The sequence below is a fragment of the Hetaerina americana genome, unplaced genomic scaffold (genome assembly GCF_022747635.1).
Source record: "Hetaerina americana unplaced genomic scaffold, ioHetAmer1.1.p SCAF_124, whole genome shotgun sequence".
NCBI classification, from domain to species: domain Eukaryota; kingdom Metazoa; phylum Arthropoda; class Insecta; order Odonata; family Calopterygidae; genus Hetaerina; species Hetaerina americana.
The window spans coordinates 541,829-613,917 of record NW_027286337.1 but is presented as its reverse complement, the minus strand read 5'-3'; positions in this window follow the sequence as shown (position 1 = coordinate 613,917).

Below are 72,089 nucleotides of genomic sequence, written 5' to 3'. Positions count from 1 at the left end.
TGGTTAATGAAAAATTAGAAAGACCAGGCTGCATAGCAAATTATCAGCGAGATTATTTACCATAGAGATTATTTACCATAAAGGAAATCCTCAACACTTCTGATAATGTGAATTCAGTCTCTAATGTAAGCCCTAGGAAATGAAATAGAGATGGCTGTGGATTATCTTAATTTCTGCACTGACCTGAGCTAGGAAAAGGAATTAAAAATTGAAAGTTGGACAAAGAGACTTTTGCATGAGTGGGTGCGCTGCTGTGGGTATAGTTTTCCATGTTGTTGTTTTTGCATATGGTATTATAATCTTTTACGGATGGTGACATAACACTCCCCACCACATGCCTTTGAGGTGGCTTGTGGGATATTACATAAATAGATAGAATGAACCTGCAATAACATACAAATGCTAATGAGAACAGAAGAAGCAACAATGTGGATTCCTTGTAAATCTTTCAGTTTATCATCAATCATTACAAGACTTGGCTGAATCCAACACACACCCAACCTGTCTCATCCCTCAACATTCTATAATACTGTCTGTCATCGAAAGCTTCTAGTGAAAAGATTTGCCCACATTATATTGATCACCAATTATTTTTTCATTGACCATGACTAGGGGTAGTTCTGGTGCCATCTGACTTTTCCATCCAAAACTCTGACCCTTTGAATGCTTAATATCTCAGAACATTTTGTTGTTTGATCATAACTTGTGTTAGTTCAATAGTTTCAGCCTCAACTTTGTGGAAGTTCATTTTAATAAATGAAAAAGAAACACTTTGTTCCAATCCACCACTTTATTACAGGTACGACTAGTTTCGACGCTACGGCGTCATCCTCAGGTACAAAGTTTAAAGTCACAATCATTGTATATATACCATCTTCTGGAAAGGGTGGGGGAGATGTGGGAAGAGGGGGCAGGGAGGGGAGTATGGGGGTAGGTACGAAAGAATGTGGGAGAGGGTAGGAAACACCAGGAAAAGCGTTAGTGAGTGGGGGGGATTGGAATATGGGTTAAGAGAGGGGAAAAATTTCATTGGTCGGTATAATTTGAGTCAATGGCTAATGGGAATAAAGGTACGGGTTAGGAGTCAATGGGAGTTAGGGGGAAGGGGTTAGAGGTTCTGTTTTTCTGTTATTGCTAGGGAGGCTTCCAGGAGAGGTGATACGTTTTCAAACAGAATGTCATTGAGTAAAGGATGTTTCTTCATTGTTCTCCGGATCTCCAACTCTTCCTTCTTGTCCATCCTCCTCCCTTTTTCTTCACGATGTAGAATTTTGGGGATGAAATCACTGGTGTGATTTTTCTCCCACAGGTGTTTGGCAAAGTAGGATTGGGCTAGGTTACTCTTCTTGTAGCACCTCTTGTGTTCCTCCGCTCTTGTCCGCACCGCTCGACCACTCTGTCCGATGTACCTCGCACTGCAATCCCCGCAAACCATTTCATATATCTCACTATTTTCCAGTGGCTCAACTTTATCTTTAGTTTTATTTATGAACATTTTTAGATTTTGTTTGTTATAGAAAGCAATTCTGAATTTGTATTTCGGGAACAATTTGCTAATTTTTTCGGACGGGACACCATAATAGGGCAATTTTACCCACCTAAGTTTCCCCTTAATAGTTATCCCTGAATTGTAAAGTAGCCGTTGGGCTCTTATGGAGCGTTTCTTGCCGAGCATTTTGTCCACCATTTTTTTGTCACTGCTCCTAGCCGACCTTTTCATGGGCGAGTTCGAACAAAAATTGTTTATGAATAGTTCAGTTAACACAAAAAACATTTACTTCTGGGTCCGCTACATGGATGACATCTTTGCAATATGGACTGGCACTGTAAGACAACTGCACAGTTTTTTGTCAGTTTTAAATTCTCAGTGTAATAATACCAAGTTTACGTGTGAAAAAGAAAATGAAGGAAAACTAAGTTTTCTTGACGTTACAGTTACTAAAAGAGAAAAAGGATTCGATTTTCAATTATATCGCAAAACCACCACTACAGACCATGTAATTCCTGCTGACTCCCGCCATCATATATCCCAAAAGTTATCCACATTTCACTTCCTACTGAATAGACTACTTAATATTCCCCTCTCGATAGGAAAATTTAATGAGGAATTGGTGACAATCAAATCTATAGCAACTACAAATGGCTACAGTGAAAAAATGGTGGACAAAATGCTCGCCACCGGAGCGAAAACTCGACGGAAGCCGATTGATCGGGAGTGGCTAGCTCCCGGCCTCCCGTTTACATGAAATCCGGGGCTGAAGATGGGTATCACTCCCCGGTCTATACAGGGCATCAGACACCCTGCTGAGAACCAGAGAGATCACCCTCCAGGATCCCCTTCTCTCCCTTACGGGTCTCCAGGCATGGCAAACACCTGGGCGGATCGCAGGCCAGATGGTATGGCCGCTCACGGACAGTGGATCCACAGCACTGTCCGGACGCATCCCTTGCTGGCTTGGGGTTTGTTTTCGGGGTTTTCTCCCCGCCCTTTTAGTTGCCTCTTAAGACAAGCAGGGATACTGTGGGAGTATTCTCTATCACCCTACCCGTGGGGCCTTAATGTTATCATATGAACTAAAACACCCAAATTTATTTCTCAAAGACAGGAATAAACTGTATTGAATGATTTAGAAAAATTTGTTAGTACATTAAGTGTCTATAAATCCAAAAATTATGCATGAAACAACATTCTTTTGTTTTAGAGTGAGTGTGAAGATGTTCATACGTAGGAATGTCGTAGATTCAGAAAACGTTTGTTAGTATATAAATGTGCCTTTTATTCCAAAAATTATGCATGAAACGACATTCTTATATTTATGTAGTGAATGTTTGGGGTGTTTTAAAGGCAGTTATTCCATTTTTAGAATTTTTAATTTTTCTCATTTCACCACCTAAAGTGCCAATACCTTTCGGAGCATTCGGCTTTTTCCCCGACATACAAGACGTGGCTCGTGGAGAAAGAACGGCGAGTCACCAAGCCGTCAAAAAAGCACCACGGACGCCGACCGGGTCCGGCTCCTGCACCAAAAATTGCGTCCTTTTCTTCTCCTGCTCCTGCGTCCACGGTACCAACACAAGCCCTGGGAAAGCAGAATGCTTGGCAAGGAGGAAACGTGTCCCGCGGCCCGGCTCCCCAGCGCCCTACTCCGAGACCGTGCCTCGGCATCCAGTTCCCAGGTTTACCAATGCCTGCAGCAAACATCACGGAATCCGCCGCATCTCTCCGCATTCCCTTGCGGGAGCGAAGGCGCAACCAGCGGGTGACGCGTTTCCAGCCGCCGGCCCTTTCGGAGCCACATCTTCGTCGGGGGTCGATCTTCATCGGCGGCGACTTGGACGCCGTCTCCGAAGAGAATCTGCTTCTGAGTGTCCTGGGGACACTTGCCACCATCTCTGCTGCTCTGCAGACACAGCTTCAGGTGCTCTCGGCAACACTGCAACAGTTGCCGGCTCTTCTCGCTCCTCGTCATGGATAACACGCCTCCTAGACGCCGTAAGATCGCTAATGCGTCTTGGAATGTGGGAGGCGCCGTGGCGAGGAAAACGCCGGAGCTGCTCGCGTTTCCGTCCAGACAAATGCGAGATCGCCCTGTTGTAAGAGACGCGCCTGAAGCCAAGGAGTGGGTGGACCGTCCCGGGATTCCCGGTCTTCCACGAAGACCGGGCGCGCCAAGGAGGGGGAACTGCAGTCCTGGTCGCTGATCACCTGCCAGCACAGCGCTTCAGGTTCGCGTCAACGGAAGCCACTGTCATTGAGCTGGAATGCGGCGAGGGACCTCTTTGCCTCATTTCAGTATACTGCTCACCATCGGTGATGTTTCGCAAAGAAGAACTCGCGGAATTATTCGTGGGATCTGTTAGCACGATAGCCGCGGGCGATTTTAACGCGAAACATCCCAATCGGCACTCCCGAGTGGAAAATCCTCGAGGGCGTTGCCTACGGCAGTGGACTTCCGCCGAGCGACTCGCCGTCATCGGTCCACGTACACCGACTCACTTTGCAACTTGCAGAATGAGCGATGTACTGGATATCACGGTGCACGCACGGCTGCCAACGGCGCTCTCTGCGAGAGCGCTCTGCGCCCTAGACAGCGATCACCTGCCATTCCTTCTCTACCTCGAGAGCAAACCCTTGGAGACGGCAACGAGAATGATACGATATTATGCTGCAGCGGACTGGGCGATGTTTCAAAACCAAGTAACTGACCGAAACAGCGCCTCTCTGATGCCTCCGTCTCTCAGTTCCCCAGGAGAGATCGACCGTCAGGTCGATTTTCTGACGGAAACTGTGCAGGCGGCAATGCAAGTAGCAATTCCCAAGCGCTCCGCTCGAGAATGGAATCATCTGGTGCTTCCAATGAAGATTCGCGAGAGGAATAGGGAGAAGAATCGCCTACGACGCTAATTTCAACGCTCCCGTGGCCCAACCGTCAAGGCGTTGCTCAACAGCTCGCAAAGTCACCTGAGATGCGACATAGCGGTCTTCCGCACATCCACCTGGGAGAAGGTTTCAATGCTATCCCCGGAAGACGGATCCTTGTGGCGCCTTGACGGCGTGCCTTGCCTTGACGGTGACAGCTTACGAGGTGAGCGGCGTGAGGAGGCGCCTTTGCGCCCCGCATCGGGGACTCTTCGCACTCCGGAAGAGAAGGCTTCAAGGATGGCTGAGCATCTTGAAGAGGTGTTCTCCCCTTCTGAAGGAGACGCTGACCAGGAAGATCCCCTGGAATCGACTGTACAGCGGCCAAGAACCCCACCCCATGTTCGTGACCACGAAGAGATGCCGCCGATATTCGATGAGGACCTTCGAGGGCCCATAAAGGCTCTGAAACCTCGGAAGGCACGGGGACCGGACGGAATGGCAAATGCTGTTATTGCTGAGATGCCGGTATCCCTTGCCTCCTTAATGCTGTGCATTTTCAACCCGTGTCTCGCTGTCGGGCTTTTCCCATCCCGATGGAGAGGTACGTTGTGTGCATACCAAAGATGGGGAAATCGGCATCGCCGGCAAATTTCTTCCCGATCTTGCTTGACGACCTGGGAATGCTGCTCGAGCGGGTCCTCCTGCGCCACTTCATTGCCATCACCACTGAGCTTAACATCGTGCCGGTACATCAGTTTGGCTTCCGCAGCGAGCACTCAACAATGCACCAGGTCGCGCCTGCTGGACATCGTAACTGAAGAATTGAACCGGCGGCATTCCACCGTTGGCACCTTCTATTACGTCAGCAAGGCGTTCGACCGGGTGTGGCACGAGGGACTGCTGTGGGAGCAGCATTGCTTTGGCTTTCCCCGTTGGTGGTCGGCGATCGCTTCATCTTGGCTGCAAGGACGGACCTTTCGGTCAACTAGGGCCACGTTACGTCCGAGAAACGACAAATCCGAGCCGGCGTCCCGCAAGGGAGCTTACTGTCGCCATTCCCGTTTAACATCTACACGGCGGAAATCCATTCGGACCTAGGAAGCAATTATCTAATTGCTACTGAAAGCGCAACACGCCCTGGATAGCGACCATTTGCCAGTTCTCTTCCAGCTCGCAAGGCGCCCACTGGAGACACCGAGGAGGACATTCCGAGACTACGCTGCTGCCGACTGGGATCTCTTCCGGAAGCCTGCCGCTTCCTCCGTCTGTCGGATCTCCTGAAAAAATCACCGTCAGGTCGATTTTCTGACGGAAGCCGTGCAGTCGGCGACGGCGACATTAATTCCCGAGCGCTAAGCTCGGGAATGGAACCATCTGGCGCTCCAGAGGGCGATCCGTGACCAAATTCGGGAGAAAAACCGGCTCCGACGAAGACACCAGAGATCCCGCTGCCCGGAGGAGAAATCTCGTCTAAACGCTGTCCAGCAGAGCATCCGGGATGCCATCGCCACATTCAGGGCCAAAATCTGGGAGAGGAAGGTTTCCTCCCTCTCTCCGGAAGACGGATCCTTGTGGCGAATGGCAAGAAATTTTCAGGGGGAGTCCCGCGAGGAGGCGCCGCTGAGAACACCGGCTCGCCGGAGAAGGCTGCGGGGATGGCCGCCCATCTAGAGGATATCTTCGCTCCTGCTGATGGAGGCAAAGACCAACCCGATCCCTTGCTGTCAGCTGGGAAGCCGCCAAGGACGCCATGCCATGTCCGCGACCACGGAGAGATGCGGCCGATCATCAACGAAACGGACCTTCGAGGGGCCATACGAGCTTTAAAACCTCATAAGGCGCCCGGACCGGATGGGATTGCGAACGCCAGTCGTCGCGCAGATTCCGGTTTCCCTTGCTACTGTGCTTCTTTGCATCTTCAACGCGTGTCTCGCCATCGGATACTTCCCATCCCGGTGGAAGGAGGCCCGCGTTGTGTGCATTCCGAAAGCGGGGACATTGCCATCGCCGGCGAACTTTCGTCCAATCTCGTTGCTCAACGGCCTGGGAAAGCTGTTCGAGCGGGTCCTTCTTCGTCACCTCGTCACCATCGCAGAGGAGCTGAACGTCCTGCCAGAGCGCCAATTCGGCTTCCGCAGCGAGCACTCCACGATGCACCAAGTCGTCCGTCTGCTGAACTTCACTGAAGGTTTCAACCGACGGCATTCCACCGTCGGCGCCTTCTTTGACGTCAGCAAGGTGTTCGATCGGGTGTGGCATGAGGAATTGCAGTGGAAGCTTGAGTGCTTCGGCTTTCCTGGATGGTGGACAAGAATGGCGGCATCTTGGCTTCGGGAACGAACCTTTCGTGTAAGCTGGGGCAACGCAACATCGAAGACGCGGAAAATTAGAGCGGGCGTCCCGCAAGGGAGTTTGCTCCCGCCGCTTCTTGTTAACATCTTCACCGCGGATACCCCAGCGGACCACGGAAGCAACGTTCTCGTAGAAACGTACGCGGACGAAACGGCGATCTTGGCAAGATCCTGCAGGTAGCACCTGGCAGCAAAGTATCTTCAGACGGCAAAAGATGCCCTTGTCGAATGGTATTCCCGCTGGAGAGTCAGCGTCAACAAGGATAAAACCCAGGCGATCGTCTTTTCTAAGGGGCCAAAGGAGCCCGGCGAAATTCTCGTCGGCCTGGCAGATGTTCCTTGGAAAGAGGCGGTCCTTTACCTGGGCGTAGTCCTCGACAAACGTCTCTCCATGCATCGCCACACGAGGGCATCCGGCATTGCGGTATCCAGGCGTCATCTCCTCGCGCCGATTCTCGGAAACCCGATCGTCCCGCTGCGCAGACATCTTCACCTGTTCGCGGCTGTCTTTCGTCCGATCCTCGCGTACGCGGCTCCCGCGTGGAGCGGCCTTATGTAATTCGACGCAAGACACACCATTGAAGTCGCGGACCGAACTAATCTGCGGGCGACACTTCGTCTCGGGTTTAAACCCGGGAATGCGTCGCTCTGGGAGATAGCCGGGATTCATCCTCTGCTGGACAAACTTCAAGAGCGGACCCAGCGCTTCCGACGCGTTGCTGCTTCGTCATCCCACGGAAAAATCCACGGCATCACGGATGTCATGGTTCTCCCGTGGGATAAACATCCACGTCCTTGCGCCGGCACCGGACAAGACGAAGACCTGCCGCCGAAAAAACGGATGAAAACTATCGGCCCTTTCCGAGACATGCTCCGAAACGGTACGATAGTGGCAAGGTCGTTCGCGACTTCGCGCATCGCCGAGGGAACTGGCTGTGCGCTTATCCAGCCTATTTGTGCAACCTGATTTGCGGATTATCATCGATTGTTGGCAATTGTTGCCTATTATTGAATTGATTTAAGTATTTACCATCTCGTATTTACGCATCCTCAAGGACATTTGAAGGACATTAGATGGTGGAAGGAAAGCCATCCCACCCGGCCCTACGCCATGGCGGCCGTCCAATCGCCTTGTGTCTCCCGCCCTGGATCCCCGACCTTGACCGATCAAGATGGATTTATTACTTTCAAAAGGACTGTCAAAATATTGGCACCGTAATTCAAGGAGATGACATCAAGCTCCTCCCGTTCCGGTATCCGACGACCATTCACGACCCTGAGCGATGCGGCATTGAAATGCGCTAGAACCTTGGCGGACCCTTTCATGCCAATTTAAATTAGCAACCCTTTCGCAGCGCTCACCCCTGTGAATGAAAACGTTGCTCCAATGAATAATGAAATGGAAACGGAAGAAAACTCCGATAATTCTGATCCAAATCCAAGAAATCCTACACAAGTCAACCGTGGACCGCGCCCTCCTCCCTTGATTTTATACGACGTAGAAGACGTTCGTTCATTCCGATACCTCATTAGATCCACTGTAAAGGACCAATCTTTCACGGTATCCTTCGGGGAATCGTCGGCCCGAGTGCAGACACGTACCATGGAAGATTTTAAATCTGTTAAATCTGCTCTCTCCAAGGCAGACGCCCAGATATCGACTTGGGGCGTTGGAGAAGAAAAGAATACATCATTCACCTTCCGAGGCTTATCATCCCGCCACCAACTTGATGACCTTCTTGAAGATCTGAAAGCAATAGGAATAAACGCCCGAAGAGGTCGTCAACTCACCGCGGAGGGGAAACCAATCGGCTTTTTTGTGGTCGCCATCACCCCATCGGAATCCTGGCCGATCTCCGCGATTAAGGCTCTTCGTAGTGTCGGGAATTGCGTGGTTTCGGTGAGGCTTTACGTCTACCGAAACCTCCAGCTGTGCCATCGCTGCTCCCGTTTTAGAATTGGAAGCTACTTTTGCTCGGCCTCTCCAAGATGCCCCTTCTGCTCCGGAGGACTGCCTCCAAGACTGCCCCCGTTCAGGCGCCGAAAAGTGCCCATACTGCGACGGAAACCATGCTGCGTATTCTCCCGAATGTGGAAAATGGCATGCCGAAAAGGAGCGCCGCGACCAGAAACCACTGCGGAAACGTCATGGACGCCGCGGAAAAGGTCCACAAGCTTTTTCCTCTCAAACTACGGCGCCCAGGTTAAACCCATTCATTCCTGAACCATCTACAAGCTCCACAGCGAAGCAGCCTTCTACGCTCGGTACAAGAAACGCCTGGCGAGGAAGCGCCGCTTCCCAAGTCCCAGCCTCACAACGCTCCACGCCGCGACAGCGTCTTGGCATTAATTTCCCAGCGCTGCCGCACCCCACTGCGTCTCCTGTAGAAACAGCGGCATCCATCCAGCCGACGGCCCTTTTGAGGACCACATCGGAACCGACAACCGAGGCAAAGACACCGGTAGCGAGGCACTTCTGAGCGTACTCGGTACGCTTGCCACCATTGCGACTACGCTCCAGTCGCAACTACAAGTCCTTTCTGCGACGCTTCAGTGGCTGCCAAACCTACTCTCAAGGCACCATGGATAATCCCTCTCCAAGACGCCGAAACATTGTGATCGCGTCATGGAACGCCGGCGGCGCGATCGCGAGGAAAACCCCAGAACTTCTTGAATTATTGGCTCGACAAAAATGCGAGTTAGCGCTGATTCAAGAAACACACCTTAAATCAAAGGGCCGCTGGACCGTTCCTGGATTCCAGATTTTCCAGGATGACAGGGCAAGCAGGGGTGGAGGAACGGCAATCCTTGTGGCAAAACATTTCCGCGCTCAGCGTTTTCCGTTACCGGCCTTCACCACCACGGAAACAACTGCAGTGGAACTCGACTGTGACGGCGGCTATCTTCGCCTGGCCTCCGTCTACATCGCTCCCCAGGCGATGCTTTGCACTGCAGACCTGGCAGAAATTTTCCAAGAGAACATCCCTACCATCGCGGCAGGAGATCTAAACGCCAAGCACTCGTCTTGACACTCGCGGGTCGAAAACAGCCGTGGTCTTCGCCTCACAAAATGGATTTCGCAAAGCCACCTAGGCGTCATCGGGCCCCGTACGCCGTCTCACTTCGCCCGGTGCGGAACAAGCGACGTACTCGACATCGCGATACTTGCGGCATTACCATCGTCGTTCTCGGCGAGATCCATCCACGCCCTGGACAGTGACCATCTGCCTGTCCTCAAAATCGCCGGACGCCCGCTTGTGAATCCAACCAAGATGATACGCAATTATGAAGATGCCGACTAGGCTCTCCTTCGTAACCTGATCACGGACCGTATCGCCACCCTACCGCTACCTCTGGCTGTCGGCTATCGTGAAGAGATTGACTCCCAGGTCGATCTCCTGACGGAGACTGCAGTCGGCGGTAGCAACATCCATTCCCGAGCGTCCAATTCGAGAATGGAATCATCTGGCTCTTCCCAAGACCATCAGGGACCAGATCAAGGAGAAGAACCTGATCAGAAGACGCTTCCAGCGCTTCCGCTGTCCATCGGACAAGTACCAGCTAAACGCCGCTCGGCACCGCATCAGGGACGAGATTGCTACCTTCAGGGCCGCCAACTGGGAAAGGAAGGTCTCCTCCCCATCCCCGGAAGACGGTTCCCTCTGGAGGCAAGCGAGACGCCTTCGAGGAGAATCTCGCGAGGAAGAGCCACTTCGTTCATCAGCGGGCTATCTTCGCACGCCGGAGGACTAAGCAGCAGAGATGGCAAGTCATCTAGAGGACGTCTTCACGCCCCTGGATGGTGACCCTAACCTGCCAGATCTGTTGCAATCGCCGGTGACCCCGCCGAGACCTCCACAGACCGTTTGCGGCCCGAAGGAACCTCCTCCAATCGCTGACGAGTCGGACCTTCGCAGGGCCATAAAGCAGCTTAAGCACCGCAAGGAACGGGACCGGATGGCATCGTCAACACATTCATCGCGCAGATGCCAACCTCTTTGGCATCGGTTCTCCTGTGCATCTTTAACGCCTGTCTTGCTCTTGGTCACTTTCCAACTCGGTGGAAAGAAGCGCGTATCGTCTGTGTCCAAAAAATCGGAAAACCATCTTCTCCGACGAATCTCCGCCCGATATCCCTGCTCGACGGCATGGGGAAGCCTTTCGAGAGGATTCTCCTGCGCCACCACATCGTGATTTCGGAGGAGCTGAGCATCATGCCAGACCATCAATTTGGATTCAGGGGCGAGCATTCAACTACACACCAGGTCGCACGCCTGCTGAGTTTTGTCACTGAGGGCTTCAATCGACGGAACACCACCGTCGGAGCCTTCTTAGACTTCAGCAAGGTGTTCGACCGCGTTTGGCACGAGGGGCTGCTCTGGAAGCTGCACTGCTTTGGCTTTCCCCGTTGGTGGTCGGCGATCACCTCGTCCTGGCTCCAAGGATGGACCTTTCGAGTCATCTGGGGCCATGCTACATCTGAAAAGCGGAAAATCCGAGCCGGCGTTCCGCAAGGGAGCTTATTATCGCCCTTCCTTTGTAACATCTACACGGCGGACATCCCCTCGGACCTGGGAAGCAATTACCTAATTGCCACCTACCCCGATGACGCAGCCATCCTCGCGATATCATGCAGGAGACACCTAGCATCAAAGTACCTACATTGCGCGGTCGACTCCATGACGGATTGGTACTCCCGCTGGCGCTTTTCCGTGAACGAGAAGAAGACGCAGGTGATAGTATTCTCAAAAGGCCCGAAGGAACCCGGAGAAATCCTCATCGGCACCTAAGAGATCCCGTGGAAGCGCTCGGTGATTTACTTAGGAATCACCTTAGATAAACGCCTTAACATGCTGAAGCACGTTAAAAGGACATCAGGCCTCGCAGTGAACCACTGTCATCTCCTGGCGCCAATCCTCGGGAATCATCACCTTCCCCTCGGCCAAAGAATCCATCTTTTCTCCGCCGTCCTCCGCCCGATCATCGCTTACGCGGCTCCCGCGTGGTGCGGCTTGATGGGTGCAGCGGCGAGATGCATCCTTAACACCACTGACAGGAAGAGCCTTCGTGCAACCCTGCGCTTAGGATGAAAACCAGGAAACGCAGCCCTCTGGGATAATAGCTTAAGTCCCGCCGCTCGACGTCATTCGGCAGAGGACCCTCCGCTTCCGAAGAAGTGCCGCATCCTCATCCCACCAAGAAATCCGCGGCATCACATGCCGTGGTTCTTCCGTGGGATAAGCAACCCCGCCCTCGGGCAGGCACAGGAGACGACGAAGATCAACCGCCGCGGAAGCGTCGGAGATGAGTCGGCCTTTTCGGAGCCTTGTGCTCTAAAATGGTACGACAGCGACGGGGTCCCTCGGGAAACCCGTCTGATCGCCGAGTAGAACATCGCTAAAGAGCCAAGTGCTGGGCAGCGAAGATGCCGACCGAAGAGAGCGGTCCGGCAATATCCTGATAGTGTAGCCGAGGGAACAATTTTCAATTCAATTCATTCTGCTATCTACTCCCGGAGAGGCAACATCGTTCCGTGCTGGAGTTCTACAGCTTATCCACAAGGCCACTGCAATCACGCTGCAAAACCTTCTGGAGATTGCCCGCCCGACCTGCCATCGAGTCTGCACGCTTATGTCAACTCAGTCGTAGCCATAGGTACATATACACACACGCACCTTTAGGCGACTTGAGTCCTCAGCCGTAGCTCCAGAGGGGGGAGGCTAACTAGTCCCTCCTTCTCACCCTCCGGAGGCGCTCAAGCTGTGTCCCATATTGGTTGTCTCGTCCGGCTACCTTAAGAAGGGAGTTCACTCCCATTGCACTCCACTGGGACCCGGGCGGGTCCGCTTCTTAGGGCTAGGGCAGGAAGGCGCCTTGGCACGGACCTGCTGTGCCTGCTTTGCGGATCGGTAGGGGTGTCTTAAGTGTCCCCTACTTTCCCCTCCCCTCCATTACATCGGCTCAAGTCGCCTCACTCACTCACCACTACACACTGACACTTACTCCCCACACTGCTACATAGTGCTACTTAATGCTATTTTCCTTTTTCTTATAATCCCCCCACCTCCTTCAAGCAGGTCTCATTGGATGGAAAGAATTGTTGGTTCCCCTTACCCCCTACTTTGAATCCAAATTTTTTGTCAGATTTTTGCTAAGACCCACCGTTCAGGAGATAGAGGCCCTACCTGCTTTAAGACTTCGGTGGCGCCATCTGTACAGTTAAACTAAGAACCACGTAGTATAACTGGTTTTTGTATTTTTCCAAGACGTTCTTCAAACGTAACCTACCCCCTTCATCAGGGTCCCCCCTTCCCTTCTTCCCCCAATGTATCCAAACCTTTACTCAGAATTGAGCTATCTCCCATAGTTACCAAGATACAGCCCTTTCCCGCATAAGACGTTGTCGGTGGCGACACAAGTGTCAGCCACCGGTACTATCCCCTTACTTGACTACTTTTTGTTTAATATTTTTCAAAGCCAACTTCTTTGGGATTTTATTGTCTTAAATTATAGCGAGGGTTGTTGATCCCTGTTACGGTTTAGGAGATACTGGGACTTTCCTCAAAGACGTTGACGGGGGCGACACCTACCAACTCTTTTACGCCCCGCACGTTTAAGTCTCCAGCGATACAAACAGGTGGGCACGCCTGTTGAAATCTCCAAAAATCTCAAAAGGTGGTTACGCCTGTTGAAATCTCCATAGCTCTCAGCAGGTGGTTACGCCTGTTGAAATCTCCAGAGCTCTGAACAGGTAGTTACGCCTGTTGAAGTCTCCTGCTGTAACAGTAACAACTGCGCTCTACTGATATTTCTCATCAAGATACCACCATTATAACCCCCTCAGGCAGGGGTATCTGAACCATGGATCCCCAAGCCTCCAATACTGACTCCCTCCCTGTTGAATCGCAAAACGACGCTTTGCTCCCACTGAAGATTCCTCTGAAAACAGTGCTGGGACAACCAATCTAAAATTCCTTATGAACCTCATCCCAAAACCACTTCCTAGCACCAAGAAAGCTATAATAGAACTGGATGAACACCATCTTAACAACCCGCGCATTCAATCAATGTTATCGACAATAAAAGGAGCTAAGAAAACCACTGTCAGGGAATCCATCCTTTTACCTAAGACCTGACCGCTAACCTATCAACCCCTCCTCCTGCCCCGGTTCGTCAGCCAACCTGTCAAGGAGCACTGGGTGTAAATCTCCTCAATCCATCGAAGATCCTAACCAGCCGCCGACACACCAGACTCCAATTCCTACAGTCAAGCGCTCTGCCCCTGCCGATGAGCCCTACCAAACGGTTCCAACCAAAAGGAAAGCCAGGAACCAATCTTCCCCGCAAACCTCTCAAATCCCCACCTCTAACCGTTTTACCTGCCTCTCCCCCTCTCTCATGGATGACCAAAATGCAGAAATTCCAAATGAAGATGCAGACACAGAACCTCAGCCTTCTGCACCTCCCAAAACCCGTATCCCTCCAATTTTTTTCTGTGACATCAACAACTGGCAAATTAAATACCATGAAATCCAGCAATTCTGCACAATTCCTCCGAATGCAAATCTCATTCGTAATGAAATCCGAGTCCAATGCCAAACCATCTCCGACTTCAGAGCAGTCACCAAAAAGCTAACCTGCAAGAACTACGCATACTACACGTACCAGCTCAAATCTGACAAAAAGCCTCATTTTGTCCTTCGTGGAATACCCGCAAACACCCCAAAAGAAGCCATTGAAGAAGCTCTGGCGGACATTGGTTTTCCTGCAGAGAACATCTCTCAACTGCGTTCCACCCGTCCAAACCAATTTCAGAGCGCAGAAAGGGAAGCCATTCGGAGTGCGAACCCAAACGTGGAGCTCCCACGTTCAACCCCGTCCCTCTCCCGCTCTTCCAAGTCCGACGCCATGACTCCTCCCGCTCTTAAGACTTTCTGGACCTAAATTTGGTTCTTCACCTAAAGACTTCGGTGGAACCGTACAGACCTCCACCTGGACCTCCACAGTGTTTAAGTTGCCAACGTTATGGGCACACCTACAAGACTTGCGGCCTCCCACCTCGATGCATCAAATGTGCCGGCGATCACCATTAGAGAGAATGCCAGAAACCAAAAACCTCTCCAGCCAAATGCGTCAGCTGTGGTGGACCACATACTGCTAATTACCGAGGATGCATTGTTCACCGCGAACCTCTCCTCAAACTACGCAACACTAGAGAAGCCCTTCAAGTACAGCCCATGCACGAGCCTGCGAGGCAACCGAACCTGAACACAAGGTCTTATTTGTTTCATCCACTCCGATATCCCTGGCTAAACCATCAATCTGACACCGTGGATACCCCTCAATCATCTCCCAGCTCCCCACCAACCACCGTTCAACCTCTTCCGCCACCCTCTGGGCAACACTCAATCAATCAACGACACATCACTAACCGCTAATATAAGAACTGCTCTATTGGGCATAATTACGAAACTTCTCTCTCCTACCGACAATAAAACTCTCATAAGCATCATCACGAATGACCTTATTCCGGCCCTTCTTCAACTTGTAAATGGCGCCTAATTCACAAATAACCAGCCACAAGTTCTTTAATGGAAAATTAATGGCATCAGAAACAAAAAACAAGAACTTAACCTTCTAATAGCCAACCATAATCCAGACATCGTCCTGCTTCAAGAAACTTAACTAAAAAACAGCGAAACATTTAACTGTCCAAACTACCGTGCAACCAGAAAAGATAGGGCCAATGATTCTGGTGGTGGGGTCATGATCCTATCCAAAAATAACCTACTCTTTACCCAACTTCAACCCCCGCCCACCCAAAAACTGGAACTTACTGGAATAGCTATAAAAGGAGTCACTGGAACTCTTAACATTTGGTCAGCCTACTTTCCCCCTTCATCCTCGAAGTCAGACGCCCCTGACTTAACAGCGCTCTCTTCCCTACTACATCCTAAACTCATAATAGGTGGTGACTTAAACGCCAAACACTGCCTGGGGTTGCAAAACCACTACATCGCGAGGGCGCACCCTTCGTAAGCTGCTTTTTACCAATAATCTCTTTATCCACTCACCACCTTTCCCTACCCACTTTCACCATCACCCTCATTCCTCCGATATCCTGGATGTAGTTATCTCATCCGCAGATATTGCATTCCAAATCTTTAACCTAGATAACTCAGCCTCCGACCACTGCCTCATATTTTTCTGCGTTCCTACCCTCTCCTTTATACAACCAGAACCTACTAGAAGAGTTAACTGGAAACTATTTAAAGAGAACTGCTTGGCCATTACCCTTGTCCCTTCTCCGACGAGCACTCCAGTCATTATAGAGAACGCGGCTCAAGACTTTACAAACTCCTTAACCGACGTCATTCACCGCTCCTGCTACCCTCCTTCTCCAGCCTCTATCGCTGGTCCCACACTACCTCCAGATATCTTGCGCCTGATCTCACTTAGGAACAAGGCCAGAGCCCTCTGGCAACGCACTCATCTACGCCAAGATAAAAACCGCTTCTGTGCACTCCGAAATCTAGTAACTTCCAAAATTAGAAGACAGGGAAAAAACCTGGAATGACAAAATAAGCTCACTCTCCCACAAGGACAATTCAGTTTGGACCCTAGCCCGCTGTCTGCGAAGGAAAAAGCTACCCACCCCACCAATACTTTATAATGGGAAAGCACTATACGATGACAGCGACAAAGCAAATGCCTTTGCCGACTCCCTCAATTGCATATTCAAAAACGACAATAGATCATCGTTGGACTCAGAAGCGTTGGACAGCATCTCTAGCCTGTCACCTTGCCTATCACCCCCATTCCCCGAAATTACTCCTCAAGAACTCCACTCCATTATCTCCCACTCCAAAACCAAGTCATCACCGGGCCCCGATCAAATCTCCAACCTTCACCTTAAAAACCTTCCAAAACCTTTCCAAGCACCTACTCTCCATCCTCAACTCCTGCCTTTCCCAATCATACTTCCCAAAGGCGTGGAAAACGGCAAAAATAATACTCATTCCAAAACCCGATAAAAATCCTTCTGATATATTAAACTACAGACCAATTAGCCTGCTCCCCTGCATGGGCAAGGTCCTAGAAAAATGCATCCTCAACCGGCTACAAGAGGAAATTTCGGCACTAGATCTAATCAGACCGGAACAAACTGGCTTCCGCCATCGCCACTCCACTACTCAACAAATAACAAGACTGGTTGAACAAATCTCTTTCGGCTTCAATATCCACAAGAACACCCAAGTAGTGTTCCTTGATCAACAAAGAGCTTTTGACAAGGTCTGGCATACTGGGCTGATACAGAAACTGCTCCAAACTGACATATCCATCTACCTTACCAAAATCATCCACTCCTTTCTCTCAAACCGCACGTTCTTTGTAGCCCTTAACAACGCCAAATCAACCACCCGGTCCATACCTGCAGGCGTTCCTCAAGGATCAATACTGCTACCCGTCCTGTTCAACCTCTATATTAACGACCTCCCTCACACCCAAACACTGAAAGTTACCTCTACGCGGACGACAAAGCTATAGCGTCAACTTCCTTCGACCCAAACCACGCCGCGAAAAACGTCCAAGACCACCTTAATACCACAGCAGAGTGGATGACCGATTGGAAACTAACCATCAACCCCACAAAATGCATAAACGTAAACTACGCTAGAAAATTGAAGAAACCCAACATCACTCCTATCTACTACGGCAGGGAAAAAATCCCCCAGGCATCATCGGCTAAATTTCTTGGTGTACACCTGGACAGCAAACTTAACTGGCAACCGCACGCCCGATACGCACTCAACAAGGCAAATGCAGCTGTTTTTTCCATCTATCCCCTAATTAAACGCACCAGTCCTCTCCGTCTCCACACCAAAGTCCTCCTTTTTAAATCATTGATACGACCCATCTTAACATACGGTTACCCAGCCTGGGGCTCAATAACACAAACCAAACTGAAGAAAATGTCACAATTCCAAAACAGTACCCTAAGAACCCTGACCAACGCCCCGTGGTTTATAAGAAACGTAGACATCCACAAGGACCTAAACATACCGGAGTTATCAATACATCTAAGCAACATAGCAAAGTTATTTGAGCAAGCGTTAGGGAATACTGGTAACCCTTTATTAGAAACTCTATGGAATTACTCAGACAACCCCCATTTTAAATATAAACGAGCTAAAGCCAGCGTAAATATGCAGCCATAGCCTCTAAATATAACCCTGCAACAAACTACAATAATTGATACTCCATAAAAAATCTTCGCCCATTAACACATATCCTACAACTGTTCATCAGCATAGCAGGATACCGCTAAAAACTAAGCCTTCGGCGCAGTTCTAAATGCGTGGTGGTGGTCGCCAAGGGAAGCAATGCTGAAGAGCCTCAGAGCTGGGCAGCGAAGAAGGAAACCGTCAAGAAGCCGGTGGAACCAAGAAAGCCGAATAGCCGGCTGTGCGCTTATCCAGCCTTTTCATAGATCCTGATTTGCAGAGGACATTTGAAGGTGGACCGAAACCCGACCCTTCCTACCCGCCCCTGCAACATGGCGGCTGTCCCATCGCCTGGTGTCTCCCGTCCTGGACATCCGGTTGACCGAGATGGATTTGTAACACCTAAAAGGACCGTTAAAATATTGGCACAATTGACGTCAAGCGCCTCCCAATCCGGCGTGCAACGACCTTTTACGACAATAAGCGACACGGCAATGAAGCGTGCGCGTACCTCGGCGGATCCATTCATGTCGATTGAAACGAGCAATTCCTTCTCCGCGCTCGCTCCTGCGACTGAAAACCTTGCAGCAAACCAAAACCAAATAGATACGCAAGACAATTCTGAACAGAACCCAAGAAATATGTTAAAGCCTACACAAATCAGTCGTGAACCGCTTCCTCCTCCCCTGATAATCTACGATGTCAAAGACGCCCGTTCACTTAGAGACCAGATCAGATCGACGGTCAAGGATCAATCCTCCAGTGTCCTGCGGTGATACGTCAGCCCGAGTGCAGACACGCACAATGGACGATTTCAAATCCCTGAGAGCAGCACTCTCCAAGGCGGATGCCCAGATGTCCACTCGGTGTTTCGGCGAAGAAAAGACAACATCCTACCTATCATACCCATCAAGGTTTACCATCTCGCCACCAACTGGACGACTTGCTTGATGACTTGAAAGCAATAGGAATTGATGCCCGCAGATGTCTACAACTCACTGCAGAGGGGAAGCCAATCGGCGTATTCGTGATAGCCATCGCTCCATCCAAATCCTGGCCGATCTCCGCAGCTAAGGCTATCCGCAGTGTCGGAAATTGCGTGGTTTCGGTGCGATTGTATGTCTATGGAAACCCCCAGCTGTGCCATTGCTGCTCCCGTTTTTGGCACGGCAGTTCTTCTGCTCGGCCTCTCCTAGATGTCCCTTCTGCTACGGAGGCCATTGCCTTCAAGATTGTCACCGCTCAGGTGCCGAGAAGTGTCCTAACTACGACGGCAACCATGCAGCATACTCTCCCGAATGCGAAAAATTGCGTGCTCAGAAGGAACGCCAAGACGAAAAACCATTGCGAAAACGCCGTGGAAAAGGCTCAGTAGCTTCTGCCTTTCCAGCTACAGCATCCCAGGAAAACCCAACCAATCCAGCACCATCAGCTAACTCCACAACGAAGCGGCCTGCTATCCTCGGCACAAGAAACGCCTGGCGAGGAAGCGACGCATCTCAAGACCTGGCCTTCTAACGCACCACGCCAATACAGTGACTCGGAATTAATTTCCCAGCGATGCCGCACCCAGCTGTGTCTTCTGAAGAAACAGCTGTATCCATCCTCGTCCCCTAACGGGAACACCGTTGTCTCCAAAGAGCACCGTCGCATCAGCCGACGACCCTTTAAAGGACCACATCTGAATCGCCCGCAGACAGCCAGGGCAAAGACGCCGGCAGCGAAGCACTCCTGAGTGTACACGGTACGCTGGCCACCATTGCGACAACACTCCAGTCTCAACTCCAAGTGTTTTCTGCAACGCTTCAGCGGCTGCCAACTCTGCTCACAAACCATCATGGATAAGCCTTCTCCAAGACGCCGTAACATCGTGATTGCGTCATGGAACGCTGGAGGCGCGGTATCGAGGAAAACAGCGGAGCTTCTTGAATTACTAGCACGTCAAAGATGCAAAATACCCCTGATCCAAGAAACTCGCCTGAAACAGAAGGACCGTTGGACTGTTCCTGGATTCCAGGTTTTTTGAGATGACAGGACAAGTCGGGGAGGAGGAACGGCAATCCTGGTGGCGAAACATCTTTGTGCAGTGTCTCCCGTTACCGTCCTTCACTACCACAGAACAACTGCGGTGGAACTTGAATGTGATAAGGGCTTGCTTCGCCTGGCCTCCATCTACATCGCTCCCCAGGCGGCGCTTCGCATGGCAGAGCTGGTAGCAATTTTCAACGGGAACATCGCGGAAGGAGACCTGAACACTAAACGCCCGTCTTGGCGCTTCCAGGGCGAGAACAGCCGAGGTCTTCGCCTTAGACAATGGATTTCTTAAAGCCGTCTAAATGTCATCGGTACTCGTACCCCGCCTCATTTCACTCCATGAGGAACGACGACATACTTGACATTGTATTACACGCGGCATTGCCATCGTCGCTCACGGCGAAATCAATCCACGCCCGGGAGAGCGACCATCTGCCTGTCGTCCAAATCAACGGTCGCCCGCTCGAGAATCCACCCAATACAATGCGGAATTACGAAGACGCAGATTACTCTCTTCCGTAACCAGATCACGGATCGCATCGCCGCCCAACCGCAACCCCCAGCCGTCGGCTCTCCTGAAGAGATTGACTTCCATGTCGATTTCCTGGCGGAAACTGTGCAGTCGGCGGTAGCAGCATCAATTACCGAACGTCCAGTCCGTGAATGGATCACCTGGCTCTTATCAAATCCATCAGGGACCAGATCAGGATGAAGAAAAGGGTCAGAAGACGCTTCCAACGCTTCCGCTGTCCATCGGTTAGGTCTCTGCTCAAAGCTGCTCAGCACCGCATCAGGGAGGAGATTGCTGCCATCGGGGCCACCAACTGGGAGAGGAAGTGTTCCTCCCTATCCCCGGAAGATGGCTCTCTTTGGAGGCTAGCAAGACGCCTTCGAGAAGACTCTCGCGAAGAGGCTCCACTACGCTCATCAACGGGCTACCTTCGTACGCCGGAGGAGAAAGCAGTAGGGATTCCAGTTCATTTGGAGGTCTTCACGCCCCTGGACGGTGACCCGAACCTGCCAGATCCCCTACTATCGCCAGTGAAACCACCGAGACCTCCATGGACCGTTCCCGATCCAAAGGAGTCTCCTCCAATCATAGAGGAGTCGGACCTTCGCAGGGCCATAAAGTGTCTAAAGTGTCGCAAGGCACCAGGACCAATTGGCATCGCAAACATTGTCATCACCCAGATTGTCATCACCACTCTTTGGCATTGGTTCTTCTATGCATTTTCAATGCATGCCTTGCTCATGGACACTATCCAACCCGGTGGAAAGAAGCACGCATCGTCTGCATTCCAAAAATCGGAAGAGCACCATCGCCGACGAATTTCTGCCCGATATCGCTGCTCGACGGCCTGGGGAAACTCTTCGAGAGGATTCTCCTGTGCCATCTCATCGCCATCGCGGAGCTAAATGTCGTCCCAGATCATCAATTTGGATTCAGGAGCGAGCATTCGACGACACACTAGGTCGCACGCTTGCTTAACTTCGGCACTGAAGGCTTCAACCGACGGCACACCACCGTCGGATCCTTCTTTGACTTCAGCAAGGCGTTTAACCGGGTTTGGCACGAGGGGCTGCTTTGGAAGCTGTATTGCTTTGGCTGTCCCTGTTGGTGGTCGGCGATTACTTCGTCTTGGCTGCAAGGATGGACCTTCCGGGTCAACTGGGGCTATGTAACGTCCGAGAAACGGCAAATCCGCGCCTGCGTTCCGCAAGGGAGCTAACTATCGCCATTCCTCTTTAACATCTATACGGCGAACATCCTCTCGGACCTAGGGAGCAATTATCTAATGCTACTAACGCCGATGACGCAGCCATCCTCGCCAGATCGTGCAGAAGACACCTGGCATCCAAATACCTGCAGCAAGCTGTCGACCCCGAGGGGATGGTATTCCTGCTGGCGCTTTTCCGTTAAAATATGGAAGACAGGCATTAGTGTTCTCCAAAAACCCGAAGGAACCAAGCGAAATCCTCATCAGCACTGAAGAGATCCATTGGCAGCGCTCGGTGATTTACCTAGGAATCACCCTTGACAAGCGCCTCAACATGCTGCAGCACGTCAGAAGAACATCGGGAATTGCAGGGAACCATCGTCATCCCCTTGAACATTTTCTTGAGAATCAACACCTCCTCTGCAGACGACTTCATCTATTCTCCGCCGTTATCCACCCGATCATCGTGTACGCAGCTCCCGCGTGGTGCGGCTTGATGGGTGCAGCGGCGAAGTGTATCCTGAATACCACCGACAGGAAGTCTGCGTGCAGCCTTGCGATTAGGATGGATACCAGGCAACGCAGCCCTTTGGGAGATCGCAAACATCCCGCCGCTCGACGACGTTCTTTGGGAGAGGACCATCCGATTCCGCAGAGCCGCCTTCTCATCCCACGGAGAAATCCGCGGCGCCACCGATGTCATGGTTTTCCCGTGGGACAAGCACCCCCGCCCTCGGGCATCAACAGGAGACGACGACCAACCGCCGCGGAAGCGTTGGAAATGAGTCGGCCTTTTCGGAGCCATGTGCTCCGAAACGATACAACGATGAGATCCCTCATAAAACCCATCTGGTCGCCGAGTAGCCGATCGATCGATTGACAGATCCCATCTGGATCGGATCGGACCTGATAACGGTGTCTCTGTTGTTTTCAGCGGAGAAGCCTTCAAACTCTAAGTGTAACTGAGGTTTCCTTCGGGAAACATTCATCTCTTCCCTCTGGGAAGTGATTAAGTGCTTTACTTGCGACTTCTTCACCGGTTAAACGCAGGGTCAGCTCCTCTCTTGAGTAAGTGTCCTCTGGGACCGAGGGGCCCTGTGTGAAAGCCAAGGGGAGGGAGGGACTTTCAGAGGGGGTGGCTAACTGAGAACCACCTTCTCACCTCTGAAGGGTGCTCAAATTAATTGGGTTGTCTCACTTGGGGACCTGAGGAAGAGGGCTTGCACCTCCTAGCACTCCTCAGAAAACCGAGTGAGTCCACTCATTAGGGAATAATAGGGAAATCAGGGTCCGGAATAGTGGGGGGGAACTTGGGCAAAGACCCACTGTGCCCGCACTGCTTGCAGTCGGATCGGTGAAATTGCTTTTAGAACCTCCTTGCTACCCGGACTATAGTGGGTAGGATTGTGAATAGGGTTTAAAAAGAGCCAAAGGAAATTCAGGCGGGGGCGATTATCTCTTCGGAGATGATCCGCTCGCCGGCCAAGAAGGAGGCGGCCAAAACTCCAACAATGGCCGCGCAGGAAAACGCTGATAAGAGACACATACCATTGCCGCCGGCTATTTCGTCCGTCCTCTTCAGGAGAGAGACAAGACTGGAACTAGCGAACACACCGACCGGACATCTGACGCCAGGAACCAGCTACGTAGAAGAACAGGACGAACATAGAACCAAGAAAGAGAGGATGGACACAACCACCAATGACGAAGGTGGAATATTTGTGAAAGTCGCGGAAAGCAGAAACAAAAGAAAAAGGCACAACACAATAATGACAACGCCAACTGCCATCGCGATCAACAACAGGTACAGTCCCTGTTAGGAACCTGCACGGAAGGGACAAGGAGGCTAATGACGGAACACGACACACCTGATGGCTTAGCCAAGAAAGGAAAACGACCGCCGCCAGTAATTATATATGAGGTTAAAGACCAAGCAGCCTTTTTTAAGGCAATTAAAGACCAAGCAAGGGACCAGATGTCCAACTTAAGAAAGGGGAAGGATGTCGCCTCCAATTGATAAATGAGCAAGATTATATTAAAATTAAAGATTTTCTTGACAGGTCTTGTGCCCAATATTCGACATGGGCTACAAAGGAAAACAAAATACAAAAATATGTAATTCACGGACTCAGCCCAAAAATGGATCAGGATTACATTGTCGAAAACCTTAAGGAACAGGGAATACCAGCCCTGAAAGCGCTACCCTTAGGAAAAAGGGACAATATTTGCACAGTAACGGTTCAGATGGGGAACGAATTCAAAGCAAGCAGGATAGGAGAGGTAAACTCAATCTTTCACTATCAAGCGAGACTGAAAGTATTCCGGTTTGACACTCCCCAGATGTGTTACCGTTGTAACAGGTACGAACACGGCTCAAAGGGTTGCACCGCTGCACCCAGAGAGCATAAATGCGCCTGACCCCACGAAGGTCGAGACTGCACAAAAGCAAGGGAAGATAGGGCAAAGTGCTGCAATTGTGGAGGGGATCATGTATCCTTACCCAAAGCTTATCCCTTCAGACAAGAAAGGGTGAAAGCTTATCAAATTTCCAGAACGCCATAAGTCACGCCAAGTTACCAGGAGGCACCCTTGCCAGCAGTCAACACTTGAAACAGAACAACAAGAATCGTAGCGGAGAAGCGTGCAACAAAAGAAACAAAATGCGCAGATGAGCCGGAAAATCCTGGGGTAAAGCGCAACGAGCAAGGTTCGCAGCAGCCAGGGAACGACGAGTTTAGGGCTATGATGGCGGCTCTTACGGAGCTAGTTAGGATGATGCAGACCCAAATGTCAGCCATCACGACACTGCTAATGAGGCTCTTACCTGCGAACCAATAATGTACTACACACCCATTATGATAAGGTCAATGACGGTGGCCATTTTGAATGCGAATGGTGGCCTAGGGAATAAAAATGACAAATTGCTACACTTTCTAAATAGCAAGAAATGTAATATTTGTCTGCTGAGTGAAACATCTCACTCCAAACGACAATATTGCACTATTCCTACCTGGACTATCATTAGGAAAGACAGAGATGACAACGGCAAGAAAGGAGGTGGAGTTGAAATAATAGTAAGGAATGGTGTGGAGTTCAATTATTGCGAACCACTAGTGACGAAGGCTATTGTAGTATTAGTTTTGAGTTTTTGCGGTGCGTCGACAGCTAAGGTCATTTTGCACCACTCATTAAAATTAAAACTAAGATGCCTTTTTAATTAGGAATATATAAATACGATAAAATATATAAATAAATAAACAATTATTAAAATCAAAAGGCATTAAAATTATGAGATCAAAAACTATATCTGCCTCATTAAACCAGTTGCCCTTAAAAATTTAAGACTCGATTTATGAACCCAGAGTCATCCCCTAAAATATTACTTAAGTCTCCCCTTATATTAAACTTGTCTCTGGTCCTTTGGTATGTTCTACATTCCGTCAGGATATGTTTTATTGTCAAGGGTTGGAAGCACTCATTCCAGCGGGGCTGTTCTGTTACCTCCGCAAAGAGGTACGAGTGAGTGAGGGCAGGGTGCCTTATTCTTAGGCGCGTAATCATGACCTCTTCCCTCAAGAGTTTTCCGGATGGAAGAGGACCATGGTGAAACGACCGCTTTTATTGCCCTGAGTTTATTATTTTACAAAGACCGCCAAGCCTCCTTCACCTAATGCAGAACCGAGTTTCGCAAGACAGCCTTTAGGTCCTCCATTGGAACCAAGGCGGAGTCGGTCTCGGGTTTTCGAAGGGCATCCTTCGTTGCCTGGTCAGCTTTTTCGTTACCTCTTATTCAAACATGACCAGGAGTCCATATAAAAGATACCCTGTTCCCCATTCTCTGAAGGGACAAGAGGGTATAATGGATCTCCTTGACTATTGGGTGCGCAGGTGCAAAGCCCGATATACATTTTAGGGTGCTCAACGAGTTTTTGCAGATGAGGAAAGAGCCATTGCTTTCTTTTATTTCTCCTTGGGCCGTCCTAATGGCTGACAGCTCGGCTGTGAAAATGCTGCAAGAAGTGGTTTTTTCCTCACGACTCCATGGTAGTGGGACACGACCGCATAGGCACATGAGAACTCTGACTTTGACCCGTCGGTGTAGACTGGAACAAAGTCAGAAAGTGAGCTGAGGACGGCACTGAAGAGCTGCTGGTATTCGGAATCGGTCGTCTTGGCTTTGCGGCGTGCATTAGCAATGAATTTAATATCCGGCTTTGGGGTTAACCAAGGCGGATACTTAGCATAGGAGACGGGGCATACTTGAGGAAATGTAAAATTTACCTCTTTAACAAAATCATTAAACCGAACGGCAAAGGGCCTAGTTGCCCTTCTCCGCATGTTAAATAAGTCTAAAAACCGTTGGTTAAAAGCTATGTTAAAACAAGGGTGGTTTGTCTCTGATAAATTTTTACAGGCATAGTTACCCATTAAAATCATCCTGCAGGTTTCCAACGGAGGCTCCCCTGCGTCTGCAAGTAAGCTTGGGACTGGGCTTGTTCTAAATGCCCTGGTGGCCAACCGTATCCCAGCATTGTGGACACATGTAACCGGTTTCAAGTAGGACTCTCGTCCTGAGGAATACACTATGGAACCGTAGTCCAGTTTGGATCGCACCAAGCCTCTGTACAATAAAAGCATGGTGGTGCGGTCTGCTCCCCATGTGGAGTGAGTTAAAAACTTTAAAACGTTGAGGGTTTGGCAACACCTCTCACGTAACACGCGGATATGCTCCCGCCTGTTTAGCTTTTGGTGCAGGCACATGCCGAGAAAGCGGACGGACTCCACAAATGGGAGAATCCTACCCAACAGGGTTAGGGTCAGCGTAACGTGGCAACCGTGAAGACGGTGAAAGTGCACGCATTTCGTTTTCTCCATGGAGAAACGAAATCTGTTCTTTCGCGACCACTCTCCAAGTTTGTTTAGAGTCACCTGGGCTTGCCTTGAACCGTTTGGCAGTCGTGTCGACCGGCAAAATATGGCTAGGTCGTCCACATAGAGCGATGCCATCACCGGGGCATTGATGTATTCCACCACGTCGTTGATGGCTATGGCAAATAACGTCACGCCCAGAATTGAACCCTGGGGTACCCCGTTCTCCTGTGTAAAAGATCGGGATAAGTGTTTCCCAGTCCTTACTTTAAAAAGGCTGGAGAAAGGCTTCCTGGATGAAGTTCTCAGTGCGAACCAGATGGTCTGTCGTGGACCTGCCGCGCCGAAAGCCGCACTGAGCGTCAGAGAGCAGGTGTCGACTCTCCAAACACCAAATCAGACGTCGGTTTACCATTCGTTCCATCACCTTGCACACGCAGCTGGTGAGAGATATGGGACGGTAGTTATTCGCGTCATTTTTGTCCTTGCCCTGTTTTGGGATTGGTATCACGATGGACTCTCGCCAGGCATTTGGAAAACTGCCCTCGATCCAAAGTTGGTTCAGGGTATTTAGGACCTCCCCAATCGTAGTTTCCGGAATGTTCTGGAGAAAGGCGTTGTGGATTTCGTCCGCCCCTGGCGAGGTGTTATGTGAGTCTTCGATGGGGCATTTAAGCTCCCAGGGCGTGAAAGGCTCATTGTAATATTGAGATGTAGGACCTGCACCAAAATTGAGAGGGACTTTCTCGCGTAGCCTCTTCATGTTCGACAAATTCCGCGGCACAGCCCTCGTCACTGCTATTGGCCGTGAACTGACTGGCAAATATGTTGCTTATTTCGGCAGGTGAATTAACCATCCTGCCAGCAACAAGCAATGGCGAGATGACAAATGAGCCCTTGGACCCGGAGATTTTCTTAACTTTGTCCCATACCTGACCAAGTGGCGTGCGATGGTTGATGGTAGAGACGTATTCTATCCAGGAAGCCCTCTTGGCCTCCTTCACGGCCCTTCGAGCTCGCGCTCTCAGGCGGCGGTACGATGCCAGATTAGTCCCGTGGGATATTTTTTAAAAATAGTCAACGCTTTTTTCCTCGCCCGCATCGCCCTGTCTCATTCCCCGTTCCACCAAGGGACAGGAGCTCGATTAAGATTCCCGGACGTACGAGGGATACTTTTGGTAGCGGCCGCCAAGAGCTTTGAACTTAGTTTCTCGATGTTGTGCAACGCGTCGAAACTTGCGTCATGTTTATATGTAAACGTACACTTCAAAAGTGGCCAGTCCGCACGGTTAATACGCCACTTTTCCGGAGGTTTTGAAATGGTGGGCGAAGAGTCTTCTTTAACGAGTAGAAGAGGAAAATGGTCACTCCCACAGAGATCGTTGTGGGTGGACATTTTCAGCTTTGGGGCTAGACGTCTCGAGCATAAACAAAGATCTGTTGCTTAGAATTCTCCATTGAAGCTGTTAAAGCGGGTTTTTTTGCCGCTATTTAGTAAAAACAGGTTAAAATCCTCAATAAAGTTGGATAAGATTCGACCTCTCCTATTACTCTGGGTTTCTGGCCCTCCCCAGAGAGGATCATGGGCATTAAAATCCCCCATCAAAATGAACGGCTGAGGAAGCTGGCGGACAAGGGCTTCAAGGTTCAGCCGGGTCACCGGTGCACCCTCTGGCAGAAACACGTTACATAACGTCATCCTGTCAGGGGTATGCACCGTGACAGCGACGGCTTGGAATGGAGTTCAGTTGGACTTGGGAGGTGTAAAGGGCCTCACGGGTCGCAACTGCTACTCCCCCTTGGGCTCGTTGGCCACTTTGGTCATCCATTCTAAAAACAGTGAACCCCTTCAGAACCCTTATCTTAAGCCTTAAAATGTGTCTCTTGCAGACAAATGCAAAAAGGTTTAAAATCTTAGATTAAACTCTGGATCTTGGAACCTTAGATCTTGGATCTTTAATCTTGGATTTGGACTCTGCGAATTAAGAAAGGAGAAACCTTTCTCAAGGTCTCACCTTCCTTTGTACATGACATAATAAGATACCGCTTACATGCGCCAATACACTTTTCTCCCCCGCCGGTGTCCGGACGGGATCTTTTTAGTGGTGGAAAGGGTTTTTCCTTCATTATAATAAATGATTCGTCCCTCGGCCTCCCCACCCGTCACGGAGCCACACATTTGGGACGCCACTCCGCCAAACAAGAGCGGTCGCAAGGGCTAACTCGGGATATAGCGCTTCAGGAGTGGTTGTCTGTTTCGGAATGAATCTTCGGTGCAAAGGCCCACCAAAACCCTTACATCTCCGACCTCTCGACGCAGACCCTTACAACCTTGGCACTCACCACCGGAGCGAAAACGCGACGGGAGCCGATTGACCGGGAGTGTCTAGCTCCCGGCCTCCCGTTTACACAAAATCCGGGGCCGAAGAGGGGTATCCCAGATGGTATTGCCGCTCACAGACAGTGGATCCACAGCACTGTCCGGACGCATCCCTTGCTGGCTTGGGGTTTGTTTTCGGGATTTTGTCCCCGCCCTTTTAGTCGCCTCTTACGACAAGCAGGGATACTGTGGGAGTATTCTCTACCCCCCTACCTGCGGGGGTGACGAAGGCTATTGAAACAGTTGGAATAACAATGGCGGGTTGTAAGATTTACAGCTGCTACCTCCCACCCTCTAAAACACTACACCAAGACGACCTAAGAAATATATTCTCTGGTGAACCCACAACTGCAGCTGGGGACTTTAACGCTAAAAGCCCAGACTGGACTTGCAGGACAGAGAACAACAGAGGAAGGAAACTAAGAATGTGGGCGACTGACAACGGGGCAAGAATTATCGCTCCTACCAACAGTACGAGACCGACGAGGAATGGATCAGGAGATGTCATAGATATTGCGATTCTTGGTTCTAAATGCCCCGGTGCCAAACGTATCCCAGCATTGTGGACACATAAGGTGGTCTCAAGTAAGACTCTCGTCCTGAGGAATACACTATGGAACCATAGTCCAGTTTGGATCGCACCAAGCCTCTGTACAATAAGAGCATGGTAGTGCAGTCGGCTTCCCATGTGGAGTGAGTTAAAAACTTTAAAACGTTGAGGGTTTGGCGACACCACTCACGTAACACGCAAATATGCTACCACCAGTTCAGCTTTTGGTCCAGGATCATGCCGAGAAAGTGGACGGACTCCACAAATGGGAGAATCCTATCCAACAGGGTTAGGGTAGGGGTGATGTGATAACCGCAAATACGGTAAAAATGCACGCATTTCGTTTTCTCCATGGAGAAACGAAATTCGTTCTTTCGCGACCACTCTCCCAGTTTATTTAAAGTCACCCGGGCTTGCCTGGAAGCGCTTGGCAGTCGTGTCGACCGGCAAAATATGGCTAGGTCGTCCACATAGAGCGATGCCATCACCTGGGGCATTGATGCATTCCACCACGTCGTTGATGGCTATGGCAAATAACGTCATGCTCAGTACTGAACCCTGGGGTACCCCGTTCTCCTGTGTAAGAGATCGGGAAAATTGCTTCCCAGTCCTTACTTTAAAAAGGCGGTTGGTTAAAAAATTTCTGATAAATAGGGCCATGTTGCCTCTAAATCCCCACTTGTGCAACGTATTAAGGATTCTCCATCGCCACACACTATCATAGGCCTTCTCCAGGTCGAAGAAGACTGCTATGACGTGTTGACGTTGGAGAAAGGCTTCCTGGATGAAGTTCTCAGTGCACACCAGATGGTCTGTCATGGACCTGCCATGCCAAAAGCCACACTGAGCATCGGAGAGCAGGTGTCAACTCTCCAAGCACCAAATCAGACGTCAGAATACCATCTGTTCCATCACCTTGCACAGGCCGCTGGTGAGAGATATGGGACGGTAGTCAGTATAGGAGAATGTAATGGCTGATGACTCCCTGACAGGTGTTAAGAGTGAGGTGCATCCCCACCTCTATCAGAATGTCATGGAGCATTCCCATCGATAGTAGCTAGTTGCTCTGTGTATCATTCAGGGTCTTAATGAGAAGTGTACCATCTGTCGTCTTTACTGTTCCCCACCCAGAGACCTAGCTGTGTGGCGACGCATTAAATATGTAGGAAAACCCTCCATTAAAATAGGCCATGTACTCAGTGATGTGAACATAAAACCTGCCTTCTACAATAATAAAAAAAAACCTAAGGAGTTTGCTACCAGCAGTCAAAAACTCCATGAAACCAACTCTCCAGAGCGGGGTTTACCAATTGCAATGTGGCAATTGTGATGCTAAATACATTGGTCAGACAGGGAGGAGCATAATGGTTCGAGCGGAAGAACACCGGAGGGATTTCATAAAGAACACTGGGATGTCCCAATTCGCAACTCACCTGTCGAAGGAAGGCCACCAAGCGGACTTCACCCCCGAATTACTGCACGGAGTGAAGAAAGGGATGCAGCTGGATATCCGGGAGCTGTTAGAAATTCTAAAAATGGTTAGCAAGAAGGAAAAGATAACTAATGACCACCTTTTCCCTTTCCACTCATCCTTCCTGGACATTCCTATTCTATACCCCAAAAATCCCCATGATGCACACCCACACTCCCTTCCCAACCTTTCCTCCTTCTTCCCTCCTCTTACACCTCTCCTTTCCTTAATTATACTCCCCCACCTCCCATCTGCTACCTCTACCCGACCGAGTATATAACTCAGAAAAATGTATATTATACCACTAGTCCTGATGATGTTACAGTGTAAACAAAACTAGTCGATGAATAAAATTTATTTTGTAGAAAGCAAAGATATTATTTTTCCTAATTCACTGATTACCAGACTACAAACTCTCCTTTCCATGGACTCAATGCTTAGTACATGGGACACTGCAGGGACTATGACAATCCTCTTGTCTTTCCATGTAAGGAGCATTACATTTTCATACCCGTCGGCCTTTAATCTCTCCTTTCTTTAGCTTTGGATGTTTGATCACAGGTGGATTATCTTCCCTATTGAGCATTATTGTCCCTGTCAAGTGTTTTTTCCTTTATCAATTCCCTTACAAGAGTGACACTAGTTTAATACCTGTCCGTGAGAAAATGATAGCCTTGAGAACCAGATACTGAGTTCTTCAATCTTTCATGTAGTTCTACAACTATTCTGCTAGTAAAAGGGAAATCAGGTCTCACCAATATTTCAGTTGTTATTCCTCCATCATGAGGGACAAATGAAAGCATGTATGTAACTGCATTTGGAATCTGCAAGGACATATAGAAAAATACCTTATTTTGTTGGCTTTTTAGGATTATACATGATGAAATGTATCTTACCCTTGAAACCTACAACAGCCTCATCAACAGAAATGTCCCTTCCAATCTCTCCCTAAATTTCATTTCAAGGTATGACAAGAAGCAATTTGCCTTCTCGGTTCTTGTTCTCAAATCTGGACTTGACTTTTTATTGTTTTTCAAATGTAACATCTAAAACATTTGCAAGAACTCGTCAGAAGAAGAATTCATCAGTTTCACTGTAAAATTCATCATCGCTGCTTAATAATTCTTTGGAATACTTATCCATCATGAGGAGGTGAAAATCGTGCAGAATGAGCAACTACTAGCTGGCAAACCATTCGTCCAACTAAAGGGAAAGCATCTGTTGTGAGAGAACCCTGTGTCATCAGGGAAACATCTGCGTTATGCTTCCAGAAACATAAGCAAACCTTGGAGACTAAGATAAGGAAGGTTCTTTGCCACAGGAGGATGATGCAACCTCAAAAAAGCATCAAAAAGGAAAAGTGCAAGGGTTCATGTTTTACCATGAATATTATAGAGCAAGTCTTGGTCCCTCCTCCTCAAGATTCATGACTATGCAATAGATAGGAAAAGAGCAGGCAGAACATTTGATGAGACAGCAGACACAAGAAAGAAAATGAAATGAAAGAGTCCAAACTAGAAAGTAATGAACTACTTAACTGCTGACTGAGGTAACTGCATTCTGGCGATCTTTTGTTCAGACACAGATCATCTCTCAAAGGCATTGCTTTACATTTAGCTGACGTCCAAGTGACGAGGGGCAAACAATGTAAATGAAAAAGAACTTAAAACACAATAAATAGATAACAACAAACATCTACATAGGTTGTGGCATCCCTTGGACGAAGTCATTATTGGTCGATACTACTTATTTATAAAACAAGCCATGCTATTAATTAAGCTTTACTTTACTTGTCCTTTCATCATGCAGATTGCAAGAAAAGTTATTGGAAAAATAGACAAAAATCCCAATTTCCCTCGTGGTAAAACTACGTGTTGAGTGTGGCTCGACATACAAGCTGCTGCCATTGCTGACCATGTGAAGTCACACTTGACATCCAAGTGCAAAAGGTTAAGACATTTATCCCCATATCGCCATTGTTAATCCAGCAGTTTGCATCCACAAAGATGAAACCTAGTCTTTGAAACACCCAGTCTATTCCCTCATTAATAAAGTCGATTTTGCAGTCCCAAATATCTTTTCTTTTTTTAATCCCACTGGTGTTTGCCTTTTTAAATTTCTTCTTTTCTGCCATGGCTAAATCCCACACCAATCCAAATGCATGATCACCCACTTTAGCTCCTCAGACATCATTTGTGCAAACGTGTATGGACCACTAATTCCTCTTCCTGCTCAGCCCCCATCTTCTCAAATTTGTGTTTCAGTTGCTCTGTTCTTATACCTGGGAAGCAATTTACCGTTGTCCCACCTTCCTTGCAAACGTCTCCACTGAATCTTATGATAGAATCCCCATGATTCTTATCTTTGTTTTATTCTTCTTTGGTTCACACATTCCTTGTGGATGTGGTGGCCTTACCTAACTGAATTTCCTTCTCTTGTGCTGCCTCCTCCACACAAATCAGCACTGTGGCATTTTTCTGGTAGTCTCATTTACGTAAATCTCTTACATCTCCTGTCTCTAACAGCCTCCAAGCTTTCACATTTCTTACCAAGTTGACATTTTTACCTCTGGTTTTCATCCTTTAGGGGTTTTTTTAATTCCTTAGCCGTTTGCATTTCACTCCTTAGCTTTTCTACTGTAATCTTTCTTGCCTAGTTCATTTGAAACACTTTTCACTTTGCTCACACTTCCACCCTTCTCGAATACATTCCTTCATGGTCTTCTTACTGTACTTGAAGCGAAACCAACATCCACAATCCGTGCATTGGGCATCGTTTTTTAAGTTCCTGTTACAGACCTTGCACTTAATCACCACTTTATTCTCCGGAATGACCTCCCCAGGAATTAATAACATTGTCAGTTATTATGCACACATTTTTCAACTTGTATGTTAATACAATTAAGTATGGATCACAGATTTAATACACTTTTAATTCACCAGCAGAAAACATCACATTCACATACCATTATTGATTTGTGTGATTTGGATTTCATTGAGACTTCATTTGGACAATATAATTAGGAGAAAAATGATAGTTTGCAAAATTAATTTTCTTTTTTCCAAGAGAGGCCAACTTGAGATCGGTGCCTATTATCTGCACTTGAAACTTACGAAGGACTTGACCAATCTGGAATACGAAATCTGGCAGGAGCTAGAGAGAAAAATTCACTATGTGGTCAAAAAGAAGGTCGAAAACAAAGCGCGAGGGACCAACCGCAAATTCAAGCGGCTATTAAGTAGGTCTATGTCTTCTTCTCAAAACAGTGACAATCTTGATAACGTATTTAACCTCTAGTGAAGTGTTTGCAAAGGAGGAGCTTAAATTATTAAATTACGGATTGAATTTCAATTTTCAATCCAAATCATCCCCCATTACTGATCTCGTAGCTCACCTAGAAGCTTCATTGAAATTTTTTGATCATTCCACTAAGGACTTCATCCGCAAAGGTTGTGAGAGGCAGATTAAGAATAACATTAAGTCATTTAAAAGTACCCCATCTTCTTATTCTAAGCGTAACTTTGAAATAGTCAAAAGCTTAAGATCTAAAGATTGCTTTTACCTCAAGGCTGACAAAGGTAACTCGTGTGTCATTCTGGACAAAGACCATTATTTTGAAAAAGTCAGTATTTTGTTGTCAAACGGCTCTTACTCTGAGGTCAAAAAGAACCCTATTAACAAACTTGTGTCCCAGTGTAAATCTGTCCCAAATGATTGCCCTACTGTTATTGATAAGAAGACAAAATTCAAACTTTACGTGTGTAATCCCATTTTACTCAGACTTTATTGTCTCCCCAAACTGACAATAAGACAAACTGCCCCATGAGACCTATTGTTTCTAGTATTGATTCACCCACCTACCTTTTATCTAAATGGTTGGTCTCCCAATTCTCAAGCCTTAACTTCGTTAGCCCTCACTCAGTTAAGAATAACGTAGACTTTGTGAATAAAATTAAAGACCATAACTTCTCAGAGGATGAAATCATGGTGTCATTTGATGTCGCTAACTTGTTCCCCAGTGTCCCCATTGATATTGCCATCCAAGCATTGGAAAACTGGCTTAAGTCGCTCCACTTAGATTCCAAAACAGTTGACAAATATGTCAGACTCACCAATTTGGTGACTTTCTCCCTTCTTGGCAAATGTTTTCATGTCTCACTTTCAGTGCACTTTTAAAGAAAAATTCAGTTACTTCCCCACGGTTTATTTACGATATGTTGACGACATCTTCTCTGTATTTGATATGATTAAGTGTGAACTTAATGACTTAGTGAACAATCTCAATAGTCTTTTCCCTTCCATCAATTTCACGGTTGAAACCGAAAAGAATAGCATCCTCCCTTTCCTAGACCTGTCCCTCAATAGATCAAATGATAAATTACTTTTTGAAATATACCGGAAACCCACACACACAAACAACTACATCCATAAACATTCTTTTTACCATCCCAACCACAAATACGCGGTCTACCATTCACTCATCGGTTCTCGGTTCTCATACACAGAATGTTAAATGTCCCTTTGGAAACCATGGCTTACAATAAAGAATTAGAATACATATAAAATATTGCCAAACGTAACGGTTTCCAAGAATCACTGATTGACAACATATTAAAGAAACACAAATTAAAAAAATTAATCTTCACGTCCACCACACACAAAAAAGAAGCAAATAAGAAATACATTAAATTACCCTTCTATCCTCAGTTAACCAGGGGAATCGAAAAAATTTTCAAGACTGTTGACACGAACATCTCTTACACCAACAACAGCAAACTAAAACAGCTCCTAGGAAACACAAAACACCTACAACAGAGAAGTCTGGCATTTACCAAATCAACTGTGGGACTTGCCAAGCTTCTTACATAGGACAAACACGCAGAAACATTCTTACTAGATATAAAGAACACTACGCCCACTACAAGCACAAGAAACCAGACAAATGCAGTCTGGCACAGCATTTAATTGAAACAGGACACCACATGACAACAGACAATTTAAATCTCCTAAAACAAACAACGAATAATTTACTTGATGCTTATGGGTGCATTCTAATTTTCCAAAACAGAGACAATCTCCTAACCAGTGACACAGGACCTATTTCATATTCCTCGCTTTTCTCCCTGTTAAATTTAAAATAGCCCTTAGTTCTTTGTAAATCTACAGTCTCTTCAACGTTTGTGCTTCTTATCCTTTTTCCTTTCCCTTCCCTAACTGTCCATTCTCCGTTCTTGAGGTATTCCCTTCATCCTCTGTAACATTTTTCCAACATCCTCAGCGGTTATTTAGGTTGCCTTTCACTCTCCCTCTCCCATCTACGTTCGCTTAACGGTTGTGCTAAGCTTCCCCTTCACTTTTCCCCCTTTTTGCAACGGTCATTTCCTTGATCGTGTAATTCCCCCTCCCCCTCACTACATAACCTATCGTTTCAAACTCCTCTGCCATCAGCCTTGTCTATTGGCTCTCGTCCCTATCACCAATCCCCCCTCCCCCCACACATGTAACACTATATATTCTTCGGATTGCCCTTACCCTTTCTCACTTCGCCTTGTTGTTGTGACGATTACCCTTCAGTACGCTGAAGAGGGCTACTTTCTGGCCGAAATACGCGTATTCATATTCACCTTTCTTATCCTCTCCTTTTTTACCTTTTACCCCTTCTTGACTTGTGGCCGTAGCCAACTAATTTCTATTGTACTTTGTTTAGAAAGGTAAACTATTTATGGCTATTGGTGTTTTACATTCATTCAACAAAAAATCTAAGGTGGAAGAAGAGAGACTGTATATATCGGTGAGACATGTGAATGTGAACCAGGTCTTCATGTTGGTGAATGCTTCCAACGATATCATGCCATGAAAAGTTATAGTTTCAATTATGGTTAATCAATAAATTTATCAATAATTATGTAAAAAACTCCAAATAAATAAGTTTGTATGAAAAGAAACTAGTTTTTCATTGTAGTGACATGCTTAGTAAATTTGGGGTATTTTAAAAATTGAATCCTAAGTAGACTAAGGCAATGGAGAAAAAAAGCTACCGAGTGCAAAGGGTTAATAAAAGGGGCTCCCATAAGCATGGAAGATTACTAGGCAATTTAATATACACATACAAGAAGCATGGAAACTTAGCGGTCAACCGAGATGATTTGGAAGTGGAAATCAACAGCCACTGCAGAGGCAAACATACTTTCTGTGTGACATGCAATATCACCATTATCAACAGGCCTTTACACATGTAGAAAGAAGATGGATAAAAACTCCATTTCGATAGAAAATTTAGCGCCGTTTACTGAAGTCATGTAGTACAATGTGTCATGAACACTGGAAAAGGATTTACTTTAGAAGATGGCGAGGAAATGAAAAACTAACATCTTCCGAGGCGCAGAGATCTTCACCAAATGCAATTGGATGACTTAAGTCAAGATACACAAAAATGTCCTCTAAATGTCAAGTAAAGGCCTCCATGAAAAAATACAGTGCAAAAGATTCTCTTCATTTCATTCATTCAATTTCACCATTCTGATTTAAGTGAAACATGCTCTCCCTGAAATGCCACATACCTCTGAATTTTCCCAAGTGGTGCCCTGGCGATAGCAGTAACAGACTGGATTATCCTTTGGACAATGCTCAGCATCATTGAAGTATTGCGTGAATGTGATGAATGATCCTTTGATGTAATACATGCCTTTTTTCGGATGTACTCAGGGAGTTGAGGCACGTCAATTTCACACCACCTATAGTTTGGAAAAAGGACAACACAATGAGAAATGGAAAAATACAGGTCTTTTTACTTTATCATTATTAGTAGAGGTAACCTACCAGTGAAAGTAGGTTTTCAGTGGAATCAACTACCCATCAAATATATTCTTCTCCCAAAAAACACAACCTGACATCCTACTCTACCAAAGCCCCTCATCTTCTCTGTGTACTTCCTTTCTCCTTCCATCCAATGCAACATCCCCATCGTATTCCAGCCCCGTCCTCATCTTCCTTACATTCTCCCCTCTATCACAGTCTTCAACATCTCACTAAGCCAATCAATAAGCTTCCCATCCATCTCCCTGCCTCCTTAATGACAATCCCCTCCTCTCCCCCACCATGACTACCACTTCCTCTTCTGATTTCCATTCTGTCCACCTCCCATTCTCCATCCCATACCCTATCATCCAATTAATTGGAATAGCCTGACATGCACAATTCTCAAATATTGTCTCACTGAATCTAAACACGGGAATCGCAAAGGCCTTATACTTGGTATAACACACTAAACATGCCTCTCACCTTCATTTAAGATGCTTCCCAGCAATTATGACAGGTGCTTACATGTTTACGCTTCAAAATGTGATTACCCAGACAAACTGTCTGCCATAGGAGATGGTGAAAGTATATTTATTCTTTAAGGGACAACTGACTTAATATTGACTTGTACCATGTTCAATGCACTTCATTGATTGAGGGATTGAGTAATGTAGACAGTTTTCAGCAAAGATCAAACAGTATAGGCATTACAAAAATGATGCATGGGATTTGGTTGGAATATCTGAAGGGAGGAACATCATTCAGAGAGACTGGATTTTTTAAGTAACAAGAAATGTGGAGGGTGCTCTGAAAAAACTAAAGCCTGCCTTATCGCAAGGGGATTAATATTATGGCGGTAACTATTCATTTGCTATTGCATGACTATAAAAAGAGTTGGAATACCATACAAGTTAAAATTAAATAATAGCCCAGACTGCGAGAAAGATACCGGAATAAGGGAAATCTGTAGACTGTGCACAAGCCCAATACCGACCACTAAACTGAGGTTAATTATTTGATTTAAGGGACAATTACCTGGTACATTTAACAATTGCTTAATTATTCAGTGACTGATTACATAAAATCAATGTATGAATGTTCGTGGTACTTTACAATTAAAAACATGACTGGGAGATCTTCACTAAGGAACTATGCATCATGCAACTATGTCATCAAAGCTTTATTTCATGCAAAGAGTTTGTTTTGTAAGATAAATTTTGCATCCCACGTTCAATCTGCAACCTAAGCATTCTCCTAAGGTTAATCCCCACCTATCACAATGCTTTTTTTACCCTAACAACATTGCATTTCAAACATGAAGGTAGGAAGTTATGGGTAAGTCCAAATAGGAGAGTGCAAAGCCATAGTTCCACACAATGCTTCTGCAAAGCTGGATTTACTTTCCATTGCGAAGATATTAACATTAGCAAAAACAGCTAGCAACAGGCAAGCAGTGATGTGTTCCTTTTAACATTGAAAAATTTAACCTTTTGTCATCATATATAACCTATTCCTTCAATTGCTCCCGGATCAACTTTGTGGAAATTCATGTTAATCAAATGAAGAATACAATGTACCTTTCCACTGTCCTTTATTCACATACAACCAGTTTCAACGCTCAAGCATCATCATCAGGTACAAATTAATCAAGTTGCAGTCCATTTATATACCATTCATGAGGGAGGGGAGGGGTGGGGTGGGTAAGAGAAGGGGGAGAAGGAGGGGATTATTCCTATTGTAAAAAGCTATTAGAAATTTCTCCCTAGGAAAGAGATTGGCTAACTTCTGTGAAATCAATCCATAATATGGGAGTTTGCACCATTTGTAACCTATTTCCTCCACGTAATTGAAAAAAATATTGCATGCTTTAAGGAACATTTTCTTTGCAGTATTTTGTCAATTAAGTTTTCTTTGTAGCCATTTTTCATTGCTAAACCTTTAATCGTTTTGAGTTCATTAACAAACTTACTTTTGGAAAGAGGACTGGCCAACAGTCTGTTTCGTAGGAAATGAAAAGTGGAAAGCTTATGCAATATGTGATGGTGGGAGTTGGACGGGATGAAGTGGTCTGTGGTGGTACTTTTCTGAAAAATTGCGAATTCAAAGTCCCGTCCCTTTCTCGACACTGTGAATTCTCTCCCTCATGAATGGTATATAAATGAACTGCGACTTGATTAATTTGTACCCGATGATGATTGATGCTTGAGCGTTGAAACTGGTGTTACGTGAATAAAGGACAGTGGAAAGATACATTGTATTCTTCATTTGATTAACCTATTCCTTGATGAAAATAAAACCTTGGAGGGCGATCTTTGTTCATGATAACGTCACGCACTAATAATAAAAAATACAATGGAAACTTGTCTGAGAAGGAAAAGTTTACGGAGCCAGGAAGTTCTACTTTACTTAGTTTCCACAGCACATCCACTGTTGAGTTGCCAGACTTGAAACAAAGGAGTCTCATCATTGAAGTAAAGGTGCTTTCAAAGTAGTGAAAATTATACAAGCACAAAAAAAGAATGCAACAAATTTTTTCTAATGAATTCACGTGACACTTTCTTGAGCAATAGTATCTTTCGGCGTTGGTTTCTCGATAAATGATTGATTGAAAATGGTAGTCCTTTACTAAACGTGATTTTATTCATCGAATACTTTTTCGACCCACTGCTTTACTTCAAGTGACGGCTTCCGTTAGCATTTCCATGTGACATTCATCAATCATCCGAACTTGGACCCACAAGCGACCGACTACATCAAACATATGCACTATTAGGTATCTGTAGCTATCCACACTTCCAGTAACACAATATGGTCATTAAAATACTCATTCTGGACTACCAAGGTCTTAAATATTATTACAAAGGTTAACCTAATTACACTGATGAACTATAATTTACGAATATCTGTATTTCCTTAAGCACACATAACCCACCCAATTTTGTAATTGCACACATTTAAGGAATTCAATAATGTTTGTAATGAAATTCTAAATAAGAGAATCCAAGTTCACTGCCATTCAGAGAAACTCACCCTCGACAGGAGGCCAATGCCATTGAAAAGCAAGAATCAACAAGGATAATAATACTTCAGCAAGAATAACTCCACTCGGTTCTAGATATGCCCCGGGTATCATGTGCCGATGAAATATTCAAAATCCTTTGAAAAGAAATTCTACCGATGATTCTCAATATACTATTCTTACCCTTCATTCAAAAATTGTAGCGTTGACCAGGCGTTTCATTGAAGGGTGAATAACTAATTTACATTCACCTTCGAGGGCTCAGGAAAACATAGCTAAACCACAAGTTTCACATTTTTTAACTTTAGCTGCATCCATCCTAGTCACTTTGATGCCTAAATTGCTGAAATTTATTGAGAACACCATCTTAGAGGAAGTCCCAACTAATTCGCCACACAAATGCTCATATTAAGGCACCTACTAGGGACCCTGGAGTTATTACACAGAACTCTTATCATAAACACATTATAATGCCGGAAGCTTGACAGCTAGCAGATATTCGTACCCCATAATGCAAAGTGCTGGTGGCGTGGCAACTACACACAAGGATAATAGCGAATAGAAGAACAATCGCCATGTCTGGAGCTCATTACATATGTTCGTGAAAATGTATTGGTTATTTCTTCAAAAGAGTCACTCTTCGTTATTGAAAAAAGAGGATTTATTAATGCCAGATAAATGGGAAAAGGCCGAGCATTTCTTAGGCAAGAGAAATGAGACGTCATCCGCCTGAATGTGGTTTGATTCTTTTGATCACTTCATTTTATCAAGTTGTTGAATACAGCAGAGATAAGTACAAATTTCCTTGTTTGGTGCTTCATTTCATGGCCAAGAATATCGTCTTTGTCATCATGCCTCGTTTTTGTGCTTGCTAGGTCTTATTTTGGTGTATAAATACTACGGAAAATAATCTTCAAACTAAATGTGGAGTTCGGAGAGTGAAAGCTTTTAGTTATGGCCTCGCTAAAAATATAACGCCCTGTTGGATCATTGCTAACTGTACTATATGAATCCACCCGGTTAATCAAAGGTTGCTGGCCACCTATTATACTAAATATATACTAAATAGCACCATAAAGCAATAAAACCAGAAATATTAATAACAGCCGACCATGACTAATCGTGGGATAAATATTTAATGGATACTAAACCTAACTTTAATATAGAAAACATTTAACAAAAGATAAACGCATAAATACGCATGAATTACATACGGCATAGTCCATATCATAAAACAACTACTGACAAAGATCAACGACCGAAAAATCACCCTGGAGTAATATACCATTTAATATGATAAGAAGTTTTAAATGATTCAATGATATTACTATCAGACCAAATAATTAAAGCACAATATGTAAAACGGATAGCCTCCAGTTACATATAGCCCCACGAGAGAAAATGAATGCTGCTACTAAAATCGCCCAAATTATTAAATTAAAAGAAGAAATTGAAAACTTTAATGAAATACTGCCGAGTGAATTATTCAGCAAACTCCATTGCAAGGTACAAACTTCTGCCTTCTGCACAAATATAGAGATACGTTAATTCTAGATTCTTGACTTAAAAAATATTTCAAATAATTATAAAATATGCCATGATCATTAAGGTTAAATACAAACGTTATATAGTCATCGAGCCATACTTCTGAAGGAGATTCTTCAGTAATTTTAATGTTTCTATTCACCATCAGGCATTCCCCAAGGATCCCATCTGGGTCCACTATTATTTCACTTATTTATAAATGATATTATTATGGCCATTAGACCCAATTCCTTTTCTTTTGTGAGCCAATGACTCCAAATTTTTAAACAGTTCAATCAATTGATGGTTACCTTACTCTGCATGACCGCCTTTATAGGCTTCAAAACTGGTGTGAGCAAAACTATCTCTATCCAAACAAGAAGAAAGAACAACCTGCTAAACTGAATGATAAAATCTGCGCTGCACAGGAGAACGGAGACCCACAGACACATTCCCATTTCATCATCTACCCCTTCCATCTGTCCGCCCTCCACCATGAGAAACACGCCTTCTATCACCACCCAAATCCAATTTTAAACTCAGCATACTTGGAATTCCATTCATTCCTCCTCCACTCGAATTCCAAGATAAAGACCAAAATGGATTTCTTGAGCTTACCACGTCTTACTTTTCTTCTCCTCTACTCACTCCAACCTCTCTAAACCCATCCTATCAACCTCCACCAGTCACCATGCACCTTCCTTCTCTCCAAGCACCAACTGTCCCATCCTCCCCTGACTTTGATTGGCCTCAGCTTGTTCGGCAATCCTTATCAATCATTGCTGAAATCATGAAAGCACATCCGCATGAGCATTGTAACATTTTCCCTGGAGCTTTCTCAACTCTAACACAGATATTGACACAGAATAGCTACAGATAAAACAAAAATTGCCCACCTCAAACTACTGGCCAGGAATTGCAATGGAATCCGCAACAAACAAGTAGAACTACGTTTACTCATATCTAATCAGAAGCCTGACATCATCACACTATCAGAGACAAACTCAGCTTCAAATCACAACCTGTTTATACCAGGTTACTTGGTTTATCGACTAGACAATATCGAGCACACACAATAAAAAATCTGAGGTGGAGTCACCATTGTAATCAAATCTACACTTACACACAAGCACCTATCCTCTCCCACGGATAATCTTGAAGACATAGGCCTTTCCCTGAACACACTAATTGGACAAGTTAACATACACAGCTTATACATTACACCCCAATCAATAAACATAGCATCAATCAAGCCAATTCTTCACTCTCCTAACCTGACCATCATTTTCGGTGACTAGAACAGTAAGCACACCACCTGGGATGGTAAAAAGACAAACCCCAAAGCCTCGGCTGAGGATGGCTCGAATTGTTCCGTGTATGCGAGTGTGTTAATCTCTATTTCAAGAATTAATATCATCAAAAATCGTGCTTACTTTCCAAAATCGTTGTCCAGGAGGTGCAGTGGTCAAAATCCGGACCGTAGGACAACCAGGCAGGCAAAGATCCAAAGAAGGGCTCAGAGCAACATTCAATTCCAATGGCAATACTTAAACAGCACATTTACTTTAACGCACAGCACCACACTAAGCACCATCTGGACAGGAGTTCACTCGGAGTAGCTGTTCTGATCAAGCGTGATCTGCTGCCTTCTCTTTTCGACATCCTGGATTTTATTAATATTGAATCTCTCAGGATACCTCTTCATTCAACGCAAGGGAACTTAAACATACTTTGAATTTACCAACAAGGGGGTACATGCATATCGGGAAAGAGCGACCTTCCTCTGTCAACATCCAAGAGGAAGAACAGCTTGTTCTGCAGGGATTGAAAATCACATCATGCCACATGGAATAGTTCCGGCATGAACCATAGCAGCCGCACATTGTTTCCTTCATAACAGGCAAACCCTCGCAAACGAGCCTCTCCCCACCGCTTAATGGATTTTGCATTAGATTTGAAACTGGCATTTGCTCAGCAACTCTATTATTGCCACCGTAAAGCCATCAATGCAAGAATTAGTCTCGGTTAACTAAACACCAGAGTAACTTCTGACATGCACATTGCCTCCACACGGTGATCTTCTGGCTGCTTACGTGTGAGCAAACTGGCCCAGGTGGCCGACATTTGAGCAGCCCACAACCACTCATCCGTTGCAGACTTCATCCGCCATCAGGAGACATTGTTTCAACTGCGGATTGTGCAAACTGGTTATCTTCTCCTTCGTAATATCTGGGATTATGCTCCTCCACATAAAGAGCATGTACCCTGCCTAAAGATATCACATCTATGAATCTTTCCTATGTCTCATAGCATCATTCTTCCTCCGTGGTCACACTGCCTCACGGTATTACAGCGCATGTTCATTTACAAATTAAATTTACACTCTTTCCTCTGTGCCTTCTTTAATATGCTGCTTCACACCCTCTCTTTCTCCCTTTGATTATTTACAATTACTCTTAAACGTCTAACGAGCCACCTTGCCGCACCACGGCAGTTTTGTGAAATTTCCAATTCAAATAACACTCGTAGTTTTAGGGGTTCGTAGGGTGCGTCGACAGCCATGGTCATTATGCACCACTGTCATAACGTAAAACTTATGTTCCTTTTAAACTAGGAATAAGTAAACAAATAAATACGAATAAATATATAAATAAATAAAATAAACAAAAAAAAAGGAAAATGCTAAAATCAAAAGCATTAAAATTATAAGCTCCAAAGCTAAAGCTGCCCCATTAAACCGGTTGACCTTAAAAAACTTAAGACTCGGTTAATAGACCCAGAGTCTTCCCCTAAAATATTTTTTAAGTCTCCCCTTATCTTCAACATGTCTCTGGCCCTTTGGTATGTTGTGCATTCCGTCAGGATATGTTTTATCGTCAGGGGTTGGAAACACTCATTGCAGCGGGGCTGTTCTTTTACCTCCGCAAAGAGGTACGAATGAGTGAGGGCAGAGTGTCCTATTCTCAGGCGCTCATGACCTCTTCCCTCCGAATTTTCCGGATGGAAGAGGACCATGGTGAAACGACCGGTTTTATTGCCCTGAGTTTATTATTTTGCAGAGACTGCCAAGTCTCCTTCCAATGATGCAGGACCGAGTTCCGCAAGGCAGCCTTTAGGTCCTCCATTGGAACCAAGGTGGAGTCGGTCTCGGGTTTTCGAAGGGCATCCTTCGCTGCCTGGTCAGCTTTTTCGTTACCTCTTATGCCGACGTGACCAGGAGTCCATATAAAGGAGACCCTGTTCCCCTTTCTCTGAAGGGACAACAGGGTATAATGGATCTCCTGGACTATCGGGTGCACAGATGCAAAGACCGATATAGATTTTAGGGCGCTCAGAGAGTCTGTGCAGATGAGGAAAGAGCCATCGCTTTCTTTTATTTCTCCTAGGGCCGTCCTTATGGCTGACAGCTCGGCTGTGAAAATGCTGCAAGAAGTGTGCAGTTTTTTCCTCACGACTCCATGGTAGTGGGACACACCGCATAGGCACATGCAGATTCTGACTTTGACCCGTCGGTGTAGACTGGGACAAAGTCAGAAAGTGAGCCGAGGACGGCACTGAAGAGCTGCTGGTATTCGGAATCGGTCGTCTTGGCTTTGCGGCGTGCACTGGCAATGAGTTTAATATCCGGCATTGGCGTTAACCAAGGCGGGTACTTAGCATAGGAGACGGGGCATATTTGAGGAAATGTAAAATTTACCGCGCTAATAAAATCATTAAAACGAACGGCAAAGGGCCTAGTTGCCCTTCTCCGCCTGTTAAATAAGTCTAAAAACCGTTGGCTAAAAACTATGTTAAAACAAGGGTGGATTGTCTCTGATAAAATTTTACAGGCATAGTTGCCCATTAAAATCATCCTGCGGGTTTCCAACGGAGGCTCCCCTGCGTCTGCAAGTAAGCTTGGGACTGGGCTTGTTCTAAATGCCCCGGTGGCCAACCGTATCCCAGCATTGTGGACACATGTAAGTGGTCTCAAGTAAGACTCTCGTCCTGAGGAATACACTATGGAACCATAGTCCAGTTTGGATCGCACCAAGCCTCTGTACAATAAAAGCATGCTGGTGCGGTCTGCTCCCCAAGTGGAGTGAGTTAAAAACTTTAAAACGTTGAGGGTTTGGCGACACCTCTCACGTAACACGCGGATATGCTCCCGCCAGTTCAGCTTTTGGTCCAGGATCATTCCGAGAAAGCGGACGGACTCCACAAATGGAAGAATCCTACCCAACAGGGTTAGGGTCGGGGTAACGTGATAACCGCGAAGACGGTGAAAGTGCACGCATTTCGTTTTCTCCATGGAGAAACGAAATCCGTTCTTTCGCGACCACTCTCCCAGTTTGTTTAGAGTCACCTGGGCTTGCCTGGAACCGTTTGGCAGTCATGTCGACCGGCAAAATATGGCTAGGTCGTCCACATAGAGCGATGCCATCACCGGGGCATTGATGCATTCCACCACGTCGTTGATGGCGATGGCAAATAACGTCACGCTCAGTACTGAACCCTGGGGTACCCCGTTCTCCTGTGTAAAAGATCGGGAAAAGTGCTTCCCAGTCCTTACTTTAAAAAGGCGGTTGGTTAAAAAATTTCTGATAAATAGGACCATGTTGCCTATAAATCCCCACTTGTGGAGCGTGTTGAGGATTCTCCATCGCCACACACTATCATAGGCCTTCTCCAGGTCGAAGAAGACTGCTATGACGTGTTGACGTTGGAGAAAGGCTTCCTGGATGAAGTTCTCAGTGCGAACCAGATGGTCTGTCGTGGACCTGCCACGCCGAAAGCCGCACTGAGCGTCGGAGAGCAGGTGTCGACTCTCCAAGCACCACATGAGACGTCGGTTTACCATCCGTTCCATCACCTTGCACAGGCAGCTGGTGAGAGATATGGGACGGTAGTTGTTCGGGTCATTTTTGTCCTTGCCCTGTTTTGGGATTGGTATCACGATGGACTCTCGCCAGGCATTTGGAAAACTGCCCTCGTTCCAGAGTTGGTTGAGGGTATTTAGGACCTCCCCAATCGCGGTTTCCGGAATGTTCCGGAGAAATGCGTTGTGGATTTCGTCCGCCCCTGGCGAGGTGTAATGGGAGTCTTCGATGGCGGATTTAAGCTCCCAGGACGTGAAAGGCTCATTTTAATATTCGCTTGTAGGACCTGCACCAAAATTGAGAGGGACTCTCTCGCATCGCCTCTTCCGGTTCGCAAAGTCCGCGGCATAGCCCTCGTCACTGCTATTGGCCGCGAACTGACTGGCAAATATGTTGCTTATTTCGGCAGGTGAATTAACCACCCGGCCAGCAACAAGCAATGGTGAGATGACAAATGAGCCCTTGGACCCGGAGATTTTCTTGACTTTGTCCCATACCTGACCAAGTGGCGTGCGATGGTTGATGGTAGAGACGTATTCTATCCAGGAAGCCCTCTTGGCCTCCTTCACGGCCCTTCGAGCTCGCGCTCTCAGGCGGCGGTACGATGCCAGATTAGTTGCCGTGGGATATTTTCTAAAAATATTCAATGCTTTTTTCCTCGCCCGAATCGCCCGGTCGCATTCCCCGTTCCACCAAGGGACAGGAGCTCGATTTATATTCCCGGACGTACGAGGGATACTTTTGGTAGCTGCCGCCAACAGCGTTGAACTTAGTTTATCGACGTTGTGCAACGCGTCGAAACTTGCGTCGTGTTTATATGTAAACATACGCTTGAAAAGTGGCCAGTCCGCACGGTTAATACGCCACTTTTCCGGAGGTTTTGAAATGGTGGGCGAAGAGTCTTCTTTAACGAGTAGAAGAGGAAAATGGTCACTCCCACAGAGATCGTTGTGGGTGGACATTTTCAGCTTTGGGGCTAGACTTCTCGAGCATAGACAAAGATCTATTGCTGAGAATTCCCCATTGAAGCTGTTAAAGCGGGTTTTTTCGCCGCTATTTAATAAAAACAGGTTAAAATCCTCAATAAAGTTGGATAAAATTCGACCTCTCCTATTACTTTGGGTTTCTGGCCCTCCCCAGAGAGGATCATGGGCATTAAAATCTCCCATCAAAATGAACGGCTGAGGAAGCTGGTGGACAAGGGCTTCAAGGTTCAGGCGAGTCACCGGTGCACCCTCTGGCAGATACACGTTGCATAACGTCATCCTCTCAGGGGTGTGCACCGTGACAGCGACGGCCTGGAATGGAGAGTTCAGTTGGACTCGCGAGGTGTAAAGGGCCTCACGGGCCGCAACTGCTACTCCCCCTTGGGCTCGCTGGCCACTTAGGTCATCCATTCTAAAAACAGTGAACCCCTTCAGAATACCCTTATCTTCAGCCTTAAAATGGGTCTCTTGGAGACAAATACAAGAGGGTTTAAAATCTTGGATTAAAATGGCCAGCTCCTCCTCGTGCCGATAAAAACCATTGCAGTTCCACTGCAGAATGGAACACATTTAAAATGTTAAATTAAAATAAATAAATAAATAAATAAATATATAAATAAATAAGTTGACTAAAAAGGGAGATGACCAACTCTATTGAGGTTATCGCTTGAAGCGATGTATCCTCTTCCACTCGTTTGCGAAGACCTCTGTATCAGAGATACTCTGGTCCTCTTCAATTACCTCCGGCTTCTTTGGCTTCACTGGAGGCGGCGGGGAAGGTGTATTCTCACGCCCTTTTGGCGTGTTCCCCTTGGTGGTTTTTAGTGGGCTCTTCTTTGAAGGGCCCACAGGAGTAGGTGGCTCCTTGTCCACCTTACTCTTTCCATCCTTCACCCTTTTGGGTTTAGGCACTTGCGTGTTTTCCATTGGGGATTCTTTCGGTATCTCCGTCTGCGTGGCGATGGTACACTTTACACATGGCGTGGTTGCAACGGAAGCAAAGGACCGGGAGAAAGTTGGAGCGATTAGCGCCCTGTATTTTCTCCTCGCTTCCGCATATAGGATTTTTTCCAGTGTTTTTATCTCCATGACTTTCCTCTCTTCTTTCATCTTCGGGCAATCACGAGAGTACACTGGGTGTGTACCCTCGCAATTGACACAAAGAGGTTCCGAAGAGCACTCTTTATCCTCGTGCGCGTCTTTGCCACAGCGCGGGCAGGTGGCCTTGCCCTCGCAGCGCGACGCGACATGGCCGAACCGTTGGCATTTGAAACAACGCACGGGATTTGGGATGAATGGCCTCACTGGTACCGATTCATAGCCCACAAACACCTTGTCGGGTAGTCTATCACGCGCAAACGTCAAGATCACGGAGGTGCTGTTTACGTTTTCTCCGTTGCGCCTTGTGGTGAGTCGACGACAATCAGTCACTCCCTGAGAGAACATTTCTCTCTTGATTTCTTCGATGTCCACGTATAGGAGGTCGTAGTGACTGATGACTCCCCGACAGGTGTTAAGAGTGCGGTGCACCTCCACCTTAATCGGAATGTCATGGAGCATTCCCATAGCAAGCAGTTTTTCACTTTGTGTATCGTTCAGGGTCTCTATAAGAAGTGTACCATCCCGGAGCTTCTTCACGCTCTTTGGGTCCCCAGGCACAATCTGTGACAACACTCTGCGAATTAAGAAAGGAGAAACCTATTTCAAGGTTTCACCTTCCTTTATGCACGACATAATTAAATAGCGCTTACATGCGCCAATACACTTTTCTCCCCCGCCGGTGTCCGGACGGGATCTTTTTAGTGGTGGAAAGGGTTTTTCCTCCATAATAGTAAATGATTCGTCCCTCGGCCTCCCCACCCACCACGGAGCCACACATTTGGGACGCCACTCCGCCAAACCGGAGCGGTCGCCAGGGCTAACTCGAGGGATATAGCGCTTCTGGAGTGGTTGTCTGTTTCGGGGTGGATCTTCGGTGCAAGGGCCCACCAAAACCCTTACATCTCCGACCTCCCTACGCAGACCCCCACAACCTTGGCACTCGCCACCGGAGCGAAAACGCGACGGAAGCCGATTGACCGGGAGTGGCTAGCTCCCGGCCTCCCGTTTACACGAAATCCGGGGCCGAAGAGGGGTATCACTCCCCGGTCCATACAGGGCATCCGACACCCTGCTGGGAACCAGAGAGATCACCCTCCAGGATCCCCTTCTCTCCCTTACGGGTCTCCAGGCACGGCAAACACCTGGGCGGATCGCAGGCCAGATGGTATGGCCGCTCACAGACAGTGGATCCACAGCACTGTCCGGACGCATCCCTTGCTGGCTTGGGGTTTGTTTTCGGGGTTTTCTCCCCGCCCTTTTAGTCGCCTCTTACGACAAATAGGGATACTGCGGGAGTATTCTCTATCCCCCTACCCGCGGGGGGGTCAAATAACACTCATCAGCTGCTCCAGGATATGTCTACAATGCCCGAGTTTGACACAGGCAACGACCCTTTGGGCATCCACTGTGTACAGCAACAGCGGCAACCCTCATTCATAGCCAAGCAGCTTATTATTTGTTTTTTTTTAAACAATTTATCCAGCTTTCAACTGGCCTTGAAAGATCTTTGGAATCTTACCTTATTTTTGAAGTATGCTCCACCTGGACTACTCTATTGAATTATTTTGGATGATGGCCAAGGGGACCAATGAGTATGGCACCAGTTTTGAATGTGGTTTCACTGCCACCTGGTATTCAAAGCATTATTTATGATCAGATGGGGGAACACTTCCACTCAAATACACGACCGCACCCCTATGTCCAGCACTTCACTCATCCCGCATGTGGCCTGCTGACTGAGTTTCTTAAAAGGAAAAGGATGCTCGGCGAATAGGACCCTCGGCACACTTCAGGTAGGACTCAGTGGCTTATGTTGATTGAAAGGCCAGTGGCGGGAATCTCTGAGCACTCGGCTGATTGGCAACCAGAACAGCTGCTCCCCTCCGTGGCGATCTGTCCTACTGGTAAACCCGGAATCCTGAACTGATCTGGCCATCTCCAGGCTTCAGCCTATCTCTCTCAGCCAAGAGACCTGGCATTCCTGACAGGATAATTGCAATGATGTTGGGTGTCTTCGAACCACGGCGCCTACCTCATTCCAGGGAACGAGGACCAAGTTGCATTGTCCCCTGGTTGGGAATTAGCCATGATGGGTGGCTATGAGGAATGGCAACTGCTGCAACAGCACTGAGATGAGCTATATTTGTGATGGTTGCCAGCGTCCCGAGGATGCTTGGGAGGGGCCCCCTGTCAGCAGTGTCGACTGAAGTCCTGGTGGCACCAAAAGAAACAGAAAGATTGTTTTCAACAATATTTTTTAAATGATTAGGGTTAGAGTATACATATTTTTCTTCACAATTTAAAAAAATAAAATTTATTCAACAGAATGAAAGCCATAACCAGGTGGGTGCCATGGCTGCAGAGAACAGAAGTAAAATATTATTTGAACAAAGTTTTTGCCAAAATTTGGTCTCACGTCTCAAATTACGAAAGAACTGACTAGAGTTCGAATGATGACGAAATCCCAAGTAACGGCAAAGAAGATTTTTCATTGCTAAGGAAACTGTGTAGCTCACATTTGGAGTGAATCTGAAAATGATAACAGTAATGGTTTGACACACATGACAAGGGGTGATGTTTTATTTTGATTGGACAACAACATCATTCCTGCATAGGGCCAGGGTAGAGAGAGGTCTTCCTGAAAGTCTGAAATCAGTGAAACTACCAGAAGACGAGGAAGCATCCCAAAGAAAAAAGATGTTCTAGTGCAAATTTTGAAAGACAAGTAGGAGGCTTGCATTATCTCCGCCATTCACTCACTTCATGGCTACTATAAATTGAAAAGTCCCCGGGAAGAATGTCAGTGGTTATTTGATATTCATGCCAGAGGATGGCATAACTATCTCTCATTTTATGTCCTAACCGCAGTATGGCAATGGAATAAGCCTTTCATTATTATTAGAATATATTATCCTCGTGACACTTCCTTGGCAATTTAGGGAAAATGCCCTATGATAGATTTGACTTGACGGTCACATGCAGAAATAGAATTTCTTGCAGAGATAAACAACTGAAAATACCAAAGGAGCACCAAACCATTTTACAATCAGCGTACCCAAAACATAACAATTGCACAGTATTAATAAAAGACTTGAAATTGAAGGCACCAATATGCATTTGATTGGGGATGGTACCTCGGGCAATGTCTCGTTGAGGTCACTCACTCTAGCTGGGCACAAGGACAAGTGGCCTGTACTAAAAGAGTTTCAAACGCAGCAAATTCGCATGTCAGGCCAGAGGACAAGTTTACCTGGATGCCGGCTGTTAAACAAATTTAATTATAGTTTATGCAGAAACGCCTTGCAGGATGGAAGGTACATTACACTAGGTGATGGAACTGAAATTCATGTTGTCATGCTGATGAGAACTAAAACTCAGACCATTATAGCCTTTGGGAAACATCTCTCTCCATGCTAAAATACCTACGATCAAAAATGTCTGAAGAAACAGAAATCTGACTGATTTCTGAGTGGAACATACCAATTTATTGGATTCCGAAATACAGAACAAGTAACGCTGAAGATTCAAAATGAAATAATGTAGCAAACAATTATGCTCAGCCATATTCTTTCTAAAATATCTGGCTCACAATTTTAATGAAAAAGTACCAATTCCAACCTACAATGGATTATTTGAGTCCATATCTTGATACGGTATTGTCCACTGGGAGAGCTCAACACAGGAAAAAAAATTGAAAACTCTCCCTTCAAAACAACAATCTGACAACCAAAAAAAATGTTAACTTTTGGAAAATAATTACTCTTTATTGCATCCAAGAGAGTATAGAAAGAGCCAATACTAGAATTGTTATTGTATGTACTTGTAACTTTGATATATTGATGAACCCCACACATTCATGTACTCACAATAATAGTTTTGTGGTTGAATATCTCTTTCTATCAGTTCTGCAGGAATGTACCCACTCCCACAGACACTTCATTTCAATTCCCTTTTAATCCATCCATCACATATGCGTGGACACATGCTATCCTAAACTAACACATGTTCTTTTGATAAGCAATTCAATTGAACTAGTATTAAGTACTTATTATATACTCTTATGACCCCTAGCCTGCTTACTTCCCAAATTGATGTCATAGTTCAAGTGCACAACATCAACATTGGTCACCAAAGCCATCACTTTTGCTCGGACAACATTATATATTACATTTCCACTCAACAAGCACCGCCATTACCTAGGGCCCTCACTTTGGCTGGAACTTCCAAGGTCACTCTAAGGCACACCCAGCAGCACACACAGCCATCAAAAGCACTATCGCTGCACCCTACTTACACCCTCTAATATAATAACAAAGATGACAAGAGGAAAAATCCAAGCAATTTAAAATACATATATTAAGTGCTTTTATTTTAAGATTCTATTCAGAATTTCTTTGTTTCTGTCTGAATCAAAACAAACAGAGTCCAAATAGTGATTTCAATTATCCTTGACTTTTCCACATTTTACAAGCCTAACGTCATGTTTCATATCCCCTGCCTTGAAATTTAATTAAAAAGCACATGAGTGAACTGATTAGAGGTATTACAATTTTAACTTATAAAACATATTATTATGGTAGTTGAGCATCCACAGCATGGCTCACACACAGCATCATTTGTTCATGGCCACCTCAACAGATAGTTACAAATTCTGCTCTCCCTAGATGATGTTCTAATAGAGGAATATGCTCAGCAGCAACTTTCTCAGTATACCATGCCGGTTAAACATGAATTTTTAAAACCTACTGGTGAACCAATTATACATACCACAAACAAAAACAAATGGAGGGGAAGTTAGACAATCTATTCCAAGTTGTTTGCAGAAAGTATTTTAACACCACTGCCTTTATGATGGCTTTAAAAGCAAAGAGGAAGGAATAAAGATAAGAAATATACAAAGTGGTTAATTAGGAGTAATTTAAGAAACACAAAGAATCTTAAGCATTATGCCATGGTTATACCATGCAGTGAACTTCAGAATTACTACAGTTCTACAAAATAAGCAAATATTCCCAGGGGTACCCTTATATCTATAAATGAAATTCCTCGCACTCTTTTTCAACAAGAAAGGAAATGCAGCAACCCAAGCATCAAAAACTACACCAGTATTCATAAAGATATCCTGATGGAACTCCTCCTGTGAGTCACCCCTGTCATTAACCAACATCAAACTCCTACGAAGGAACATATTTCACCCCAAGCAGCCCTTGCAGCTACTTCCAAGGACCTCACTGCAGGGAACATATTTCAGGACCACTAATATTTTACAATGACTTCAAAATGAACTGTTCGCATCACAAACTTAAAAAGCCTATGTAGACAATTGCCACTTGTATACAAATATCTATGCCAGTCAGATTAATGAGTGCAAAGCTATGTCAGAACAATTTGATACTCCTTGAAATTATCCTTAATTGAATCAGTGCTCTCATTTCAACAATGAATTGCATACAACAAGGTTTCTTCCCTCTTTCATTTGATCAATCCTCTCACCGGTTGTCTGGTCCATGAGTTCCCGCTCGCCATATATATTTGTACTAGAGGTCTGCCTGGGTACAGCCAGGCAATATCCTGAGATAAATAGTTTCCCTAGGACAATGAGGAGGCCATTGCTGTCCCCTAAGAAGTACTCTCCTTGGGGCCTCACACACTCGACCCAGCATCCCTTCTACTTTTATAAACAATTGGAAAAGCCATTTCAATTGGAATGGTAATTATCAACTGTCACGTTGCATTCTCCTTTGTCTCATTAATCAAGCAATAGATAGTAGACTGGGCTTTGGTTTCAGAGTCATTATTGTAGACCCATAACTCATCTCCATTAAGACCTTCTTTAAAAAATCTGGATCATTGTTTGTGGTTTCAAGCAAGTCCCCGGTGTTTGCACCACTAACTTCTTGACATTGACCCAAGCCTACCTGGGAATATCTACCAGGAATTCTCAACCAGGCGGGAATTGAACCAGTGATTCTCTCATAGCAACATCCGCAATTATGTCCTCCACAATTAAGTTTAATCTCAATTGCAGACAGAGCATGTTGCTTAGGATTACCAACAAGAGGTTGGAGAAGAGGGCAAGTGATTCCTTAGCACATGAGATCCTGTTCACATATGAGCAGATAATTCCTTTCGATAACTTAAGAAGTAGAGGCCTTGATTTGACAATCAAACCCTGAATGCCGTCACTAAAAATTACATATTTCCACTGCCATATATTTATGAAATATATGAACGTGATAATCCAGGAGAAGGGCATTGGCCTACTGACCAGAAGGCCCAGGTTCGATTCCTGGGTAAGCCTCTTCAGGAACCCTCAGGCCCATGCAAGCTTTGTGATTTTTTGGCTACCAGATCTTCCTGGTGAACCATAAATGGCACAGGGAAAGGCACAGGAAAAGGCACTTCCCTGATGTTTGAATATTGCACTAAATAGGCCTTAGTACTGCGTGAACTCTACCCCAACCTACCAAACCCACATTCAAGCTGATTATTATATTTACAGTTTATAGTAATTTCCATCAATTGAAAACATTGTTTAGGACCACCTGTCTCAAACTAACAGATCTGTGGAAATCAAAGGGGGACATGACAGTTATCATGTTGCTAACCCTGCTAATTATATGAAATTAATTGCGACAGTTTATTTAAGTGAAAATGCAATTGATGTTAAACTGGGCCCAGCTTACAAATTTCCTGTCACCCTTACCTTTAACAAGGAAAAGTTTATTACAAAAACCTGGGATATTAAATTCATCATAATGATTTCATTTATTTATCATCTCAATGCTGCATACCGACAGTAGAATAAGTGCATTCCATTTCATTGTGAAAATGTAAAACCAAATCAGACTAGGGCTACAATTATAATCAGCAGTGGCACCAGAGATTTAGCCGAGGGCAAGTGAAAAATGAGACAAAGCAGGACAATGTGACTGATTCTGTAAAATTTACAAGAGACGACATAGATGAGTTCTTGTCCATTTGACACAGTACACAGATAAACTCTCCCATATTGAATTAACTTAAGGAAGACAAGGTGTAGCACACCTAAGCCTAATTCTTACAAGTTCAGATTACAAATGAGGTCATGGAATGGTGAACATATGATCACTTTTGATATGACTTCTCCAGAGGCAACTGCCTTTATCTTAAAAGGAAATCTGCAGCAAAAAAGGATGAATTACACTATCAATCAAGCAGAACAGAATGGTATTTTTCATTAAATGAACAGGAACATGCCAATTTACACTAATCATCACCCTCAGATATTTAAAAGATGTTAAAATGGTGTACATAGAGGTGTACATATGTGACATGTGGTCTGGCACGAAGTCACAGGCATTAGTGTAGCTGTGTGCTTCATGCCACAGGGCAACGAGGTCAAAGCCAACTTTTGAACACTTTGGTGTTTACCTTATAGACACTTTCCAAGACACTGCAAAGAGATGCTGCGACCATGACATTTGATTGAGTCAACCACTAATGAGCATTACAATGCCAAAATTTCAAATTAAAAAAGCCACCCCTCTTGCCCGGGCCAATAAATACCTGTGACTCCGCATGCACGGTATTATGTCAAAGCATATTGTTCCTTTACGTCTTGTACCATTTAAGAGTGAGGACACCTTCGTTGCTCATCTGACTCGGGCACTCGGCTGGACCTCTTAAGATCCAAGTTCGTATCCTGTTCATGGCAAATCATTTTCACCCTTTCAAATAGTTGCATTGCGAGGCAAAGTAGTGGACGACTCATTAAAAATGTTACCCTAGCAGCATCTCATGCAGTTTCTTTGAAGAACTACGATTGTTACAAATTTAAAACAATACATTACTTTTATCATGACTCTAAATAGACTAAAAAAATGATGGGACGACAAACATCCTCTGATAAATATTAGCTCAAAAAACCACAATGGAAACTCTTAGGAGATCTTGCCCATTGCGTGTGCATACTGAATAATCAGAGACTTGGTCTACTACTTGAATTAACACGCACTTGGTGCACCGAATGTATTGATCACTCATTATCATGTAGTAGTAGTTTTTAGGGGAGGCGACCGACCACTGAGGTCATTTGCGCCATTAGGGGATGGGCAGGAAAGGATGAAGGGTGGAGAGAAACCCGGCATCAGCATTCGCCTACTCTTTACAAAAGGCGCCAAGGGGTCCGCTGTTTAACGTCCCATCCTATGGATGGCGTACTCACTCAAAGTGCCCTCCACAAAGCACCTCTGAGCACCAGGGATCGAGATACCTCTGAAAAATATTCAACACCACCGGGATTTGAACCTCATTATCACATGAAGAAGATGAACAGCAATTTCACTTTTTGTAGGTCCACGACATTTATCTCTATTTAAACGTCGTCCAGCCAAAAGATTTTCATCCGAGCTTGGTTTCACAAAGGGATCTCAGATTTCGACATTGCACAACAAAGCAAAATAAGAAATATACAGCCTACACATAAGACGATCTTGTGGCAATGCCTACATGGCACCTGCAACCTTCAGCAAGGAAACATTAACTTCCAACACCTTCACTACCTATCTCGCTATGCCCTCATTCTTTGTCAAAGTTGAATGAATTTTGGTCCAGAAAAACTAAATTCCTCGCAAATTAGCCCAGTGCAACGTTTCTTCATTGTACGATTTATGTTGCTCGTGTGTTGGAATTCCTACTCCTTTATCCCAATAGCAATAGCCAGCTGCTCATTCCTCCTCAAAAACACCAAAATTCAGGCTGGGTCAACTACACTTATAGCTATGATGCGTGATTCGGTGAAGGGCATCAGTACTTCTGAGAGGATTAACCATTAAAAGATAGTGAAAATATCATCATTATCAACAGGCCTTTACACAAGAAGAAAGAAGATGGATGACCACTCCATTTCGAAAGAAAATCCAGCATCACTCACCGAAGTCACATAGTACAATGTGTAATGAACACTGGAAAAGGATTTACTTCAGAAGTTGGTGAGGAGAAAGGAAAAATAATATCTTCTGAGGCACATAGATCTTAACCAAATGCCAATGGACGACTTAGTCAAGATAGGCATAAATGTACTCAAAATGTTACGTATAAATCTACATGACCAAAGTACAGTGCAACTCGCCAAAAGCGTCTCTTCATTTCATTTCTTTTATTTAATTTCACAATTCTGATTTATCTGAAACATACTATCCCTGAAATGCCACATACCTCTGAATTTTCCCAAGTGGTGCCCTGGCGATAGCAGTAACAGACTGGATTATCCTTTGGACAATGCTCAGCATCATTGAAGTATTGTGTGAATGTGATGAATGATCCTTTGATGTAATACATGCCTTTTTTCGGATGTACTCAGGGAGTTGAGGCACGTCAATTTCACACCACCTATAGTTTGGAAAAAGGACAACACAATGAGAAATGGAAAAATGTTGGTCTTTTTATTTTATCATTATTAGCATAGGTAACCTACCAGTGAAGTTAGGTTTTCAGTGGAATCAACTACCCATTAATTACCTTCCTCTCCCAACATAACACTACCCGACATCTTACTCTTCAACAACCCCTCATCTTCCCTGCGTCCTTCCTTTCCCACTTCATCCCGTCCAACATCCCCATTGTATTTCTACCTCTATCACAGTCTTCAACATCTCACTAAGCCAATCAATAAGCTTCCCATCCATCTCCCCGCCTCCTTAATGACAATCCCCTCCTCTCCCCCACCATGACTACCACTTCCTCTTCTGATTTCCATTCTGTCCACCTCCCTTCCTTCATCCCATACCCTATCATCCAATTAATTGGAATAGCCTGACATCCACTATTCTCATACATTGTCTCACTGAATCTACATACTGGCATTGCAAAGGGCTCATGTCTTGTACAACACACTAAACACACCTCTCACTGTAATTAATGATGCTCCCCAGCAAGAATTATATGGATTTAATGACAGTAGTTTACACTTCAAAAGGTGATGACCCAGAAAATCCATCCCTTAGGGGAGATGGTGAAAGTTAATATCCTATAAGGAACAGCTGACAGAGAAATACCTAATATTAATTGAATTGATAGAATTGAGCTCTTACGGCTAGTAGTATTAAATAAATGAAAAACTCCAATAGCCGTAAAATGTTTACTGCTATTGGAGTTTTTCATTTATTTAACCTAATATTAACTTGTACCATGTTCAAGGTAAAGGTACAAGGAACAGCTGACAGAGAAGTACCTAACTTTAACTGTTATTATGTTCAATGCACTTTATTCATTGAGGGATTGAGTGATGCAGACAGTTTCCAGAAAAGATCAAACAGGATAGGCATTACAAAAATGATGCATGGGATTTGGTAGGGAAATCTGAAGGGAGGAACATCATTCAGAGAGACTGGATTTTTTAAGTAACAAGAAATGTTGAGGGTGCTCTGAAAAAACTAAAGCTTGCCTTATCGCAAGGGGATAAATATTATGGTGATCACTATTTAGATGCCATTGCATGACTATAAAACCGTTGGTATTTTATACAGTAAAAATTAAATAATAGCCCGGACCACGAGATAGATACTAGAATAAGGAAAATCCATAGAATGTTCACAAGTCCAATACCAAACAATAAACTGTAGATAATTATCTGATATTAGAGACAATTTCCTGGGTACATTCAACAATTGCCACACCAAAGTGCTCTGCCAATGTTAGAAATGAGTATTGAAGCACTTAATATGTACTTACCTCCACACAGAGTTGAGGAAAATCAAAGTTACAACGATTGTATCTGGGTAAGGACATTGCTCTTTCGCTAATGTTATTAATAAGCAACCGGATTTTATGCATTAATAACAGAGGGCCAATCTGCCGGGAATGTCAAAGGCTATGTGAAGATCTACTAATACCACCTAGCACATCACAGTTTGATTATTCATTAAGTGATTATATAAAATATAAGGATAATCATTCTCTGCTGGTGATTATTTTGTATAAACAAGATTCAAGTCGTGAACCCCTTTCACATAAAAATTGCTGGGTTGCATCAAAGGCAAGCAGTAATGCGTTCACGTTTACATTGAAAAATTTAACACAACCTTTGGTCGTTTTCATAACCTATTCCTTGTTGAGAAATGTTCATCTTGTGGGGCTAGGTTTGTTGATGATATCATGAACTAATAATAATGTATACAACGGAAACTTGTCAGCCAAGGAAAATTTAACGTAACCAGGAAGTTCTGGTTTCCTCAGTTTTCACTGCACATGCCCTGTTTAATTATCAGAATTGAAATAAAGAAGGCGATTCATACAATTGAAAGCACATTTAGAGTACCAACATTCCATACTTTGAGGAAAAATGGTGCTTTAAAAATATTGAAAATCATCGACACACCAAAGAATGCAACAATTATTTTCTAATAAATGCATACGACACTTTCTTCACCATTAATCTGTTTTGGCGTTGGTTTTCTCGACAAATGTTTAATCGAAAACGGATGTGTTTTACTGAACGTGATTCTAAGCATCGAATATTTATTCTACCCATCGCATTACTTTGAGTGGTAGCTGAAGTTTGTATATCCATGTGACGTTGATCATTCATCCAGAATAACGCCCAGCCGAGCAAGCGACCGATTACAACAAATATACGCACTATTTGGTATTAGTAGATATGCACACTTTCAATCACACAATAGGGCTAATAAACTTTAATTTATCCCCTTCGAACGTCTTAAATATTTACAAGGTTTAACAAAATACACTGATGAATATATATATTACGAATATCTGTATTTCCTTAAGCAAACATAACCCACCCAATTTTGTAATTGCGCACATGTAAGGAATTGAACAAGGTTAGTAATGACATTCTAAATAAGACAATCCAAGTTCTCTGCCATATAGAGAAACTCGATCTCGACAGGAGACTAATGCCTTTGAAAAGCTGGAAATCAGCAAGCGTAATAACTTCAGCAACATTAACTCCACTAAGTTTTTGATATGCCCAAGGTATCATGTGCCTATGAAATATTCAAATATCTTTGAAAGTATATCCTACCAAGAATTCGTAATAAACTATTCTTACCTTTCATTCAAAATTGTGACGTTCTCCAGGCGTTTCGATGAAGGACGAATAACTAATTTACTTTCACATTCGATGACTAAGGAAAGCATAGCTAAACCAGTGTTTCACGTTTTTGCAACTTGCTGCGTCCAAACTCGTCACTTAGGCGCCTAAATCACTGGAATTAATTGAGAACACCATCTAAACAGACACCGTACCTAATTTGCCAAACGAGATCGCATCTTAAGGCGCCTAAAAGAGGCCCCAGATTTATTACAGAACAATCTTAGCATAATCATACGGCATTGCAACCCCATAATGCAATTAGCTTATGGCGCGATAACTAGCAGATATTGGTATCCCATAATGCAAAGTGCCGGTAGCGTGACAACTAGCAGAAGAAAATTGCCGTGTCGGGAGTTCGCGTTACGTAGAACTGTGTAAAGTAGGAAAAGGCGGAACATTTCTTAGGCAAGAGTAATTAGACGTCTCCTGCATGAATGTGATTTAATTCTTTTCATAACTTTATTTTATCAAGTTATTAGATACAGTAGAGATAAGTACAAATTTCTTTGTTTGGTGCTTCATTTTAAGGCAAAGACCATCGTCATTGTATCATGCCTCCTTTTTGTCTTATTTGGGTGTATATACATAACAGAAAATACTCTTCAATCGTAATGTAATGTTTGGAGAGTGAAATCTTTTAGTAATGGCCTCGGTAAATATAAAATGCCCTGTTGAATCATTGCTGTCTGAATGAATCCACCTGGCTAATCATAGGTCGTTCGCCACCGTTTCACTACGTAGCACCACAAAGCATTAAAACCAGAAATATTAAAAGGAGCCTACAAAGACTAATTGTAGGATAAATATTCAATGGATACTAAGCCTATCTTAAAGATAGAAAACATAAAACAGGAGAAATACGCATACATACGGCAGAGTGCATATCTTAAAACAACTACTGGATGTCAGATTGGAAACGTGTCAACGTCAACAATGCCTGAAAATGGGAGAAATCGAACAGTGCACGCATCAAATATGATAAAGATAGAACCCTTCAAGCATCAAAAGCAAAAACGTCGTCGATGGCAATGGCAAATAACGTCACGCTCAGCACTGATCCCCCGGGGTACCCCGTTCTCCTGTGTAAAAGATCTGGATAAGTGCTTCCCAGTCCTTTCTTTAAAAAGGCGGTTTGTTAAAAAATTTCTGATAAATACGGCCATGTTGCCTCTAAATCCCCACTTGTGCAACGTGTTAAGGATTCTCCATCGCCACACACTACTCCAGGTCGAAGAAGACTGCTATGACGTGTTGACGCTGGAGAAAGGCTTCCTGGATGAAGTTCTCAGTGCGCACCAGATGGTCTGTCGTGGACCTGCCACGCCGAAAGCCGCACTGAACGTCGGAGAGCAGGTATCGACTCTCCAAGCACCACATGAGACGTCGGTTTACCATTCGTTCCATCACCTTGCACAGGCAGCTGGTGAGAGATATGGGACGGTAGTTATTCGGGTCATTTTTGTCCTTGCCCTGTTTTGGGATTGGTATCACGATGGCCTCTCGCCAGGCATTTGGAAAACTGCCCTCGTTCCAAAGTTGGTTGAGGGTATTTAGGACCACCCCAATCGCAGTTTCCGAAATGTTCCGGAGAAAAGCGTTGTTGATTTCGTCCGCCCCTTGCGAGGTGTTATGAGTCTTGGGTAGTAGTAGTATTTTTGTTTATGGGGTGCATCGACGGCTGAGGTCATTTTGCACCACGTCGAAACTTTTAAAAACCACAGTTAAGGTTTAATAAATAAATAAATAAATAGATAAATATTAAAAACAAATGACATCGACAAGAATAAAAATACCACGGCTAAAGTTGCCTCATTAGGCCAGTTTCCTTTAAAAATAATAAAACCTTGCTTAAAGAGTTGGGGTCATCTCCTAATATTTGTTTCAAATCTCCCCTTACATGAAACTTTTCTCTAGCCCTTATATATTTTTGGCACTGCGTAAGAATATGTTTCATTGTAAGGGGCACGTCGCACTCATTGCAGCGCGGTTGCACTTTTCCCTCCGTGAAGAGGTACGAGTGTGTGAGGGCAGAGTGCCCTATCCTCAAACGCGTAATCGTGACCTCTTCCCTCCGATTCTTTCGGATTGAAGAGGGCCATGCCGAAACAACCGGTTTTATCTCCCTAAGTTTATTATTTATTAGGGACCGCCAGGCTTCTTTCCACTGGTTTAGGACATTGTGCCGCAAAGCGGCCTTTATGTCCTCCACCGGTACCAAAGAATGATCGCACTCATTTTGGTCCAGGGCTTCCTTCGCTGCTTTGTCGGCTTTTTCGTTGCCAGGTATTCCCACATGACCAGGAATCCACATAAAGGATACCCTGGTCCCCTTTCTCTGAAGGGATAAGAGGCTATGGTGGATCTCTTGGACTATCGGGTGCATTGATGAGAACGCCGATATGGATTTTAAGGCGCTCAACGAGTCCGAACAGATGAGAAAAGAGCCGTTATTGTCGTTTAGTTGTTTTAGGGCGGTTCTTATGGCTGACAGTTCGGCTGTGAATATACCGCAAAGCGTGTTCAATCCTTCCCTCACGACTCCATGGTAGCGGGAGACGACCGCATAAGCACATGCGGACTCCGACTTCGACCCATCGGTGTAGACCGGTACGAAGTCCGGGTGCGATCCGAGGAAGGCGTTAAAGAGTCCTTGGTATTCTGACTCGGTCGTGAACGCTTTACAGTGCGCATGAGGCAACGACTTCATATCCGGCTTTGGTGTTAGCCAAGGAGGATGTTTAGCATAGGCAACAGGGCACGCTTGAGGTAAGGTAAAATTGAGTTCCTGGATAAAATCAGTAAAACGAACGGCCAAGGGCCTAGTTGCCCTTCTTCGCCTGTTAAATATATCTAAAAATCTTGGTTTAAAAAGAATGTTAAAACATGGGTGCTTGGTCACGGATAAAACTTTACAGGCATAATTTCCCATCAAAATCAACCTTCGGGTTGCTAACGAGGGTTCACCTGCGTCAGCAAGTAGGCTTGGGACTGGGCTGGTTCTAAATGCCCCAGTGGCCAAACGTATCCCGGCATTGTGGACACACGTCAGGGGTCTCAAATAGGACTCTCGTCCTGACGAGTATATTATAGAACCGTAGTCCAGCTTCGAACGGACCAAGCATCGATATAATAAAAGCATGGTGGAGCGATCTGCTCCCCATTTGGAGTGGGTTAAAAACCTTAGGATGTTTAGGGTCTGGCGACACCTCTCCCGTAACACCCGTATATGCTCCCGCCAATTTAGTTTTTTGTCCAGGATCATGCCGAGAAAACGGACGGACTCAACAAATGGGAGATTTCTGCCCAGAAGGCCTAAGGTCGGTGTAATGTGGTGTCCGCGAAGACGGTAAAAATGAACACATTTCGTTTTCTCCGTGGAGAAGCGAAACCCGTTCCTTCGCGACCACTCTCCCAATTTGTTCAAGGTGACCTGGGCTTGCCTGGAGGCGTATGTCAGTCTTGTAGAGCGGCAGAAAATAGCCAGGTCGTCGACAAATAGCGATGCCATCACCGGGGCATTGATGCATTCCGTGACGTCGTTGATTGCGATGGCGAACAACGTCACGCTCAGCACTGATCCCTGAGGTACACCGTTCTCCTGGGTGTAGGATCGGGATAAATGATTGCCCGTCCTTACTCTAAAAAGGCGGTTTGTTAAAAATTTTTTTATAAATATGGCCATAATGCCCTTAAAACCCCACTCATGCAACGTGTTTAAAATCTTTCGTCGCCACACACTGTCGTAGGCCTTCTCGAGGTCGAAGATGACAGCCACGACGTGTTGGCGTAACAGAAAGGCTTCCTGGATGAAATTGTCAGTGCGCACCAGATGATCTGTCGTGGACCTCTCACGCCGGAAGCCGCACTGAGCGTCGGAGAGGAGGTGTCGTCTCTCCAAGCACCAAACGAGACGTCGGTTAACCATTCTTTCCATCACCTTGCAAAGGCAACTGGTGAGAGAGATGGGCCGATAGCTGTTCGGGTCGCTCTTATTCTTACCCTGTTTCGGAACGGGTATCACCAGGGACTCCCGCCAGGAATTCGGGAAACTACCCTCAATCCACAATTGGTTCAGGGTATTGAGGACCTCCCCCAGCGCTGACTTCGGAATATTCCGAAGAAAGGCGTTGTGGATCTGATCCATTCCCGGTGAGGTGTTATGGGAGTCCGTGATAGCGGACTCGAGTTCCCATGGCGAGAATGGCTCATTGTATGCTGCAGGATTTCCAGCTTCGCGAAAATTGAGAGGGACTCTCTCGCATTGCCTCTTGAAGTTTGCGAAGTTGGCGTCATATAATTCATCACTGCTGCTGGCCTCGAATTGCTTGGCGAAGGTGTCGCTTATTTCTGGGGGTGAAGTCACCACCCGTCCAGCAACAAGCAGTGGCGAGATGACGAAGGAGCCCTTGGACCCAGAGATTTTTTTGACTTTATCCCATACCTGCGAAAGTGGGGTTCTCTGGTTAATAGTAGAGACGTACTCTATCCAGGAAGCCCTCTTGGCCTCCTTCACCGCCTTCCGGGCTCGCGCTCGTAGGTGGCGGTAGGCTGCCAGGTTTGTTGCCGTGGGGTATTTCTTAAAAATATTCAACGCTTTTTTCCTCGTCCGGATCGCCCTGTCGCATTCCTCGTTCCACCAAGGGACGGGTGCTCGATGAAGGGTGCCAGACGTGCGAGGAACACTTTCGGTAGCTACGGCTACGAGCGTTGAAGTCAGTGTCTCGACATTTTGCAACGCGTCTAGACTTGCGTCATGTTTAAAATGAAAATTGTTCCTAAAAAGCGACCAGTCGGCACGGCTGATACGCCAGTTTTCCGGAGGTCTGAAGGTGTTTGGCGAACGGTCTACTTTCTCGAGTAGAAGAGGAAAGTGGTCACACCCACAGAGATCGTTGTGGACGATCATCTTCAGCTTCGGGGCTAGGCTTCTCGAGCATATGGCAAGATCTATTGCTGAAAATTCCCCTGTGAAGCTGTTGAAGCGAGTTTTTTCCCCGCTATTTAATAAAAACAAATTAAAATCCTCAATAAAATTCGATAAAATTCGGCCTCTCCTATTGCTTGGGGTGGATGGGCCTCCCCATAGTGGATCATGGGCATTAAAATCGCCCATCAAAATAAATGGACGAGGTAGCTGACGGACAAGGGCTTCCAAGTTAAAACGAGTTACCGGTGCACCCTCCGGCAGATAGACGTTGCATAACGTCATCGTCTCTGGGGTGTGCACTGTGACAGCCACTGCCTGGAATGGGGTGTTCAGTTGGACTCGGGAGGTGTAAAGGGCCTCGCGAATCGCAACTGCCACTCCTCCTTGGGCGCGTTGACCACTCGTGTCGTCAAGTCTAAAAACAGTGCACCCCTTTAAAACACCCTTGTCTGTCGCCTTAAAATGCGTCTCTTGCAGACAGATGCAAGAGGGATCAAAAGCGTCCATTAAAACGGCCAGCTCCTCCTTGTGCCGATAAAAACCGTTGCAGTTCCACTGCAGTAAAAAGGCCATTAAAATTAATTATATATAAAATTAATAAATAGATAAATAATTGTGTTTTAAAATTTGGGAGATGACCGGTTTTTAAGAAATCATCGCTTAAAGCGATGTTTCCTCCTCCACTCAGTTGCCAGGACCTCCGTATTCGAGATACTCTGGTCCTCCAGAACCTCCGGCCTCCCTGGTTTTGCGGGAGGTGTAGGGGAAGGGGTCTTCTCACGCCGTATCGTCGTGTTCCCCTTGGTGGTTTTTCTTTGTGGGCTCTTCTTCGAAGGGCCCACCGGAGTAGGTGGCTCATTGTCCACCTTACTCTTTGTCTCTTTGGTGCTTTTTAATTTTTTGCTTTGCGTGACCAAAGCGGTGACTTGAGGGGCGTCAGTTTGCGTGGCGATGGTGCACTTTGGCAATGGGGTAGACGCGACGGAAGCAAAGGACCGGGAGAAAGTTGGGGCGACGAGTGCCCTGTACTTTCTCCTCGCTTCCAAATATGAAGTCTTTTCCAGCGTCTTTACCTCCATGATCTTTCTTTCCTCCTTCATCTTCGGACAATCACGGGAGTACACTGGATGTGTACCCTCGCAATTGACGCAAAGAGCTTCCGAGGAGCACTCTCTATCCTCGTGCGCGTCCTTGCCACAGCGCGGGCAGGTTGCCTTGCCCTCACAGCGCGACGCGACGTGGCCGAAACGTTGGCACTGAAAACAACGCACGGGATTAGGAATGAACGGCCTCACTGGGACCGATTCGTATCCAATGAATACCTTGTCGGGCAGCCTATCACGAGCGAACGTCAAAATCACGGACGTGGTGTTAATATTCTCGCCGTTGCGCCTTGTCGTTAGTCGACGACAATCCGTCACTCCCTGAGAGAACATTTCTCTCTTGATTTCGTCGACGTCAACATAGAGGAGGTCGTAATGGCTGATGACTCCCCGACAAGTGTTGAGAGTGCGGTGCACCTCCACTTTTACCGGAATGTCATGGAGCATTCCCATTGCCAATAATTTTTCGCTTTGCTTTTCGTTCGATGTCTCTATAAGCAGAGTACCGTCCCTGAGTTTCTTGACGCTCTTCGGGTCCCCAGGTACTATCTGCGACAAAACTCTCCGTATAAGGAAAGGAGAGACCTTTTTCAAGGTCTCACCTTCCTTAGCACATGACATTATGAGGTACCGCTTGCAAGCACCTATGCATTGATCTCCCCCGCCCGAGTCCGGACACCGCTATTAACATCGCTACTCCAACCAACACCGGGCCACCCAGCAGGAAACCTGCGCAGATACGCTCTCCTGACACAACAGATCCGGACCATCCGCAACCGGCGCCGGAGCCGCCGTCCTCACCGCCCGACGACAACGACGAGGCAGAGGATCCACTAACTGATCAGCTATTCCGAGAACTCTTGCTGTTGGAGGGATCCGCCGAGCCAGATGACCCGGCCGTTCTGGAGGCCAGCGAAAGCGGAGAATCAGCATCCTCAGGTAATAGTGCAAGTGCGGTGAATAGTGTCAATGAGGTGGCCACGGTAGGCAGTGCATCGGAAGACGAGGAGCAAGACGATAACGAAGATGGCATGTCAAATTTTTATATACACATAGACGACGTGCAGAACCCAGAGAGGTTGCAAACCCGGGTCGCTTCCCCTGTGCCCGAGGATATAGAAGATAGGGAAAACGTGCAGCCACGACAAATCCATGAGGACGAGGAATCCGTAGACGTGCCTTGGTTCCCGACAGGGGCAAGGTTTCCATACCAGAGCGCATCCGTAAGGGCACTGTTTGCAGAAGGAGCCAACCTCGCCAAGCCGGCAGCGGCCCCGTACGTCTTTAAGCCAACTCGGGTCACTCCCGAAATATTACAATGGGTCAATCTTTTAGTACAACGAGGTATTCTGGCGATGGCCAGGCCTTCCTGTGCTTTTCCCCTGATCGCGATTCCAAAGGCATCAGGCGGTACTAGAATTATTCAGGATCTGTCAGATTGGACAAAGTATTACAATAAACCAAAGTTTTCACTCAAGGACGCCGCCAAGGCACTTGAAACAATCCCAGAAGGCTCCTTCCTTATCAAACTAGACCTCACGGATGCGTTCTGGCAAATCCCGATACATCAGGCTCACAGGCATTTCTACGGCATATTCGTTAACCACGAATATTTTCAGTGGACTCGGCTACCCATGGGTCATGCCCTAGCACCGGCCATCATGCAGAGATGGGCACGAGCGGTGGCACAAGAAATTCACACCCGTTTCAACGTGCCGATGATCGCTTACTTGGATGACTGGCTGTTCGTTTTCCCTCCAACAGCGCCGCAACCGGTTTCCGAAATTTTATCGTTTCTCCAACAAGATTTAGGAATATCTATCAATATTCAGAAAAGTGTAATTGTGCCCACCCAGAGCCTAAAATATTTAGGAGTGCTAATACAAACAAATACGAGGCAGTTATCCTTAACGGAAGGCACCCTGAGCAGGGTCCGATATATATTAAGTGTCATTCCAAACTTGCGACGCCTAGACTTTCCAAAGGCCATTGGTTTTATATCATGGTGCGTTTATATTCTCCGTCTCCCATACTTCCTCATGTCTGACCTAGCAAGAAGGCAAACGAAGTGGGCTGAGGAATTATGGGAGGCGGGAGTATGGAAGAAAAAGCGCACCTTCTCAAATATATCCACACAGATGGATATATACGCGGATGCCACGCCCTTTCAGGCGGCCTGGGTGATTCCTGAACTTAGCCTCACCGAGATATGGGCATTTGAAGACACAGTTCCGATCTTGGAGGCAGAAGCATATGCAGCCGTCATGGCTGCCTCACACGCGGCGCAGATAGCGCCTGCAATTTGTAACCTGAACATTTATTGTGATAACCAGGCCATTGTATTTTCATTCTGTAAGGGAAAAGGGGCGGTATTCCGCAACCCGGATATTAAGTACATGTATATACGGTTAATAAAAGAATTGTCACAAGTTGTGACCTGGCAGTACATCTCCACCGCCGATAATCCAGCCGATCGTCCGTCTCGGACCGTCCTTCCTCCCTATGCCAGATCGGCCGCCCATACGGCGGCTGGATGGATATATAGGAGGGACGAGGCCTGATCTTTTTGTTGGTGGAAAGGGTTTTTCCTCCATAATAATTAATAATTCGTCCCTCGGCCTCCCCACCCACCACGGAGCCACACATTTGGGACGCCACTCCGCCAAACCGGAGCGGTCGCCAGGGCTAACTCGAGGGATATAGCGCTTCTGGAGTGGTTGTCTGTTTCGGGGTGGATCTTCGGTGCAAGGGCCCACCAAAACCCTTACATCTCCGACCTCCCTACGCAGACCCCCACAACCTTGGCACTCGCCACCGGAGCGAAAACGCGACGGAAGCCGATTGACCGGGAGTGGCTAGCTCCCGGCCTCCCGTTTACACGAAATCCGGGGCCGAAGAGGGGTATCACTCCCCGGACCATACAGGGCATCCGACACCCTGCTGGGAACCAGAAAGCTCACCCTCCAGGATCCCCTTCTCTCCCTTACGGGTCTCCAGGCACGGCAAACACCTGGGCGGAACGCAGGCCAGATGGTATGGCCGCTCACAGACAGTGGATCCACAGCACTGTCCGGACGCATCCCTTGCTGGCTTGGGGTTTGTTTTCGGGGTTTTCTCCCCGCCCTTTTAGTCGCCTCTTACGACAAGCAGGGATACTGCGGGAGTATTCTCTATCCCCCTACCCGCGGGGGGGGGTTATGAGTCTTGATGGCGGATTTAAGCTCCCAGGGCGTGAAAGGCTCATTGTAACATTCCCGTGTAGGACCTGCACCAAAATTGAGAGGGACTCTCGCATCGCCTCTTCATGTTCGCAAAGTCCGCGGCATAGCCCTCGTCACTGCTATTGCCTGAGAACTGACTGGCAAATATGTTGCTTATTTCGGCAGGTGAAGTAAAGACCCGGCCAGCAACAAGCAGTGGCGAGATTACAAATGAGCCCTTGGACCCGGCGATTTTCTTAACTTTGTCCCATATCTGACCAAGTGGCGGGCGATGGTTGATGGTAGAGACGAATTCTATCCAGGAAGCCCTCTTGGCCTCCTTGACGGCCCTTCGAGCTCGCTCTCTCAGGCGGCGGTACGATGCCAGATTATTTGCCGTGGGTTATTTTTTAAACATATTCATTGCTTTTTTCCTCGCCCGGATCGCCCTGTCGCATTCCCCGTTCCACCAAGGGACAGGAGCTTGATTAAGATTCCCGGACATACGAGGGATACTTTGGCATACTCAGTGCACATCTCCTGACAAGGACGGTTATACCGTTGCTACCTCCGAAAAAAGGAAAATCCAAAAGTCACCCCGAGAAGCCAAATATGTGCAACGAGCCACAAACACGGCGAACAGATACGAAGTGCTAAGAGAGGTACCAGAACCAATAACCATGCAGATTGACGACGACGCCTCTCCTGAACCACTAAAGAGAGACCAAATACCACCAATTTTCTTGAAGGGTCACTCGGAATGGAACATCAAAAAAAGGCAAATTACGTCTTGTTGTAACTTCCCTCCGGTATGCTCCTTCACAGGGTCCCACATAAAAATTAGCTGTACCAAGAGTGACGATTACAGGAAGGTTACGGCCCTTTTGAGGGAAAAGAGCTGGGAGTTCTTTACCTATCAATTGAAAGAAGACAAAAAACATATCTAGTGATACGTGGACTGACGGTCGACTCAAAAGTCGAGGACATAAAGGAGGAACTCTTGGAAAACGATCTTCCTATAGAAGAAATAATTCAAATGAAGACGTCGCGTCCGACATGGCACCAAAGGAAAGAGAGGGAGGACATATTGTCAGCGGATCCAGACGCGGAGATCCCACCTCTTCCAGCCCGTTTACTTCCCTTGTTTCAAATCAAGATTGCAAGAGAAAGCGACAAAAAAGACTTCCTTGTACTAACCCATCTCTGTGGGCTAACAATCACTACCGAACCATTCCGCCCATCCACCGGGCCTCCGCAATGCAAGCGATGCCAACGCTTTGGGCACACATACAAAACCTGCGGCCTAAACAGCAGATGCGTAAAATGTGGAGAAAATCACATCTCCTCGGAATGCACCCGAAGTCGCCCGGAACCAGCAACCTGCGCAAACTGTGCAGGCCCTCACCCCGCGACCTACCGTGGGTATCAGCGCTACCGATCTTACGCTGAGAAATTGCGAAGCGCCCAATCTAACCGAGGGACGTCCGCAGTTGCACAAGCTCCCGCATTTACCA